This window comes from Benincasa hispida, chromosome 9 (genome assembly GCF_009727055.1).
Source record: "Benincasa hispida cultivar B227 chromosome 9, ASM972705v1, whole genome shotgun sequence".
Classification (NCBI taxonomy): Eukaryota; Viridiplantae; Streptophyta; class Magnoliopsida; order Cucurbitales; family Cucurbitaceae; genus Benincasa; species Benincasa hispida.
The window spans coordinates 63,449,643-63,521,731 of NC_052357.1; the positions used below are offsets into that span (position 1 = coordinate 63,449,643).

Here is a 72,089-nt window from a genome sequence, read left to right on the forward strand (position 1 = left end):
GGTGATTTTTACAATTTGCCCATTTGTGAATACCTTAACTTGATCCATTCATATTATCTAATTGGATTATATTTTATTAGTTCACAACAATGTATAAATATAGGTAAATTCGAACCTTTGACATTTTGATCCACTGAAGTTGACTTTTTTTTTTTTTTGGCCTTTAATGGAATGTTAATCGGATTGGAAAGATTGAAAGGTTTTTCCATGTACACTCTTGATCCAATTTTACATTGTTGACAATAATTTCCCACCAAAGGATAACATATACCTATTACAATATATGTCACTGATATTCTAAATATTATAATAAAGTAGATGCCCATGTGTCCTAAAATAAATATGTCCACTGTCATTCCTTATACGTCTCCATATGTCTTTATACATGTTACCCACGTGTCTTATGACCGTACATGTTTAATGTCCATATAATGCCACATCATAATTATCAAATTGCTTATATATAGTAGTACTTCGTGGATTTGGTAGAGATACACATTGGTGAGATCTCAAAAAAATATGGAGTCAACTAAAAGAGAGTTTTCTATATTTTTCTATTTCTATTTTTCCTATCTTCATAATTTCAATTTTAGTTGTTTTATTTTCTATCTTATTTTATTTATTTATTTTAATATTATATTTTCTCGATATCTTATTCTCGTCCTGTCTCGTTTTTCTCTTCAATTTTAGACTATTTATTCGAAAAAAAACAAATCACTATTACACTTAAAATGATCAAATATAAGCAATGATGTATTAACAACCAATATGAATTACATCACTTACATATTGTTTATGTATATTATTTATAAAATATATTGCTAAAAAGCCTAATATAAAATACATCACCATACGATTCATGCCATTTTCATAAAATATATTATATACAGTATATTATTACGTTAGCTAAATCCATGTGTTGAAAATCACCCACAATGGTCCGTGATCCTCAACAAGTTCACACTTAGGGGCAGTTTAGGGCGTTGAGTTGAGATAGAATGTTTGGAGCTCATATATCTATAGAATTTATATATTTATGGAGTTCATATATTTATAGAATTTATATATTTATGGAGTTCATATGTCTGTTTGTTGCAAGTTATTTGGTTTAGTTCATATGTTTATGTTTGCGGTGCAGAATTAAATTCATATGTCTGTGTATCAGTTTTTTGAACTCTAAATAATATGCTTTTATGATTACTATTTTTGTTTTGAAATTTTTTTATTCAATAATTCTACCTATCTTTGTTTGAATTAAAATATGAATTGCAAAATTTTCCTTTTAATTTATAAAACTTTTCTTTCTTTCTTTCTCTCCTTCTTTATTTTTTTGGGCAATGAACAACAATTAACTTAATATATTTTTTGTACAAATATAGTTAAATAAAATGAAAAACTAAAGCGAAATCAAAACTTTTAATTCTAACTAATTTTTCTCCATGAATTTCATTATCATCTTTTTCTTCTTTTTTTTTTTTTCCTATTATTGCTCTATATTTTTACTATGTCATGAATTTTTTAAATTAAATCCCCCCCATCATTGTAACAACCAATGGAATGTCACCACATTTCTTCAACGGTTTTACTTTCATTTCCTTTAAATTTGGAAGATCATCAGAGAACAAATCTCTATTTTTACTAATTCTTGCTAGAAAATGTTCCAGGAAAAAAATTTTCATTTTATGATTTTTTTTGTTGCATGTTACATACTTTTCGTCTAGATATTTTTAACACTCATTTGATATGTGAATTCACTGCATATAAATATTGCACTTAATGTAAGCAAAATAATATTTTTTTATATAATCAACAACCATACAACATACTTTAACAGTCATTGGTCTTATAGTAGTTGAAAATGGTTGTCGAAGATGATTTTTGCTGGAGTTTATAGTTGGAAGTGGTTGTCTGAGCTGGAAGTTGGTCGCATGAAGGTGTATTGAAGTTGGTTGTTGAAATTTGTCAACAGAGATGGTTTTTGAATCCCGGAGTTGATCGGACGAAAGTGGTCGTCCAAGTTGATCATCGAAGATGATTTTCATTGGAGATTGTAGTTGGAAGTGACTGTCAGAGCCCAAAGTTAGTCGCATGAAGATAGTATTAGAGTTTGTCGTCGAAGGTGGTTGTCGATGTTGGGGTTGATGCCCTAAAGTCTCGTGTCCTATAGTTTGTAAACAGTTTGTACGAACGCTTGTGTTGTTAATATATGATATTTACTTCACATCTTGTTGTTTTGCTCAGTTAATTGTTTTATTTGCTTTACCACAAATCAATAAACATAAAATCTCTGGTTATCTGTATGTGACTCAAGCATGTATGTGGTGACATACAAGTAGATCATGTCTTGAGTGATAACCAAAATAGTCTGATAACCAAAATGGTCTGTAGTATATAGATAAAGGAGGGAAACCTTATCCTGGTAACGCTACGGATACGGCCCGCTTTGTGGAATGGTCACAAGTGTTGTGACTTGCCATAGATGATCTGATCCTGATCATTCGTGTAAGGAACATGCAAGCGGGGGTGTCCTATACAAAGAGTTTGTATAAGACCTGACCACGAAGTGTTAACATCTCGTTATATAACACCGTTCATGACAGAGGACTTCACTTCACTAGGATGACCATAGGTAATATGACCTCAATCTTGAGTGAGTTGGGAACTTCTACCATTGAGGGCAGTCCTTTGATTTGTATGGGTGCGAGTGGCCAAGTCGCCGATTCAAACCTACCATTTTGAGGATACGTCTGATTTGGGAACTGGGAACTCAACTGCACAAGATGGAATTTACTCTTTCCCCGAGGCAGGGGTAAGTAGATAAATGGCTCCCTTAATGGCTGATTTCAGGGCTTGAACGATGTGGCGCCACACACCTTCTCTTGGCCTGAGAGGTGTTCACACATAGTTGGACTATGTTGTATTGTTCATTAGAGAAATTAGTGGTACTTAAGGAGTGAGATGTAACTACAGGGGAAAAACGGTAATTTGGCCCAGCTGTATTTATGAGCATCTGTGAAGGGTCATCGTACTCATTGGTTATATCCAATGGACACAAAAATATATCTGTGGTAAGAAGAGTTCAGTTGTCGGTCTTTAGTGGAATGCTTGACAGTTAATGGATGGTGGTTCTCGTGGCTAAAGAGTTTAATCAGCTATTCACAGACCATTGGTGCTTCGAGCCACGGGTCCATTAGGTCCCCTGGGTAGCTTGGATAAAGTCGAGAACCAGTGTTTTGGTTAATTTGAAATGTTCAAATTGACAAGAGAAAGTTCGATTATATATGATATAATTAGACTGGTTAATTATATATGATATAATTGGTTAAATGTATGAGATACATTATTTTGAAGGAAATTAGATATAAATATGATTTATATCAAGTAGAGGAGAAAATACTATAGCAGATATGTGATATCAAACTATAAGTTAAAAATATAATAGGATTATATTTATTAATTAATTAGTTGGTTAATTATATGATAATTAATCTAAAATTCACGTTCGGATGTGGGTTAGTGGGGAGTGTCAATTATTGTAACCGATGAATTAAAAGTTTTCATTTTGGTCAGTCGCCCGAAGAGAAAAAGAGAGCGCGCGTTGGTGAAAAGGAAACGATCGCTTAAAGAATCGAGAGCCTATGCGATAGTTGCCTCGCGCCTAAACGATCGTCCACCTCACACCTAAAGGATCGCACGCTATTCCCTACACGATCAGATAGCTTCTCTAAATGATCGTATAGTATGCCATTTTTGCTAAACGATCGTATACCATTTCCTAAACGATCGTTCAGTAAAACCTACACGATCGTGTAGCTTTTCCTAAACGATAAGCAGTTTGCTATGCGATAGCGTCTTTTTCCCTCCCATTTGCTTATCGCCTACACGATTCGTGTTTCCTCATTCCTCTACCAAATTCACCAAATACCACGCTTTGGGTTCTCACTCCGAGAATACCCAGGGCTCTTTTCTGGTGGTGTCTTCCCCACGGCATTCATGCTGTTGCAGTCAACGCTTCCCCTGGGCGTTGGTAGATCGCGTGGAGGTTTTCCGCTGCTTTAAGTGCTAAAATTTGAAGAACGTCTTCAACTGGTATGACACTCTGTCCCTTGTTATTTATTTTGTTCATAGCATGTCGATAATTAGTGTTTGTTTGCATAACTGTATGTTGAATGTATATTGTTGTATTTCGGTCACTGTGAGATCAGAGTGATCCAAACGCGCTCATGGAACTCTTCGATAAGAGTTCCTTCAGTCAAAACCTAGAGTTGGACGTTGGAGTTGTTTGCTCAAAGATGGTCATCGAAGGTGATTTTCATCATAGTTTGTAGTTGGATATGGTTGTTAGAGCTTATGAAGGTGGTTGTCAGAGTTCGTCATCAGAGTTTATTGTCGAAGCCAATTGGTCGTCGGAGTTGGGTCACCAGAGGTGATTTTCGGAGTCCATAATTGGTTATCGAGATTGGTCGCGCGAAGGTTGTTGGAGCTCAGAGTTGGTGGCCAGAGCTGTCATTAGAAGTGGTTGTCGGAGTTTGAATTTCATCATTGAAATCGGAATTATCATCGGAGGTAGTTGTTGGAGCCCAGAGTTGGTCGCTGGAGTTGTCATCGAAGGTGGTTGTCGTAGTTCGAAGTTAGTTCTTGGAGTGTGACAGTGGTCATTGTGTGGAGCTATTGAAAATATGAGAAGGGAGAGTTGAAATGAGTTGATAAAATATACCAACTCAACTTCACTAACATTTAAAGTTGGTGGGTCAAACAATGAGTTGTTATATTATACCGACATAACTCAACTCATGTTGTTAAACCAAACACCTCCTAGAGAGATTTACATATCCCACCTTGAAAATTTAAGGGTTGGAAAGGGAATACAAATATGAAAGCTCTTTACAAGATTTGTAAAAGTGAATAGAGTGATAGCTAAGACTATTCCTCATACATGTGCACTGTTGGCTTATTTGATATTGACATTAACAATTCACACCGAAATTGTCTAATATCTTTAAGTTTTCGGTCTAGTTCACATTTGGGCCCCATGTTTGAAAATGTTATATATTTAATCTTTAACTTTTGAGTTTGACCTTGATTTAATGTCTAAATTTCAAAATGATACAATTTTATCTTCGGAATTGAATTTAGTTTCCATTTGATCCTAAGTTTTAAGATTTAAATTCTCACTCAAGCCTTTGGCTTTAATATCTATTAATAAATTTAAAATAATTATAAAGTGAAATTGTATAATTAATTTTAATAGTAATGAAATAAATAATGAAACTTAATTAATTAATTATAATTCTTTTAAATTAATTTTAAAACAGTAATATCAATTATTGAAAATGGATATGTAATGAAAAATCAAAATTAAAATGGTATATTATCTTAAAATCTAGAAGCCAAATAATTGAAGCAAAACCCAAATATAGAAGTAAAATTATACCATTTTGAAACAATGTACTAGATTAAAGTCAAACTCAAAACCTATGAATTAAATGGATAACATTTTAAAAGTTAGGGTCAAATGATATATCTAAAAGGTTAAACAGTTGTTTTTATCCAATATTAAACCTTACTCAATAATAAGGCCGTCAAACTCAATAAAGATTTCAAGATCATAAATTATAGAAAAATTGGCACCGGAATATAGTTGTGATTTATGTAATCATTAGGTGTGTGACTAGAAAGAAATTTCCACATTATAAAAGGAAAAAATTTTACGAACAGAAAAATAGTAAAAAAATAAATAAATAAATATATATATATTGATACGTCTATCACATAGTATCAATGATAGATTTGCATTAATAATTAATTTTTATTATTGATAAATACTAATAGACTTCTATCAACTTTTATCAAAGAAGATTAAATTTTATTATTTTATATAAATAATTTTACCTATCTTTCTATTTTTGTAAATGCCAAGTATATCGACTAAACTATTGTGTTAGTCATGTTAAATAATTTATCCGCATGAAAGCCTACACCATAATCATTCTTTTCATTCCCTTCAAGTCAATCCCATTAATATCACAGTATGTACACATACTATAATTAATTTACTTTGTCATACCAGCAATATAGATTGGTTTGCCATTTGCATTAATTTGCGGTGTCGCCATCACTTCTCTTGTTGGTTGTTGTGTTCTTTAGAATCTGTATTAAATCATTAACAAGTGAATTAAAGGGTTCTTAAGCATGTTAAATTTAAGTCAAGATTATCCAGTAAATAACTTAAATCGAAATGGCGAAAGTAGTATAATTATCATTTGATCATGCAAAAAGTAACAGAAAGGAGAAATAATCTATGAAGTTTACATCATAAAATTAACCTTTACTATAACACAATTATCAATATGAGACATTGTAAGCAATAATAAGGATATTTTTATGAGTGATTTTGAAATGGTTAAAATAAAATTTTATCATTTTTAAATTCACTTCGAAATTAATCATTCAAAATCAATTTTGATGATATAACTTTTGTATTTAAAAGTAGCAATTAAATGTGTGGTTTACAATTTTGAAATCACTCTTAAGTAGAGATGTCCCAGGAATGCCATTTTCCATCCCCAGTCCCCATTTCATTTTTCCATCCCAAGGAATTCGTGGAAATAAGGTTTCGTGCTGATAATTTATTTTTTCCAGTTAGTTTTGTTTTTTTTTAAAAAAAAAACCCAATTAATTAAAATAACTAACGTGGGTAAATTTTAATTAAATAGTAAACTTTATTATTAATTTTTTTATTATGGTTAGTAAATTGTTTATTATGATTAATTTTATTTGGCCCAAAAAAACTAATAAACCTAGTAAGAAAGAAATATAAATCAAATTATTCACCTATCTAATCTAAATATAAATATTCAATTTAAACATATTTATTATCTTGACCAATAAACAATCAAACTTAAAATAATGTTTATATAATAATAATAATAATAACAACAACATAACGTTAAATATTATACTAAATAAACAAATAGAAGTTAATCGGGATGGGGAACGAGACGAGGGCGAAGATGGAGATGGAGAATATCCCTGTTCCTGTTTACCTCAGGGAGAATGTTTTGGTTATGGACATCTTTACTCCAAAGAGAGAGCATATATGGACAAATGTAGATACTGAGCTTGCAAATTTAATACTAAATCTTCATTCTCTAAAATACGTAAATATATACGAAGACAAGCTTGCAAATTTGATACAGAGTAAAAGATAAACAATTTTTTTTTTTTTTTTTCCCTTTTAAGAGTTTATGAAAGAGGGAGAACTTGAACCTGAAACTATAAAAAAAGTACCAATGTATTAGCTAACTTAGACTTAGTTTGACAGGAAGAGACAAATGACAGTTAGCTGAAAGACAAAGCCAACTAGAAATTCAGGTTACAAATAAAGTATTCCATTCATGTTTGACTATATATATCTATTAATATAAGTTTTTAAATTCCAAGTATTAAATGTTTATCATTAAAAAAAAATAAATTAATATTATAATTTCAAGTCCTTATTTGTTATCGTATTTACGATCTCGATATTTTTTTTTATAATGTTTACTATTTCCTACTCATCTCCACTTTCCCTCTTTGTTATAGAGTTCATTATTTCACACTAAAATAGTATGAATCCCACTTAAAGTATTATAACCTACCGACTACGATAACCACTAATTAATAATAACAACCTAGTATAATCTCTCTTTATTATAGAGTTCATTATTTCTAACTAAAATAATCTGAATCCCACTTAAAGTATTATAACCTACCGACTTCGATAACCAATGATTAATAATAACAACCTAGTATAATCTTGAACTAAATTCATTTTGGCACGAATCAAAGAAATAAATAACTTTGTTCTTTAACCTATATATAAGAAATTAGTGGGATGTACAAAAATAGATGCTATTTGAGATACAAGTATTTTTTTATCCAGAAAAACTTAGATACTCCCTTGATACATCTCAAATATAGTCCATAAAATACTGTCACATGACATTATTGTTTTAAAAAATATTTATTTTTTTCTAATTTCTTCATATATTTGTGATGAGAAAGAAAATGCAATGATGATGCTTAAAAGAGAGAGTGGTAGTGAGGGGGGTTAGTTTGACGTACATGTCTAAGCATCTGTCATTCTGTAACGTGGACAGCTTCTCTTCAAGCTCCGAGTTTCTTTTCTCCAAGTTTGTTGCTCCTTTACAAGTCGCTTAAATACACCTTTTTTCTTTCCCTTGCTTGCTGTGCTGAAACTCTGTTTCTTAACAATCTTTCAAGAGAAAGAGAGAGATGATTAACCAGTCACGAAAATGACATGCAGTACTCTCTCCACATACGTTACCACGGAAGAAATTTGCAATTGAAAGCTACTTCGGTCCCTGTTCTAGACCCACAAACCTTACCTCTTCAGCATCTTGCTTTCTTTCTCAGCCGCGCTTCGTCCTCTGCTCCTTACGCTATCTGACGCAGGCGCTTTACCTGACGCTGAAACGCCGACGGCGGAGGTGGAGTTGCCACAGATCTGCGGCACTCTGCTTATCTCCTCCTCATCACTCTCCGCTCCTATATCTTCGGTAAAGAAAGAAAGAAATTCTATAACGTAATTCTCCAGCAAACGAAACAAAAACAAGATGCTATTCCAGGCAATTTGTGATCGGTGATTATATGTACGGTTCCACGTCAACGAAATTTCACAAGCTTGAACACAGAAGGAAAATCGTAGAGGAGAAACTGTCAAATTGTTACGATTTTAGGTCAGAAGAATATGTTTCAATCGAATACACTACTTTATTTTAGGTCAGGAGAAACTGTCAAATTTGTGATCGGTGAAGAATATTTTTCGCCGTAGAAACAGAATAGTAAAACGAACAATGAATCAAATGAAATCTAATAAAACCACACTCATAGCCAGCCAGGTGATTTGATTTTCAAAATAAACTCGTCTCCGATCAATCAGAAAAACAAGAAAAACAACTACTCCAAACGATATCCGGTTACACTACTTCACGTCTAATCTTTCCGCGAGAGATCGTAAAGAAAACGAAAGGAATTAAAATCGAACCTTCTTTAACGTCAAGTTGAAAAGCGGAGCTCAACGATCTTTCACTGCTCGAGCGCAGACGAGCGGCGGCGGCGGCTCGTTCCTTCATTACGCCGGCGAACAATCAACACCGTAGAAATTGTTGTGCGAGAGAAAAATGAGACAGAAAACGTTGCTTGGAGAGAAATGGAAGACTGAGAAAAAGGCGGGATAAGTTAGGTAACAGTGCCTCTATAGGACAGCTAGTTGCTTTCGGTTGAATCCGGCCGTTCAATTAATTTTTCAATCTGACGGCTGATAGTGGATCAACGTGGACGAAGATGAGCTTTACAATTACAAAGTGAGATCGATCAAAGGCTGTAAAAATGGTAGCGTGGAGTATGTTGGAGCCGTACGATTAGGTACATTTTTTAGAATTGCAGATCCATATACGCAACATTGAAAAATATTAAAAAGAAGCACCCAAATTTTATTCGAATAAAAAATCGAAATTTTTAACACGACTACAGTACTTAATGCTCTTTTTCATGATCCATTTTTTTTAAATGGAATTATTATGGTAATAAATTGAGGTAATATAAAGAATTTTCACGATAGTACCATAATTTTTTCCAAATAATTCATTATGGTCGATATTCAAATTGAGTCTATAATTTCTATTCAATTTTTAAAATTTTCAGTTTTGAAAATAATAACTTAAACGATTATTTTCGTTATTCATCATCAACGTCGCATCATTCTAATACAAAAATCAATCGGTCTTTGTAATTTTTAGTATATGCTTGTGTTTTCTTTAAGTAAAATGTACATTCAAAAAGCACATTAGATTTATTTATGGAACTAACAATTTAGTTCATGAAATATAATAGGTAACAATTTAGTCTCCAAATTTTAGTGAATGATTTAGTTCTTGCACTTTGAAATTCATAATGATTTAGTACCTAACACAAAAAATATCATAAAAAACAAATGTCATATTTTTCGGGTAACCAGTTATTATTTATATTTTTTTAAAAAACATGATCTCAAATTAGTTTGTTGGTCTACACATAGATCTTTTTTAATAAATTATATAAACTTTTTCGCAATAGAGACTAAATCATTTTCAACTATGAAGTGCGCGAACTAGATTATTACTTATTAAAGTTTAAAGACTATCTTGTTACAAATCTGAAAGTAGATGAACTAAATGGTCTAACTAAAGTTTATAAAGTAAATTAGTATTTTTACAAATATTTGGGTCTCGTTTGATAACCATTTGGTTTTTTGTTATTGTTTTTTAAAATTAAGTATGTTTCATCCACATTTCATATAATAATTTACATCTTTCTAAGCACAATGGTTGAATTCTTAGCCAAATTCAAAAAGTAACAATAACTTTTTTAAAGCTACTTTTAGAGAGTTCTTAAAATTTGGCTTGATTTTTTAAACTATCAATGAAAAGTAGATGTGTACATAGTTTTAATTTTAAAAACAAAAAATAAAAAATAAAATGATTACTTAACGGGACTAAGAGATTTAAAATATTTTTTAATTTAAAATGCATATTTGTGTTGACATGTTAATATACATATTCATAATTGCATCACCTATCTATTAATTAATTGACAACAAAAATAAAGAACAAAGTAACAAAAATAATTATTTGATTTTATAGTCTTTTAAGTTTGTGAATTATAAACACCGCAATAAGTTCAATACCAAGAACTTTCAAATTTGAGAATATACACATATATGACGAGAAATTTAAATAAATGTGGGATTCAAACAAAAAATGTCAAATGTGAATATAAGGGGGAAAAAACAAACCAATGTTAAATATGACTTGAAATTTGTTTGAGATTGATGTAATTTTTAAAATAATCGATCGAAACGGTGTTTTTGTGAAATTAATTTTTATTATAAAGTATATGAGTGATTGGTAAATTTCAACTTTATGCTCGAATAACTTGGTTACATGTGTTTGGTAGATAAATACAAAATTGTCGTGATAATAACTAAAATGGAGTTAATATTATGTTTTAATTTATAATTATTGAAGTCATGCTTTATAACTATTTTAGTTTTTTAAAATTAAGCTTATACATACCTTTTTGTCACTAAATCTTTTTTTTTTTTATATCTATTTTTTATCCATGACTCAGAAACCACATCAAAATTAAAAAAACTATTTTTTTTTTAAAGACTTGTTTTTGTTTTTAGAGTTCGACTAAGAATGTGACTTTTATACTTAGAATTGATACAAACCATGGTGAGAAAATGAGAGGAAATAAGTATAATTTTCAAAAACAAAAAATTAAAAACGAAATGGTTAAAAGATGAGAAATAGATAATTGTTTAAAATAGATATATATAATAAATTTTAATCTTAATTGATAAATTTAAAAATGAAATTTTATTAAATATTACATATGCTTTTGGAGTATCTAAAAGCTAGTAAATAACTTATTTTAGAAAAATGCATGAAATAAGATTACGTTTATGAGTGATTTTAGTGATTTGATCATAATTTATTTTACCAGATAAAAAATGGTTATGATTTTGTTTAAGGACTTCTCTTTCTCCCAAAATCAATTCTAAATGATCTAATGTGACCCTTTTTGTATTATAGCATCCCTCAAATAAACTACCATTTTGGTTATTACTTATTAGATGTATAGTGCAAAAAATATAGGAAAAACAATTTTTTTACCGATGAACTCATTGTATCAATTTTCATCATAAAATTTTAATTTTGCGAATGTATCGTAATATTTATCATGTTTTCCTACTTGAAATTCAACGAATAATTTTAACAAAAAGTAGTTTTAACTAAAAAAAAAAAGTCAAGCACAAAATTAAACTCGACGAATGCACATAATCACGGTTTAATAAATGTTACTACAGAACTTCAAATTCTTCTTATTTAAAGATTCACTAACATTATACTTAAAAAAAATGTTTTATATTCATTAACAACTAATATTTCTCTTAAGGTTAAAAGTTCAATTTGTTATCCAACATTATTCTAACAAAACACACATTATATTAAGGCATAGTTTGATTAAATTGAAAGTCTTATGATAAAATTTGATATATCTTGCCAAATTCAAAATAAAACTCGATATAAATATGCTGGTTGAGACAAATTACATGCATCATACTACTTTGGTAAAATTATTTGGTGTCATCGATAAAGTAGGACCTACTAATTTATTATAATAGATAAGTATGATTTTTTTTTAAAAAAAAAATATGTAAACATCGTCCTACAAAGTATTTGGCTTCTTTTGACATTTTGGGAATATGTGTGACGATGAGTGAGCATCCAAAATTAATTGATAGACATGACATGTAAAATGGTAATAAAATGTTCTATATTTTCAATTTATATATACTAGTATTTTACTACGAGCAAGTGCACGTGTGTCTCAAAATATATATTTTGTAAAAATAATCTCATAAAATGTTTTCTAATAAATTTATTTTGAAATAGTTATGATTCATTTTATATGTTCTTATAATATATTACTATTTAATTATTATTAAATTGCTAATTTTAGTTCATAGAAATATTTTTATTATTTAAATTTCAAGTAAAAATTAATATTTATAATAATATACCTTTTTATTTAAACTACAATATGATATATATATATATATATATTCACTTTATTTTCTTTTATAGTAAGACATTATATTTTATTTAATAAATCACTATATATTATAAAATCAATAAAAGTATTGATGATCCCCTAAGTATCATTCAAAAATACAATTCAGCCGAAGCAGAAATTGCTAAGGTTGAAGATCGTCTAAAAAATTGGATTATTCCTAAGTTGGATCCAAAATTGATCTATAAGATCAACAACTTCAATTTCTCTCAAACTGACGTCATTGTCATCAATGAGAAAAATCTCACAATGAAGGATGAGTTTACCGAAATCAACCTTCTTTTAAGAGAATCTATAGAGTAAGCCATAGATAGATTCAAATATTTACACATCGGATGTGTTCAAGTGGCCCTTAAACCGCTATTCAGAGAAGGATTAGACGTTCCAGTCTATCTTGCCCTCAGAGATAAGAGGCATATTCGATTCTCACACTTTATTCTAGGAGTCGTTCAATCTAACCTTGAAAGAGGACCAGTTTACTTCACATGCAAACCGAGATTTACTGTTTCCCTTTAAGACACAAATCTCTGAGATGCCCTCAACCTCGATGTCTATTCTCAAAGCCTCGAATTAAAAGATGGATCCCTCCCGTTTGCCATCTGTTATCGTGTATATTTCAAGCTAATGCATACAAATGTATTGCTGAGAGCTTTAGGAATATCTCCTAAAGGAAGCACTATGCTTATGGGAGTCAATATATAGAAATCCTCTATGACTGTCCCAAAGCTTCTACAATGGAGTGAACTCACACAAAATCCAGTTTGGAGAATTCTAGGAGCGAATACTCCTGTTACAAAAAAAAATGAGAATGCTACGATCACAGAACATCCTAACGGGGATGTTGAAGTTCAGTTCTATTCAGAACCAAGATATCCCAGGATTCAAGAAATTATGAATAGTAGGTCAAGTATTTCTTCCGAAACACGGCCAACTAGTCACACTTCCAGATCTATCCCCCAGATCTAGGTCAATGAGAATGCCCATAGATTTTGAAAGACCGATTCCAGACAATCAGTATGAAAGGAACGAAGGTTCTTTGTCTCCTACTCAATCCGACATGGAAAGGAGATCAGAACCAATTTACAATCAAATTAATGTACTATCGACTTATGAGACTCTTGAGCAAAGATATAAGTGAAAGTACAATCAACATATAGATCTCTATATATCTCAACCAAAAGAGACCAGAAGAGCTTTCATTTTGAAAGGAGATTTCTTCAAAAGAATGAAAGAAAGAGATGAAGTGGCAGAATGTCGTTGTTTCACTTTCAAACAAAGCCCCACTTGGATTACGACCAGTGGAAAAGAGATAGTTGTAGACTATCCGCCTGAGGAAGAATCCTATTTTTCTCACCCGGTCATCCCAGCCATTAAGATGGTATCCTCTCCGTACAAAACCATTGATGAAGAGAAAGTCTCGAAAGTTGGAGTACGAAAAATAAAAAAACATCCAACATCAATTGAATTACTCAAACAAAATGCTAACGACCCTCTCTCAGACAATTGAGAAAATAAAGGATAAAAAAGCTACCCCAAGTTCAAGCCTTAAGGGCATACCAAAGATTGATCCAAACGGACCAATCTTCCAACCAAATACCTTTCCCATTGGAGATCTAAAAGGCAAAGAGGAACTTCTAGCTGAGATCAATAAGAAATTGTCAGTATTCAAGATTGACAAAGGAGAAGCAGACTCTTTAAAGAAGACCGGAGTCTCCAAAGTTGTTAATATGATAAAAAGTCCAAAGGGACTTCTGCATCTTATACAAAAATCCTTCCTATTGTCTCTTATAGCACAGAAATGAAGAATCATTATGCAAAACCCTCTCCTCCAGATCTAGAATGGGATGATTTTCGTCTAGATCAAAAGAATTATGATGGAACCTCTGTTATAAGCTGGAACATTAACGAATGTTCCGATCAGCAAATGATGAATATTTTCCAAGAAATGTTTCTAGCTGCTACCGCCTATAGCATTAGAAAAATTGTTTTAAGCACCGCTCACATTCTGATTTCAGGATTGACAGGAAATTTGAGGAGCCGGTGGCATAATCAACTTTCTGAACAGGAAAGGCAGACTATCCTAACTGCCACAAAGACAGTTACGGTAAAGCAAGAAGGAAATCTAGGAGCAAGAATTGCCCTAATGGAGATAATGCAAAATGAACCAGATATGGTTAACTCATTGATATACACTACAATGAAACACTTTGTAGGACGAATATTCATCTACAGTAATCAAGCTACTGAAACACTTCTCAAGATGTGTTGTAGAAAGATGAGTGATTTCAAATGGTACAAGGATGTTTTTATGGCGCGACTTTATAACCTTACGTCCTGCGGAGATGAAATCTGGAAACGAAAATTTGTAGAAGGATTACCTCCTTATATTGTCGAAAATTTTTATCAGAAGATGTCTGAGATCTTCGAAGGAAATCAAATCAACTGGAACTCTCCACCTACGGAGACATTACCAGTAACATTCAAGCACTATGCTTTGTAAAGACAACAAACATAATCAAAGAATCATCAAATATGCAAATTATCGAAAGGAATTAGGGACTTTCTGCAAACAATACGATGTTGAACAAGATTTACCGCCTTAAAAAACAAAGAAGAAATCTTTTAAGAAATCCTACAGCAAAAGACGACGAACGAAAGACAAAGAAAAATCCCAAAAGAGGAAATACTACAATAGAAACAAGAAGTATTCCAAAAAGAAAGGAACCACTTGTTTCCGTTGCAACAAATAGAGTCACTATGCTAATAAATGCCCCTTGATAAGAAAAATCAATAGCCTAGAGATTGACAATGACCTAAAACAATCTATTCTCTTTGCCATCCGTTCTGAAGATGAAATTTCTATTTCAGAAGAATCATCTTCCAAGAGACTAATCAATGAAGTTATTGAAGATTCCTCCTCTGAAGGATATTCTTCCGATTCCTCTCAACTTTCAGAAGAGGTTGTCCCTTGCACGGGATGTGTCAATGTTTTAACAAAAGACCAGAAACACCGACTTGATCTAATAGAAGAGCTTCCTAATGAAATATCTCAGAAAACGGTCTTCCTAAAACTTCGAATGTCTCTAGAAGGCCAAAATACGAAGCCTCAAGTCTTGGAGCCAATTCAATATTCCTTTCAAGAAATACTTAATCGGGTCAATAATGAGTCATTCCAAGAACCCTTACTTCCACATGGAAGTCAAAAAACTAAAAAAGGAAGTCGCCATCAATAAGTAACAACTGTCGATCCTGGAAAATGCATTCAGTGATTTCCAATAGCAATCAGCAAAAGCGATTACCCCAGAAGAAACTTCAGGAGTCCAAAGTGATGATATAGAGAGAATCAACTATATCAATAAAGTCTACAATAAAAAATGGTCATCTAAGGTCACCATTAAGGTCTAGGATTTCAAGTTTGAAGCAGTTGCCTTACTGGATTTTGGAGCAGACCAAAACGTCATCCAAGAAGGATTAATAACCTCAAGGTATTTTGAAAAAAATAATGGACATTCTAAGAGGAGCCAACAATCAGAGACTTCAAATTAGTTATAAGTGGCAAAAGCGCATATTTGCAAAGGAGATGTGTGTTTTGTTAACACATTTCTTTTAGTCAAAGACCTATCGGAGGAAGTTATTTTGGGCACACCCTTCCTTACTCAATTATACCCTTTTCATGTTTCTGAGAAAGGATTATCATCTCAGAAATTTGGAAAAATAATAACTTTTGAGTTCTATCATTCGATAACTCCTAAGTACATTTCAAATATTGAAGAAGAAATCCAGTAGTTTATCAATAGGATTTCTAAGAAAGATAAGCAAATTGAGTTCCTTCAAGATGACATTCAGAATAAGAAGGTTGCTGACCAAATTGCTACCTTTGGTCCAGAAGAAATCTAGTATCTGCTAAAGAAAATTGAAGTTGAAATTTGTTCGGACATCCCAAATGCCTTCTGGGCCCGCAAAAAGCATATAGTTGAGCTCTCATATGTCGATGGATTTGATGAAGCCCAAATTCCCACTAAGGCCAGGCCTATTCAAATGTCAAAAGATCTAATCAAAATCTGTAAGGCAGAAATTGATGAGCTCCTTCGAAAAGGGCTTATTAGCCCATAAAAAAGCCCATGGTCATGTGCGACATTTTACATCAATAATCAAGCCGAGAAGGAACAAAGAGTTTCGAGATTGGTAATCAACTATAAACCCCTTAACAAAATGGATTAGGTATCCCATTCCTAATCAACAAGATTTATTAAAAAGAATAACCTTAGCCAAGGTTTTCTCAAAGTTCGATATGAAATCTGGATTTTGGCAACTCCAAGTATCTGCAAAGGACAGATATAAAACTACCTTCAACATCCCATTCGGACAATACCAATGGAACGTCATGCCATTTGGATTAAAAAATGCTCCTTTAGAATTTCAAAATGTCATGAATGACATATTCAACAAATATCAAGAGTTCACTATCGTCTATATAGATGATGTCTTGATATTCTCAAATACAATTGAACAACACTTTAAGCACTTGCAAGTGTTCTTCAACATTATTAAGACAAATGGTCTTGTGATGTCTTTACCAAAGATCAAAAGATCAAATTGTTTCAAACGAAAATTAGATTTCTTGGTTACGACATTAATCAAGGAATAATCAAACCAATCCAAAGATCGTTAGATTTCATGGATAAGTTTCCAGACACTATTCAAGACAAGACACAGCTCTAACACTTTTTTGGATGTGTAAATTATATTGGAGACTTTATCAAAAACCTTCGTACCATCTGTCTCCCTCTTTATGAAAGATTGAAAAAGAACCCAAAACCATGAACGGACGAGCATACTCGAGTAGTCCAATCAATAAAAGCTTTAGCAAAAGACATCTCATGCTTATCGCTAATGGATGAAAAAACTTATCCAATTGTGAAAACTGATACATCTGACATTGGTTACAGCGACATTCTCAAACAAGGAATTAACGGAAGAGAAACAGTAGTCCGTTATTATTCTGGAGTATGGAATAATGCTCAAAAGAACTATTCCACAGTAAAAAAGAGATTCTCACAATAGTAAATTTCATTCAAAAGTTCCAAGGAGATCTTATCAACAAAGATTTTCTGGTGCGAACGGATTCAAAGGCCAGTAAATTCATCTTTGGAAAGGATGTGAAGAATCTAGTTTCAAAGCAAATCTTTGCAAGATGGCAGACAATCTTATCTTGCTTTGATTTCAAAATTGAGCCTATAAAAGGCATGAAAAACTTTCTTGCGGATTATTTAAGTAGAGAACGCCTCTCAAGGGAACAACCTCCTAAAAAATATCTCCCTAAAAAACCCCTAAAAGCTCATGGAACCTCCCGGCCGTCCTCGGCCACCAAGGCGGCCTTCGTGATGCAGAGCGTTCAGGCTAGCCCTTCCAAGGCTAGTATTTCAAAGGGCAAACAACCCATCTCTCAATCTTCTGCAGCATCTCCCATGAGTGCAGACAATTATGCCATGGACACCGACTTTGAAGTCGTGTCTAAAAGGCGTCAAGGCAGTGTCTAAAAGGCGCTTTCAAGATAGTCAGGATCCTTAAGTCTGCCTCCTCAACCTTCAACAACACTGTTATGTCCTTCAGGAGCAAACAACTCAAATAAGAGACACATGAGGCCATCTTTAAATTTAATTCCCTAAAACCCATCAACATTTTCCCAAGTGGTAAAGTCAAAAGTTTTCCAACCGAGGCCACCAATTTCAGGATATTTCACTAAAACAACAATGGTCGATCTAACGATCGAGCCAGACTTTGACGAACCATCCATTCAAGAAGTCTATTCTCAAGTATTCCCGCACGGATTCAACTATCTTCCCGAAGATGTATAAAAAACAAGAACTTTCTACGAATTCATCTTGGTGGTCACCAAATCCGTGGAAATTACTCATGTTCTGGATCGTTCCAATCATTCAAAAATTGTATACTCAAATTGAGAATATTCAAAGTGCTAACTCCATCCTATTGGAATCAAGGGATGTTTGTAGCAAAGAAATTCTCAAAACCCTTTAAACCTCAAACATATACATACCGTGACTACATGCGAGCATGGTATGATATTTTTTGGTTTCAAGCATACAACCATTCTTGGTTTGTGACATTTTATAAGTAAGCTTACAAAATGCACTTTCCAAATTGTTTCAATCATGGTGGAACTATTTTGGACTATCAGAAGAAATCTTCCCAATAGAAGTCCAAAGGTCTTATCACCATTTTCAAAATAGCATCTATGCATCTCCTCTTTCAAAGACATTTAGATTTTCATTATATTTTCAAATTTCGTGGATCTTTTGTTGGAATTTCCAACTAGAACCATATGGAAATTTTAAAGCCTTAAGCAAAGCACTAAGGATCAAGACTACTCTCACCTAGAAGCGTCAAAGCTAAAAGATTGGTTCAAAGTCAATGTTCATCTACAAAATCTATCTCGTCAAGAAGATGAACAATTTCCTTTGACGAAAAATTCAATCACGAGTTCTCTCGCTGGAGTAGGATCACACGTTGATTTTACTTCAGTTCTCAATACAGTCGTCAGGCAGTTATCAAACCATGACGAAACTCAAGAAGATGCAAACTCTTCTGCATCTGTAAATAATGAAGTCGAAGATGGCGAAGATGATTATGACCCCTTCGCCGATTACAACATCAATGACCCATTTTTAGACTCACAACCAAACTAGTCTAAAAAATGGTGACTCAAATATTTGTTTAAATTTAAAATTATGTAAATTATTTAAATTGCTTTTGTACAAAGGTGTGTAATTAGTCTGCAATTATTATCGCCGTTCAAAAGAACCTACATTTGAGGCAGAGATGATGGAGATAGTATGTTTCTGAAGTGGATTAACCACCCACCGACCACATCGGTTAGCTGAAGATTGGAAAGCTCGGACAGATCACCGTGAGAGAAATGACTATAATATCCCATTAACTCATAAGGATTACGTTGGGCAATCAAAGTAGGCGAGGTAGCCGAAAGAGTAAGTCCCTGGATCACAATCTCAAAAGAGTTGATATGGTAGATATATTCAATAGTCGTTCCAATCAAGGTCATTCAGGAGAAACTGGGTGACATCATCAATAGCTATCAATTGAAGATCTTATCAAGCATGCTTGAAGATAATGCAGACATATCCCATTTATCTATCTTTATTGCTTTATTATTGCTTTGTGCTTTATTGTTTTATTATTACTTTTCCCATTATGATGAGATAAGGTCAAGTGGGGGTCTTGTCCCACCGACAAATCTTATCGTAATCTTATCTTTTTCAAAAAGAAAAAAGATTCCAAAAGGATAAAATGCCAGTCAGGGGTCCTGTCCTGTCAACCACCTTTGGAATTTTTCGATTATGTAATCTTTATTTATTGGGACACGTGTCAAAACCTTATCGGAATTACTAGTAGGCGGAGGCCTAATAACAATTCTATAAGTAGCACTCGATCTCGACCTTATTAATTATCCTTATCAAATGCTTTAATAATTCCACAACCACGAATCCTTATTCATGAAATTAATATTTAAATCATATTTAAATATTAATTTATTTTTCAATTTCGTTTAATTCCATAATTAAACGTGCAATTATATCACATATATTGAACGTTTCAAATTAACTCATCACGCTATTCTAAGACTTATTTCATTTGTCTCGCTAATAGGGGACTAATGGAACTACAGATCATGGGCTCCAACGATCCGAGATTAATTGGCTAAATTAACCCTCATTTATTAACTACGGGGTCACCCCACTAAAGTCCAGTAGTTGCACTCCCTCACTATAGATATATCGTGTCTACTCGATATAACCATGATTAGTAAGTTAACCCTTCACAGGTTGTTTGTAGTAACGGATGAATCAATAGCTATTTTTTGTTCGTAGTAATAGATGAATCAATAGTTGTTTTACTCCCGAAGTCAGCACTTAAGGGAACAACCTCTCTATTATCCCTAAAGTCGAGTATGAGTGAATTCCATCTTGCACCTTATGTCCCTAGCTATCTACCCGGTCTTACCCTGAAATCGGAGGCTTATTGAGCCAACCTTTACCTATGCAAATTTAAAGATAATCGTGAATAAACAGGAGTTCATAGTTAGCTTAGGATTAAGATTAAGTTACATAGATCATCGCTTTGAAATAGTCAGTCTTAAGAGTAACTTATTTCTTGGTCTGATCTTATGTAAACTCATTGCATAGGACGCCCCCACTCTTCATGTCTCCACATAAACGAATTAGGATCACTTCGTTTGTAGCACTTTACAACGATTGTAACAACTACAAAGTAGATTGCATCCAATAATGTTATCAGAATAAGGTACCCAACCTTATTCGAATACTATAGACCATTTTGACTATTTACTGAACTTGATCCACTCTTATGCCTCTACATAAAGTTCAAGTATTCATACAATAGTCACGAATCTTTAAGTTTATTGGATTTAATCTTAACAAGTGCAATTTATATATTCAATAACACCTTTATTGAAATTAGAATATGTTTCTTGTTTACAAACTACAGGTTTTAAGACATAAAACTCAATACCATTTTAGATAAAAATAATAATATATTAATTATGAAAAAACAATTACGAAAATAAACCAATAAAATTCAAGATCCTAACTATACACATTCCTCAAAATTGATAAACCATTGATTTTAATTTTTTTTAATTTTTTTCACCAAATATTTAAATAAAAATATTTTGAATATAGAAGACCCAAATAAAAAGACAATTACAAAAGAAAAAGAAAACCTTAGGTAGATAAGCACTTTTATTCGAATTTATCAAAGTGGAGGTACATCATTTAAATCTAGCAACATCTTTAATGCTTTGAAGATTGAAGAGACTTGTAGAATAATGCATAGAGAGAAAAAAAAAAAAGAAAGATTAAAATTTTAGGTGTTGGTGGAGAATGGTGATAAAAAAAAACTCATTTTTATAATACAAAACCTTTTGAATTCTAAAACTATTAAATTTTTATTTTTGAATTAAATTAATGAATAAAAATAAATTAGGAGAACTTTAATATACTTATTATTGACAATTAATAATTAATTACTACATTGATAACAAATAATTAATTATGTATATACTATTTATAACTAATCTTTAATTGCATCTTTTATGAATAAGTAAATTAAGGAAAGGATAAAAGTGATCATTTTTTTCCCCTGTGATCCTCACTTTTTAATATATTATAAATTATAGATTATAGATATAGATAAACATGACTAAACCAACCCAAAATACATACTTTAGATTGAAAAGTTAGGTTCACATCTTTCACCCAATATTATTGAGCTCAAATAATATATATATATATAAAGTTTAGATCATATTTCCTTTAAAAAAATCTAGTTATATTAATTAGAAAGTTTAAATTCTCTTTTCTTTTTAAATTTTTTTGTTGATGATAAATTTACTTAACAACATGAATCGTTTTTCTTTTATTTGAAAAAGTGGTCATTTCAAGCAAATTTTGCTTAACATATGAAAAAATAGTTTTGTTTTTGTGGTAGATCATATGAATGAAATTTACAAGTAGAAAAAGATGCCCAAAACTAAAAGAGATTGTTGGTTTTTTTTTTCCCTCTTCTTTTTTTATATTCGTAGTACTCATACCAATTTATGTATCTAATCTCATAGAACAACCCATCTGACTCTATAACATTTGGATGAAAGAAACTCCTAGAATATTAAATCTTAAATAGGTGGTAGATTGAATCCAACATCTCTTAGTTCTTTATTGAATTCAATGCCCTTTATTTACCATTAGACCAACCTATAATAGTTAAGACCGGATTGAAAAGTTGTTGGTTCCATTCAATCCATAAATTTTAAAAGTTACATTTATAAAACAATTAATTTAATAACCAAACTGACTTACAAGTACAAATATGAGTATAATAACAAAAATATACTCCTCTGTCATTAATAATGAAATGTCTTATAGAAATCCTTCCCCGAAATTCTCAGTTAATAGTATCAACTAATCAGAATAACACCTAGATATACGATTTTAAAAATATAATTATCAATTAATCACTTGAATATCTAATAGGGTAAAAGTAGCCAATTAGTGACTTCTAGTTCTCGCATAACCCAAAAAAGAAAAGGACTGTTCAATGTGACTATCTCGCATTTAGAATTCGAACTTTTCTCTGATCCATGCTAGGCATTCAAACAAAAGCCAACCTTTCACACACACTGCCAATGAAAGAATGAAATCTATAATACATTCATCTTTTCCCCATCTCGTTGAGTAATAGAAGAACACAAATGAAGTAATATATTCGAAATGAGTGCTAAATCAATAAAGAGAGCTAACCGTTAAGGCGTTTGATAGATGAAGAAGTTCAAACAGATTTAGGAGCAGACCGATCATACGACATGCGTTGATCAGGAACCCCATCTTCGACTCGCTTATCTTCAAACCATTTCACTATTCTTTTGCGAGGCAGATTCGTCACTTGGATGAGACTACTAATCATCGCGTTCTGTATTGATTGTTCAAAGATGAAAAAGTTAGATAACACCTGCAAAGTAACATACAACTTAATGTATTAATCTAAATAGAACTCGACCTATAACTATCTTGAAGATCGATAGTTTGATCCTCCATCCCACCCCACTCCTGCAATTGTTGGGTTCGAAATAATATGCTACAGAATGCAAAATTTTCACTACTGTTAAATTATACCCTCATAACCTATGTTTTTGTAAAATTATGATATTTTTTGAAGCAAAGTAGAGGATACAAAACAAGCCATAAGTTTAAGCAAGGCAGGAAATATTCATGACCACACACAAAAAGAATAAGTTTAATGAGAAGGCCAAAGATCTTCAAGCTAAGGCTGGGATGAGGCATTTGTCCCTAGGACTTGATTAGTGTTCATTATCATGCTCTTCAACTTGTAGACCATTTAGTATTTCCAATAGACTTCTTAAAACATTTTTAAGAAGTCAATCCAAACCAGCTTTTAGAGTTGAGTTAATTGATTTCATGCATCCACACACGTACAATATATCAAAGATACAAATGTAACCATTGGTTGGTTTCTAGTGTGTCCTAACAACATTAATGATATCCTTGCATCCCTTTGGGTGAGTTATCCTTTTGATGGTTCTAAAAAGATGATTTGGATAGCCATTACGCATGCATTCTTTTGCACTCTTTGGGGGTGACTGCCGTTTGTTTAGAGATTCTTTCTCGTCCTCCGATTGCTTTATGGATTCGATGTTGTCTACCGCTTTCTATTGGTGCAAAACTAAGCACCTCGTTGCTCATTTTCGTCTATCTTATCTTTGCTCGTTTCAACGGTTTATATATTGTAATCACATATAGGTGTGGGAGTTTCTCCTATTTCATTTATCAATGAAATGTTTCTTATCAAAAAAAAAAAAAAAAAATGTAAGTCGTTTTCAAACATTACTATCCAGCTAGAATCTCAGGATATTTCGATATTTGATAATCATGTTCATTCAACAAAACTTTTTGAAGGCAATGTTGGAGCTCTACCAAGAGATCTAACACAAGATTCAAAATTCCTTTATTCTTTTACTGGATTTCCTATACTTACATTGGGCCGCTTTGTTCTTCGATAAACTCTTTCAAGAGTTTCAATCTGAACCTTCTTCAGTCTCTTTTGAGCAACCCAGCTCCGTTGCATAACATGAACAGGCACCTTCACCCCTTCCGTCTCTTCTGCAGTGTCTACTACTATGGGTTCTTCATCAGTAGTTTGTAATGTCTTAGTTTCTTTAATTGATGGTTTAGGAGTGTCTGGAAGAGTAGCACTCAACATTAGAAGACTAGATGGTGGTTCGCGAAGCAAATCGAGAACAAGAGCCCTATCAAGACAAAGCTCAGCAGCAAGACTCTTGATCTATAAAGTAAAGAATGCATTAGCCGTCAGCAAGATAGACTTGCAAAGTAAACACTGCATTAGCATTTAGGAAGACTCTTCGTCAGTAAAGTTAACACTACGTTGAGTACACGAGACTTTTTATATGGATGAACTAAAAAGTCATGTGGAGATGATATTTGACTAGTTTAACAAAATAAGTTTTTCTAAATCGAACGTGTTTTTTATTCTGGGGCTCGCTCCCTTTTTCATCTTGCTCTCACTTCCTATGTTCCCTTCTCTTGCTCTCGCTCACGCTCCCCACTTTTCCCTTCCCTCTCTATTTGACTATTTTGTTCTCACTCTTGCTCCCTATTTTCCCTCACTTTTAGCTCCCTATTTGATGCTAAAAGGCTCGGTATGCTAAAATCTCATTTAGGTATCAGTCATTCAGTCTATTGTCAAAGTATTGATATAATGATAATAAATCTACCTCATCAGCTTAAGTTTTTGGGTCAGTCAGTGATTTAAAACAGTATCAAAGTCGATGAAGCCCAAACAAACATTCAATCCAAAAACAAAAATTGAGATCCGATCCAAAAACAGTAAATTCAAGGAAGCACCATCTTAAAAGGGGGCATATTGAAGATCCCATGTTAGAAAAATGGAGGAACCTAACTATCTTAATAAAATACATGAGTCTCACCAAAATGAAAATGCAGGTGACTTGACACCATGTTATCTAATATCAGTCAAAATATTCAAAATGCGCCTTATTCCAAACCGAACTGATTCAAAAAGTTTTTGTGTTTTCTAGTTTCCAAATCAGTCGCAACGAAAACCACAGGTGAATTATATTGCATAAAAGGCTGAAGGATTGAGAAACTCACGCTAGTTTTACGGCGGCCTTTCTTCAAAGCCGAGGCTAGTCATCGAAGTTGCCAGTTCTTAAGTTTTACAGGCATTTCCTCTTCTTCAGTATCCTTGAAAACTTCTTCATCTCCTTCTTCTCCTTCTTCTTATTCTTCATCATCATCAACATCGATGCCAAGTGCTAACCCTAGCTCGCGCTCTAGTCTGGCAAGGTCCTCTTCGCTAAACTCATCCTCTTCACCGTCATCCATGGAAGGCGCGTCATTTTTGAGATCTTCTTCCAATTGTCTAAACAACAACTCAAGAGCATCCTCCTCTACCTCCTCCTCCTCGTCCCTAGCTTCTTTCGGAATCAAATTTCTCTGCAAAAGATAGAGTAGAATAACAAAACTTGAAGTTTAGGATAAGCTTAATTCCACGCTCATGCCAGTGCAAGACAAACAATTCAAAATAAGATCACTAAGCTTTATAGAACTCTACCTTCTTCTTCTTCTTCGAAGACGATGAAGACGAACTGACTGATGAATTTTGGTTCCGACGGCGAGCAAATGTAAGCGATAGAGTGTGACGAACCGGAGGAAGACGCAGAAGACTAGAATAGGATGGAAAGGGCCGGCGAGAGAAGAAGCTATCTCGGCCAGAAATCGACGGCGAACCTGGAAGAGCTTCCGGTGCCTTCACCGGCGCTGAAAGAAACATCGGCCGATTTATGTCGACAGACACCGCGTTCGATTTCGACCAATATCAAACGGCAAGATGATAAACCTTCCGGTTCTCTTCGAAACGACGCAGTTTACTAACACATACGGATATTTTATTTTATTTTCCTATTTGGTGGACCTATATTTCGAAATGGGTAAATTTTACAGATATATATATCTAATTAAAATATTTTAAAAATAAATAAAAATAATTTGCCACATATAACAACATAAGACAATTGAGTGAAATACATAAATATAGGGCTCTCCAAGATGTATTTAAATATTTTTGTTTCAAAATTTTTTAAATAATAATAATAATTTTTATGAAAAATACTATGGGAACATATTTTTCATATTTATAGCAATTATGTGAATGGATAATAAAAAGATTTTGAGAAAACTAAACAATAAACTAACCATAGAGACTAAATTGAAATTTTATCATAACTAAAAGGAGTACAATTAGACATTTGAAAATATATGGACTAAAATTTAATAAGTCCTAAAATATAGAGACTAAAATAATATTTTAATTCTTATTAGAAAAACATACAACCATTCTAATTTTAGGGACTAAAATCATAATCCACAATTTTTTTTTTGAAAAGTAGCCCGTTATTTCAAGAAGTTTCAAATATAATACAAAATATTAATATTTTGAGAAAAACACATTTTTAGTCCCTGAGTTTTTTTGGAATATGTATGTTTGGTTCCTGAAGTTTCAAAGTCATTTTTAGTTGCTAAATTTTCAATAATAAGTTTAAAAGGTCCCATCATCAACAAAATTGCTTAAACGTTGACATGATTTATTGACCAAGTTGATGATTAGATTTGTATTTAAATTGTCTCAAAAGAAAAGAGGGAAAACAAACCAATTCAAGCCATAAAAACAACTAACACAAGCACAAAACCCAAGAAAAAATGAAAGAAACCTTATTCTTTGTTCATCGCTGATTGATTGACCATCAACTATCAGAGACGCGTATGATCCACAACACGAATGGCCTTAAATCGTATATCCCATAGGCTGTAAAAATCAATTTATGAGTTCGAACCATCTAAATACATTTCAGAGACTATATTTTTAGATTTATAGGCAGACACTTTTCAAATTTGTATTAAATTTCATTCTAATCATTGGACTTCCTAGTTTGTTGAGAGAATGAGATTAGCTATCAAGCTTTCCTAATTTTGAAAAAAACAAAAAGGAGCTTCACTAGTTTTTGATCTCTTGATACATTTTTTTTTCTGCAAATAAAGAAACAGAGTTAAACACATTTGCAAAGCTGGAGACGCCAAAACACCAAGTTTTCCCAAAAACCACTTTCTTAACCTGCCTACATTAGATCGAACACTAGTAAAAAATTCACAAACATAATAAAACATTTGTTGTATTGCCTTGATTTTAAACTACTTTGACCATTTCTTAGGTTCATCAATTTAAACTTGTTGCAGCCTAAAAAGAAGACCTATCATTGCATTTTACTAATGGAAGGGTGATCAAAGCGTCAGGAAAAGAAAATGCAGGTCGTTGCCAGTCAATGCCAAAGATGAATATTGATCTTCTTCTTGCAATCGATCAAAATCAATCGATGATCACTGGTGGTTGAAGTTTCGCTGTTGATTGAAGCTTTATTGATTTAGTGAGTAATCTTTTTTTCGTGTTGGGTTGATTTGAACGTGTCGGCTCACTATGCCATAGAATCTCAATTAGTGCATAAATTATGATTTTTTTTTAGAAAATATTTTTTTAAATAAAAATAAAAATAAACAAATAATCATCAACCAACTTAGTCGGCAAGACAGTCAACATGTCTCAATCAATTTAGCTACTGCAAACAAATCACAAAATTCTGTATACCAAAAGGTTCAAATATTTTTTTCGGATATTGTATTTATTTAGCATACGAAAATGAATATAGTTCTACTAACATAGTTATCGAACATTTAAGTCAAAAGTTCAACTCCTTGACTTTGCATATTATTAATATATATATATATAGTTTCTGTTTTTTTTTAAATAAATATTAATTATTATTAGTTTGAAGTTAATTTTTATCTAATTTGGTAAAATATTAATAATATTTTTTTACCCCAAAGACCCAATGACATTTATTGAATCATAAGAGTATTAAATGTGAACATTTAAAGTGCTCGGACTAAAATATGAAAAGTTCCAAATTATTTAGGATCAAAATAATATTTTAATCAAAACACTACATTTAATAAGTGCTTATAAAATAAGAGTAATGATTAACTGCACCTAGGTCCTAATCCCGTATTCCCCATTTTTATACACATAAAGGAATTTTTAAAAAAACAAATTGAAAAAATATAAAATTGTCACATGACAGTTTCTTATCGAGCAACTCCCTTGGAGATATAGTCCAGGAACACCCAAATATTTTCCATAAAACAATGATTCGCCTAAAAACATTACTTCTACTTGAAACCATTACTATCACGAGCATTGGTAATATATATATATATAAATCACCCAAAAACATCTCTCTCAAAAGTTCTCTCCTAGCTCAATAGTTAGCAAAGCATAAAACAACATAAATGAAGATAGAAGAGCTCTTCTTTTTTTTTTTTTAGTATTATTATTTTCTTCAGAACAAAAGCTATGGCCTATAGGAAATAAAATAATGAAGAGAGATGTTGGTTACAAATTGATCTCATGCAATAAATAAGCATTTCCTTTATAACTAAGCTGCCTATCCTCGGTCCCAACACAAAATAAATGGCCTTGCAATTCCAATTGTCCCTTCATTCCAGCTGTTTCCCAAACAAATTTAAAAAGCCCCATAACTCGATCAAGCTGCCTCATTCCATTCCAAACAATTTTCTCCTCATCAGAGCTCAAAACCCTCCCCATGAACAACAAAAACTTGTCATTCCCATCAGCCTTCAACAACCCACCACAAAGATCCACTTCAATATCCCTAAAATGCCCAAAAATATAGTATAGTAAAAGAGTGAATAAGCACCTGGATGAGTGGCCCAATGTCTTTGAAAGCTTCTTCTGCACCAAGCTTTCTTGATGACTGGCTTCCTTGTATCCAATACTTTTATCAGTCAACACATCTTTGATCTGGGAAAGCCCCTCTTTCATAACCTTAAGCTTTGTCACATAATGAACCAAACACTTCTCTTCTTTCAGACAGTCAATCAGATCGGTGAACATCTCGAGCATGTCTTCCCATCTCGGCGGTGCAGATGAATCGACAACGGCGGCTCGTAATGGCGCTGGCCGCATCCATGAAGTGAAGTGAGCATTTGAATTGGTGGCATCATCCAGAAACTTTAGGCAACTTGAAACTATCTGATGCCCCATTTTGATCCCTTTGTTGGTTGACTGACGAGATAATGGAACCAATTCCAAATTTAACTCTTTCAGCATATGATCCAATGCACCAGTCCAAATATGATGCTGTGTAACCTGTTTAAAGATCAAACATACACTAACCTAACTTTTGGGTTTCATAGTGATTTATCCCAATATCAAAAACAAACCATGGCTTGGCTTAAAGGGGTCTGGAGATTTTGAGCCTAAGGATCGATTTAAATTTCAGGGCAACCACTCACCGAGGATAATATTATAGTCATTATATTATCGATTAACCCAAAAACTTAAGTTAATGAGTGAAAGTAAATTTGATTTTTTATTAATACTCTAACACTCCCTCTCACTTGTAGACTTGAAATATGTAAATGATTCAATAAGTCGAAATCAATATCAATTGGAGAAGAAATAACATTACAAGGATTTGAACTTTGAATATAGGACCTCCTACTCTAATAGATGTTAAATCACCAATTGACCCAAAAACTTAAAATAAACTAAAGGGTAAAGGTAAATTTAATGCTATACCAATACTCTAACACTAACTTTTTCCTTTTGGATCATCTTATACGGTCAAGCATTGCGATTATTCTATGAAACTGGTTGAAGTAAGCATAACTCAATTCATATCAACAGTTTATGCATTTAACTTCACGAACCAAATTCATACTCAAGCTCACATGTGAGAAAAACAATAAGCATACATACACCAAGCTAAATATTTCCTAGGCTCTCTGCTTTTGAGCTCAAACTAACCTGTGGGCATATGGTGTGGCGCACCAGTTTCCTTTGTTGGGCAGAGACGTTGAGGAAGTTGCTGATCTTGGTGAGTGAATCAACAATCATTGGCTCTCGTTCACTTAAATTTCTGAACCATGCGTGAGGCTGGCAGGTTATAGAACTCGATACAGCCATCTCTGTTATTCTCCTCCGAGCCGTTGGAGAACCAATCAAGACTCCTACAAGGGACTTGAAAGTACGCATTCTCTGTTCAATTAGCTCGTCGATAATGGTCGAATCATCATTAACATTAACAAGTCGTCCATCGATCAAATCCACATTCTTCAACGAGCAGCTCAATTTCTTTATCTTCCGAAAAGCATTCTCGTACCATTCAGACGGTAACACCTCTTGATCGGCGGAGGAGTGCTCTGCGCAATGATACAACATAGAATTTGATTGCAAAGCTCCAAATCTCGTGTTATTGAGATGCTTTAGGCGAGAGATGAAGAACAGCCTCTGCAAATTCTTGTACGCCATAATCATGACTCGAAAGTCACTTCATGAATTTACACCCTAGTGGAACTCCGAGCTATAGCTTCAGTCTGCCATAGCCTGGAGCTTCAATGCAGCATTTTGTCGAACAGTTGGAGGGTGTACCCTTATAGAAAAGAAAATGGAGAATCTGGGTTGTTGAAATCCTTGTGTGACCAAATTGAAAGAGAGAACCTCGAGGATTGGTTACCGGAATTACAAGATTGATACGAAAATTAACGAAATCAAGCGAAGAGAAACTTATAGTGTCGGAAATTGTAGCCCTTGAGCAGAGTTCGCCTACCTGAAGTAAACAAATACTTATGTTTTTTTATTCACCCATTATATCCGATAAATTTATATGGATGACCTAAAAATTGGACCGAAAATATCAAATGATCCAATTTTTGAAAAAAAAATATCGCCCTCTGCTGACGTCAAATCCAGGTGAAATTACCAAAATATACTTGTGCGCACACGGAAAAGTATCTCACTCTCGCTTGGTCTCACTCTCTCTCTCGCTCGCTCTCTTTTTCTTTCTCGCTCTCCCTCTCTTTCTCTCTCTCGGTCTCGCTCTCTCTCTCGCTTTCTTTAGTGTTATCAACTTTTGGTTTTATTGAAATTGGTCAGAGAAAAGTTGCGAGCATCATCGGCAGAACAAGAATAAAGAATAAAAGATCAAAGGATAAATTTGTAACTTCAATCATCTATGACATCAGCAAAAGGTCATTTAACATTTTTTCTTTAAATTTTGGGTCATTTATCATTTTGGGCTTAATTTTTGGGCATCCATACAAATATTCCTTACGTCTATTCTAAATCTCGCAGTGATATTGATGTTGGCTACATTACACTATAATCATCAAGAGCTGAATTAACTTATCATGCAAACTCAAAAAAAAAAAAAAAAAAAAAAAAATCTATTATCTATAATTTAATAAAACCTTATAAATAACTTATATAATTTAATAAAATCCTTGCAAATAGTCCTTATCAATAGCCTATACGATTTAATAAAATCCTCATAAATAGTCTTTTTCGTATAAATTATTTATGAAAATTTTATCAAATCGTATGTACTAAATTCTAATTATAAGTTATAGGGACTAAATATTAACTTTCTTCAAACCATTTTTTAAATCATCAAATCATAGGGATTAAATTTACAATTTGAATAAAGTTAAATTTTAAATTTGTTCCCTAAACTTTTAAATGGTGGTTTAATAAATTTTTAAGCTTTCAATTTTTTTTGCTTCGCTGAGTCTTTGAAATTTTTTGTCTTATAAATCTCCACCTATTCGACATTTTCAAATTTTACTACTATATTATATAAAATTCAAAGTTTAGAGTTCTATTAATGAAATTTAATTTTATATCTAATAAATATATTAACTTAATTTTAAATATATGTTAAATATGTAAAAAATGTCACATAATTAAAAATTCAATAATCCATTAAAATACTTATATTAAAAAAACAATCTATTTAATACTTCCAAAGTCAAGCAAATTTATAACATTTCCATAAAATGATATTGTTCTCCAACAATTTCCTCTCCAAGAGGAATGGGTTATTACAATTAAATTCACAAACTCAAGAAGCAAACACCAATTTGGAGACCATAATTAACTTCACTACAATTGTGAATACACTGAATCAACATTTGAATATGTACCAAAGTCACTATTCATAACCTTATTCATGAGTAAACTAGCTCTCTTTTTGACTTTTGCTAATCCCCCTTAAAGAAAGATTAGCAGGCAACCTCAAAGCGTCTCTCAGACAACCTTCGCTTTCATCGAACAATCGCAAAAGGATCTCGATCTCACCTTCTTTACTGAGCATACACCTCATTAAACATTGAGATTACAATCTGATCGGTTTTTATCAAAGCTCTCAACCCCTCCTCAAATCAAGAAAGAGACCAAGAACAACAAGAGTAGTGCCAGTGAGATCCTCTCCGCTAGTACTCTCGACTACACTGATAAGAACTCGGATGGCTCCCGACTGAACTGCAATAGTGTAATTTCCATGAAACGGGCCTAGTTCAGCTATAGAACAAAGTGGGTGGTAGATTGAATCCAACATCTCTTAGTTCTTTATCAAATTCAACGCCCTTTATTTACCATTAGACCAACCTATAATAGTTAAGACCGGATTGAAAGGTTGTTGGTTCCTTTCAATCCATAAATTTTAAAAGTTGTATTTATAAAACAATTAATTTAAGAACCAAACTGACTTACCGACTGTGGTTCAAATCATCCTACTTTATTCAACTAATATATATCTATATATATATATGACAATTGCAAATATTGCAAGCTAAAAGTATTAGCAAATATAGCACAATCAAAAGAATTTGCAAATATAGTGAAATTTAAATCCAACTCTCAAAATCTATTAGTGATAGATAGACTATATCATTGATAAGAATCTATTAGTGATAGAGTTTATCACCGTTAAATTTTGTTATATTTGTAATTCTTTAAAAATGTTGCTATACACTCATTGTTAGCCCTAAAAGTGACACCCATTATAATAACCCTATTGCGAATACATTGCAACAAAGGAAATTATTTCATGTCATAAAACATAGTTTACCACTATTTTTTTTCCCATTAATATGTTGAGGGTAATGATTCCTTTGTATATGAGATATAGTATACCCAACCAAAACCATAACAAGTACAAGTACGAGTAATATAACAAAAATATGCTCCTTTGTCATTAATAATGAAACGTCTTACAGAAATCCTTCCCCAAAATTCTCAGTTAATATTATCAACTAATCAGAATAACACCTAGATATATGATTTTAAAAATATAATTATCAATTAATCACTTGAATATCTAATAGGGTAAAAGTAGCCAATTAGTGACTTCTAGTTCTCGCATAACCCAAAAAAGAAAAGGACTGTTCAATGTGACTATCTCGCATTTAGAATTCGAACTTTTCTCTGATCCATGCTAGGCATTCAAACAAAAGCCAACCTTTCACACACACTGCCAATGAAATAATGAAATCTATGTGGAAATCTATAATCCATTCATCTTTTCCCCATCTCGTTGAGTAATAGAAGAACACAAATGAAGTAATATATTCGAAATGAGTGCTAAATCAATAAAGAGAGCTAACCGTTAAGGCGTTTGATAGATGAAGAAGTTCAAACAGATTTAGGAGCAGACCGATCATAAGGCATGCGTTGATCAGGAACCCCATCTTCGACTCGCTTATCTTCAAACCATTTCACTATTCTTTTGCGAGGCAGATTCGTCACTTGGATGAGGCTACTAATCATCGCGTTCTGCATCGATTGTTCAAAGATGAAAAAGTTAGATAACACCTACAAAATAACATGCAACTTAATGTATTAATCTAAATAGAACTCGACCTATAACTATATTGAAGATCGATAGTTTGATCCTCCATCCCAACCCACTCCTACAATTGTTGGGTTCGAAATAATATGCTATAGAATGCAAAATTTTCACTACTGCTAAATTCTACCGTTATAACCTATGTTTTTGTAAATTTATGAGATTTTTGAAGCAAAGTAGAGGATACAAAACAAGTCATAAGTTTAAGCAAGGCAGGAAATATTCATGAGCACGCACAAAAAGAATAAGTTTAATGAGAAGGCCAAAGATCTTCAACCTAAGGCTGGGATGAGGTATTTGTCCCTAGGACTTGATTAGTGTTCATTATCATGCCCTTCAACTTGTAGACCATTTGGTATTCCCAATATAGAGTTCTTAAAACATTTTTTAAGAAGTCAATCCAAACCAGCTCTTAGAGTTGTGTTAACTGATTTCATGCATCCACACACACATACAAATATATATCAAAGATACAAATGTAAACCATTGGTTCGTTTCCAGTGTGTCCTAACAACATTGATGATATCCTTGCATCCCTTTGGATGAGTTATCCTTTTGATGGTTCTAAACAGATGATTTGGATAGCCATTACGCATGCATTCTTTTGGACTCTTTGGGGGTGAGTGCCATTTGTTTAGAGATTCTTTCTCATCTTCTGATTACTTTATGGATTCGATGTTGTCTACTGCTTTCTATTGGTGCAAAACTAAGCACCTTTTTGCTCATTTTAGTCTATCTTATCTTTGCTCGTTTCAACGGCTTAGATGTTGTAATCACATATAGGTGTGGGAGTTTCTCCTATTTCATTTATCAATGAAATGTTTCTTATCAAAAAAAAAAAAAAAGAAAGAAAGAAAGAAAGAAAAATGTAAACCGTTTTCAAACATTACTATCCAGCTAGCATCTCAGGATATTTCGATATTTGATAATCATGTTCATTCAACAAAACTTTTTAAAGGCAATGTGAGGAGCTCTACCAAGAGATCTAACACAAGATTCAAAATTCCTTTATTCTTTTCTCCATAAAACTGGCAAAGGAATCAGATACTCAGAATGTAAAGACTTTACCAACTTCCTTTGAGGCACAACTACGGGAGGAAACTATACTTACAGTGGGCCGCTTTGTTCTTCGATAAACTCTTTCAAGAGTTTCAATCTGAACCTTCTTCAGTCTCTTTTGAGCAGCCCAGCTCTGTTGCATGACATGAACAGGCACCTTCACCCCTTCCGTCTCTTCTGCAGTGTCCACTACTATGGGTTCTTCATCAGTAGTTTGTAATGTCTTAGTTTCTAGAATTGTTGGTTTAGGAGTGTCTGGAAGAGTAGCACTCAACATTAGAAGACTAGGTGGTGGTTCACGAAGCAAATTGAGAACAACGGCCCTATCAAGACAAAGCTCAGCAGCAAGACTCTTGATCTGCAAAGTAAAGAATGCATTAGCCGTCAGCAAGATAGATTTGCAAAGTAAACACTGCATTAACATTTAGGAAGACTCTTCGTCAGTAAAGTAAACACTACGTTGAGTACACGAGTCTTTTTATATGGATGAACTAAAAAGTCATGTGGAGATGATATTTGACTGGTTTCACAAAATAAGTTTTTCTGACATCATCGAACGTGTTATTTATTCTCGGGCTCTCTCCCTTTTTCCATCTTGCTCTCGCTTCCTATGTTCCCTCCTCTCGCTCTCGCTCATGCTCCCCACTTTTCCCTTCGCTCTCTATTTGACTATTTTGTCCTCACTCCCGCTCCCTATTTTCCCTCACTTTTAGCTCCCTATTTTTTGCTAAAAGGCTCGGTACACTAAAATCTCATTTAGGTATCAATCATTTGGTCTATTGTCAGAGTATTGATATAATAATAAATCTTGAGCTTTTGGGTCAACCGCTAATTTAAAACAGTATCAAAGTCCATGAAGTCCAAACAATCATTCAATCCAAAAACAAAAATTGAGATCCGATCCAAGAACGGTGAACTCAACGACTCAACGAAGCACCATCTTAAAATGGGGCGTATTGAAGATCCCATGTTGAAAAATGGAGGAACCTAACCATCTTAATAAAATACACAAGGCTCACCAAAATGAAAATGCGGGTGACTTGACACCATGTTATCTAATATCAGTCAAAATATTCAAAATGCGTCTTATTCCAAACCGAACTGATTCAAAAAGTTTTTGTGCTTTCTAGTTTCCCAATCAGTCGCAACGAAAACCACAGGTGAATTATATTGCATAAAAGGCTGAAGGATTGAGAAACTCACGCTAGTTTTACGGCGGCCTTTCTTCAAAGCCGAGGCTAGTCGTCGAAGTTGCCAGTTCTTAAGTTTTACAGGCATTTCCTCTTCTTCAGTATCCTCGAAAACTTCTTCTTCTTCTTCTTCTTCTTCTTCTTCTTCTTCTTCTTCTTCTTCTTCTTCTCCTGCTTCTTCTTCTTCATCATCAACATCGATTCCAAGTGCTAACCCTAGCTCGCGCTCTAGTCTGGCAAGGTCCTCTTCGCTAAACTCATCCTCTTCACCGACATCCATGGAAGGCGCGTCATTTTTGAGATCTTCTTCCAATTGCCTAAACAACAACTCAAGAGCATCCTCCTCTACCTCCTCCTCCTCGTCCCTAGCTTCTTTCGGAATCAAATTTCTCTGCAGAAAATAGAGTAGAATAACAAAAATTTGAAGTTTAGGATAAGCTTAGTTCCACACTCATGCCAGTGCAAGACAAACAATTCAAAATAAGATCACTACGATTTATAGATATCTACCTTCTTCTTCTTCGAAGACGATGAAGACGAACTGACTGATGAATTTTGGTTCCGACGGCGAGCAAATGTAAGCGATAGAGTGTGACGAACCGGAGGAAGACGCAGAAGACTAGAATAGGATGGAAAGGGCCGGCAAAAGAAGAAGCTATCTCGGCTAGAAATCGACGGCGAACCTGGAAGAGCTTCCGGTGCCTTCACCGGCGCTGAAAGAAACATCGGTCGATTTATGTCGACAGACACCGTGTTCGATTTCGATTCGACCAATATCAAACGGCAAGATGATAAACCTTCCGGTTCTCTTCTAAACGACGCAGTTTACTAACACATACGGATATTTTATTTTATTTTCCTATTTGGTGGACCTATATTTCGAAATGGGTAACATTTAGGTGCTTTTCCTCTCCCCTCACTCACGCAAATATTTATATATATCTCATTAAAATATTTTAAAAACAAATAAAAATAGTTTGCCACATGTAATATCATGATAAGACAATTTAGTGAGATGCACGTATAAAATTTTCTAATTTTTTTTCTTTTAAAATTTTATTAAATAATAATAATAATTTTTATGAAAAAATACTATAGGAATATACTTTTCAATTTATTGCAAATATGTGAATGGATAATAAAAGGATTTTGAGAAAATTCAACAATAAAGCAACCCTAAAGACTAAATTAAAATTTTATAAGAACTAAAAGAGTACAATTAGACATTTGTGGTCTCAAATTTAAACCTCCCTATATGCTAAGACAGTATTTCAACCTACAAGTAATAAACAAGCAAATTCATAAGATTTCCATAAAATGATATTGTTCTCCACAATTTCCTCTATGGGTTATTGCAATTAAATCGACAAACTCAAGAAACAAACACCAATTTGGAGACCTTAATTAACTTCACGACCATTGTGTTCACCAATTTGGAGACCTTAATTAACTTCACGACCATTGTGAATACACTGAATCAGCAGTTGAATATGTCTCAAAGTCACTATTCATGACCTTATTCAGGAGTAAACTAGCTCTCTCTCTAGCTTTTGTTGATCCTCTTACAGAAAGATCAGCAACAACACCCAAAAACTCGGGCAATCTCAAAGCTTCTCTCAGACAACCTTCGCTTTCATCGAACAATCGCAAAAGGATCTCGGTCGCACCTTCTTTACTAAGCATACACCTTCCTTTCAGCACATTAAACATTGAGTTTACAATCCGATCAGTTTTTATCAAAGCTCTCAACCCCTCCTCAAATCTAGCCAAGAGACCAAGAACAACAAGAGCAGTTCCAGCAAGATCCTCTCCGCTAGTACTCTCGACTACACTGATAAGAACTCGGATGGCTCCTGATCGAACTGCAACAGTGCAATTTCCATGAAACTGGCCTAGTTCAGCTAAAGAACAGAGAAGGTGATGGGCTGCAGGAACAGTAGGGACTGAAAGTGCTCTAACCAATAACTGTATTGTCCCTGCTACACCAAACTTAGCTTTGTTTTTGTCTAGCATTGCAAGGCTGCAAATCAACGAGGAAGATAGTTTGACGGTGTTGGGCGAGCCTAGGGAAATAAGTGTATTGAGATGGTAAATGGTTTCCATTGATGCAAGAAGCTTCTTCATGTCATGGTTCAGAGAAAGATTGAAGAGAATGGACAATGAAAGAGATTGGATGGTGGAGGAAGATGATTTGGAGAGATCAATAAGAATTGAAATCGATCCATCTACTTGAACAAGCAAGTTCCTGTATAGAGGACTAACCTGAGTAATGGTGACCAAGTTTTGAAGAGCCTTTTCCTGAACTTCGTGATCATCCGACCGCGCACCGGCCATACACTCTGTTATAGTTTTATGTGCAGTAGCAACGCTCATGGATCTCATGGAACAGGATGAGTGGAAAGATGCAACTGACATGATGATCAGAAAATATTCTTGCAAAAAGCATGGATAATGCAAGCCTAGCGGTTTGAGAATGACTTCAATTTCTAAGCTGCAATATAAATTGAAGGCTCTATTTTCTAGTGAGATAAGATAAAATTATCTTGTGGCTGGACTTTTGGAACCATCATTTCGATGTTACCAAAGCATGGGTATATTCTAGTTTTGGTCCTTAAAGAAATTCAACATATGACAGAAAATGATCCAATCATCCAAGAGCCAGGCCGGAGATATAAAGAAATGTCACCCGGTAGTATGGATCAGTCCAAGAAGCTGAAAACAAGCAAGTCAAGTCGCACCACATAGTTGATTACTCCCTAAAAAAAGCAATCGATCATAAATTAGAATAGCCCCTCTCTGGATCTTGTTTGGAGAGAGAGAGAGAGAGAGAGAGTACGCAGACAACTAAACACTTAAAAAAGCAGTCTATACACCTTTTAGAGCTTGGGCAAGAAAACAAGTATAGAAACCTTCTTTTTTTTCTTTTGCATTCAGACGAACTCTATTCATGATATACAACTCTACCAAAGTTCTCAGATGGCAACATCTTCTGTGTTGAAAAAGAAGAGAGAAAGAAAGAATGGGAAGAGAAGAGAGCATAATTGGAATGTCCGGCTTTACAGGGCAAAAAAGTGGGGCTCCGGTGAGACAAACCAAAATAGATGGGCGCAAGGAAATGCACGGAAAATATGCAGTGGGATGTATTGCATCATTCAAGAAGATGCGAAAAGTCGCAAGAGACAGGGAAAAAAAAGACTCACGAGAAGGATAATGAAGAGGCCAGAGTTGTTCCTTCCTGAGGACGTTGCCCTCTGCCATCATTATCAACAGCCAAGTTCACTAGGGGAAACTGATGAAATTTGCAGGAGAAAATCATATGCATTTAATATTTGGAGATTGTGAGAAGGATTAATTGTAAGGGAGGCAAAAATCTCATATTAAATCCAATCAAGATGATAAAACAAGTTTCGCACTTATTATATATCAATAATGACTCAAACATATGGTGAATGAAACTTTGGTAATGAAATACAAAAGTTGGAAACAAACAAATGATGGAGAGATGTTCCAATCCATCAACATATGGAAGAAACTGTGTCTTAAACGACATTTACTCCATCAAAAAATAACTATGAAAAGCAGAAATAGCTTAAGGAATGGTGCGCTGGTAAAGAGGCAATGCTCCCAATGCCTCACGTTCTGCTCTTTCCTTCTTTACCTGCAAAACATACCCAAAGCGGAAGAAAAATGACCTTTAGCTTCATTCACTCAGCTTTCTCCAGTTTAATAAAGATAAATATCAACAGAGATCGATACTAAATGAGATTGTTTAATTACTAAACAAAGTCATTTAACCTAAAGTTCAAAGGGAAAATGCTAAAGAAGCCATGTACCAACAGTCTAGCAAGACATCGGATGAAATTTAGCGGAATAAGATAGGTCGACATCAAGTAGAAAGCAATGGTAGGATGTGCCACACACAATCCCCACACTATTCACTAAGTAGTATTACAAGAAATCAAAGGAGTTGTAGCACGCATATGCAGCATCTGCGGCCCTACTTCCTGCTATACACAGTTTAAATTAACACAAATTTCATTCACCTAAACTGAGTCATGAATATTAAACAATCTAACACAACGAGTAGAACAACCGAGCAGGTTAATTTGCACTGGTCATCAAATCATCAACCTTGCTCTGTCTTATTTTTATCCAGCCTTCCATACTCGCCAGTAAATAAAAATCAAAGAATCCCGACTAATCAAACCAAAAAAGTAATAATAATTACCAACACATTTTACTTTATTTGCATGTGATAAAGCAATTTCACTCGTATAATATTTTTGAAAATAATATAAAAATTAGGATTAACAACAAAGATGGTAGTGCATGAAAATCACTTGTATAAACTCGTATAATGTTACAATCAGAACAGAACAAGAATTCAACCACAAACAAAGGCCTACACAAGTCATTTATTTGCTTTAAAAGAAAACACATCCAGGATTCATACATATATTACCCAAAAGCTGATATCTATCTAGATCATGAAACCTGAAATCACGAAAAGGACAACAGAGGACAGAACGAGAAATCTCGAAGGGGAAATTGATAAAATTAGAACTACAATAGATAAACAATTCAACTACAATGCAAGTACATAGCAAGATACCATCTAGGCTAACAGATGGTAAATAATATCAAAATCAATAACTCCCAAATACGGGTCAGAAGATACAAAACTCTAAGAACCATGACTGACACTACGATATAGAGCAGCTGCCTCATTTCCATGAACACAGCCAGACATTTTTCACTCTTTTTTTACCACACATTTTTTTCAATTTAAATAATAAAGCGGGAGATCTGAAATAATGGAAAAACTTACAAGTTCCAGCATATCCTGGAGATAGCTCCTGAATGGTGTTTGCATGGCCTGCCAAAAGATTGAAATAATTCAAACTAATAACCATCTAACTACTATTTAGAATTCAACATCCTGTGCTTAGGTGGGGAAAAACAACAAAACCCAATACAGTCAAGAGTTAGTTCCCAATGACCATGAAAAATTATAGAAATTTAACCATAAAAAAGATACTAGATTTCGAGAATATTGCACGCTCAATAATTAAATTAAGAGCATGTTGAATACAGAAATAAAACTGAAGATTATTCGGATATGATAAACATATAACGCATTTCTGTTTTTTCGGCGAGGCTCGAACCGATCTAATGAAGAGATAAACATCTATAGTAGGAAAAAACCTGAAGATCATCAGGAAGGTACTGGTGCTTCATGGAAAGGTCCATGGCCCGCTTCAAACGCTGATTGCGCGCATCAACAACCTCCCTGGGGAGTCGATTCAAAGCCTCCTTCACATCAATATCATAATATGGATCATACAGGTCGTCGTATCGAAGACCTAACATAGTAATACAACCCAAAATCAATCTCCACGGATCAAAATTCGAAATCAACGCCATAGAAAAAGAAACGATTAGGGTTTCAATTACCATAATTACGGAGGCGTTGGGTGAGCGCTTTCATGTGTTGACGAGCAAACCAGTTCTTCTTTGGGTCGATGAAGGACTGCAAAAAGGACGCCATTTCGATCTCTCTCCTTTCTTCCTCCGCAAAAGTTTACTCTGATTTTTCTCAGTTCCCACTTTGGTTTCGCCTCTCTCCGGTTTTCTGGAAGAATCGTCTGGTCGAGGTGTTTGCTCGTATAATTTTACGACGGATGCGAAATTATAATGTTCAAACGGATCGGCCCATTAGTTAGGTATACGGCTCAATAATATATTAGGCCCAAACTTCTCAACTGACCTTAACCGGCTGTTTGGGGACTAAGTTAGATATGACATCTACGTGTATGTACAAATTTGGTCTAAGTTTATATGTCTATATTTTGGATTTACATATTTAGAGGATTTGATACAGTTTTTTTAGTCTCATTTGATAATCATTTATTTTCTTTTTTTTTAAATTAAGTTTATAGACATTATTTCTACCCCAAATTTCTTCATTTGTTACTTATTTTTTATCAATAGTTTAAAAACCAAGCCAAAATTTGAAACTAAAAAAATAGTTTTAAATGCTCGTTTTTGTTTTTGGAATTTGACTAAGAATTTAACTATTGTACTGAAGATATATGCAAATTACAGTAGGAAATAAGCTTAATTTTTAAAACCAAAACACCAAGGTTGAAACGGTTACCAAATGAAACCTAAATAATATGCTTTTATGATTGCTTTTTTTGTTTTAAATCTTTTTTATTCAATAATTGTGTCCATTTTTGTGTCGAATAAAATATGGATTGCAATTTTTTTCTTTGATTTTTTTAAAGTTTTTATTTATTTCTTTCTTTTGTTTTATTATTTTTGTAATGAATAACAATTAACCCACTACATTTATTGCATGAATATCGTTAAATAAAATGCGAAACAAAAAAGAAATCAAAATTTTTTATTCCTAATTTTTCTCCATAAATTTTATCATCGTCTTCTTCTTCCTGTTGATGCTCTGTATTTTTCTTTGTTATGATTTTTTTCAATTGAATCACTCTCATTATCTTAGCAGCCAATGAAATGTCACTGCAATTCTTCAACAATTTCACTTTCATTTCCTTCAAATTTAGAGGATCATCAGACACAAATCTCAATTTTTCATTAATAATTGCCATAAAATGTTCGAAGAAAAAAATCTTCATTTTATAGGTTTTTTTGTTACATACTTTTCAACTACAAACTTGTTTTTCTAACTATTCTTAACAGTAATTTAATGTATTCAATTAAATAGAAATATATTTTACAATTTTCTAGATAAACAATAAGAATAAGAGAGACACACAACAATAAAGTAATAGGGGGAATTTCATTCAAACATGAAATCCATATATAAAAGTGTATAACTCCTCCTATCGGGATTATTCAATAACTACTCCCTATAAGAAAAGGAAGTTAACAACTCTTCCGAACAACGTGCTCAAATATCAATTTCTCAACAAGGATAAACAATATATTTCAAACTCAATATCCTTTTATTCAAAACTTTCAATGAAAAACACAAGGATAGAGCAAGCATCTAATTGACCAAAAAGCTAAATAATAAGTAATGAAGACAAATACTACATAGATATATAAACAAATATTACTCATGGCATTAGATTCCATACTCAATGTAATTCAATAAGTCAATTTCAAACATCCCAAATTCATTCAATAAATTAAATTTTCACAAAAGAAACCAATAGAAATACTTATCTCAACAATTCAATAAAATATATAAAGTTACTAAATATGTCATTTCCTTTGTTGGATCCAAACAAGCCATAAAAGTTGCTCGACTCATTTGAAGTCCAAGCAACAATTGTTTCTTGAATCACACTTACAATGAAAACTCAACCAAAAGATTTGGGTACCCATTTGTTAGGTCTTTCAATGTTAGTGGGCAATGATTTTTTAACCCATTTCAAATTAGTTCCACAATTACCATCATTCATCTTTGGCAAACAACAAGTATAATATTAATAATCAATTTTGCCACAAGAATAACATACAACATTAGGCAAAACTTTCTTTTAACTAGTTGATTTCGTACCTTATTTCTATTAAAAAAAATATATTTCTAGGAGCATTTTTCAATTTAAAGCAATTTGGTCTAATATGACCTTTAATTCCACAAAAATGACATATAGGCACAAATTTCTAATATTTCCATGTTTAGGCACACATAGGTTACATACAATTAGTTTTGACATGGAAATGATAGGGTACAAAATTTGATTTTTCAAACATAGGTTTAACCTTTTTATGCTTATATTCAAATTTCACATTATGAGCACATTTTGATCTAGCATGAAATTATTTATACACACACTTTGAATTTTTATGAATATATTTAATTTTTTCATGCCTTGGCACAAATTTAGGTTCAACAACATTAGATACATTAGGCAAAATATCTTGGGACATACAAGATTTACCTAGGTCAATAATCTTATCTAGTCTTTGTGTACCAATAGTCAATTTCTTAATAGATTCTTTTGCAATTTCAAACTCTTTAGTACCAAGCAATTTTTTTTCTTTAAGCACATGTAAAATATCGTTTTTTTTCATGATTGTCACATTCAATAAACTTAATTTTATCAACAAGAGAAAATTTATCTTTTTCTAAAGAACTATTGCTAGTTTCCAACTCAATAATTCTATTGTTCAATTTGGCAATTTCATCATTTAATTACAAAGTACAAAATTTAAATTTCTCGTTTTCATTTCTCAAGTCATTCAATAAAACATTCATTCCAAACGATAAAGATTTGGGATCATCGTTCACTTTTTCAAGAATTCAATACAATTTTCTCATTACAAACTTTTATCCTCAATACTCAAGACATTATGTTTCTTTGATAATTTTAAATATTTGGATCTAACATTTTCAAGATCACATTGCATGCGTTCAAATGCATCTATATCATTCATCCTAAGTTGGGGATTTGTGATTTACCTCATTTTCATCACCTTCATCACATGAATCTTTATCCGAAATAGTCATCAAGCACAAAGAGGTTTGATCACATTTTTCCTTTTTCACTTCATGAAACTTTTCTTAATTATGAGAATTATACTTCTCCTTCAAATCAAATAAATTATTAGTACAACAAGGAGAATTTCCTAAGCTATACATATTATAGAGAAAATTCCAAATATCATATGCATATTCAAAATGTGAAATTTTGTCACATATTTGTCTATCCAATGCACAATATATGATATTCATAGCTTTGACATTAAACGTAAGCAACTCACTATTCAGTTCTAAATTTGTCAAATCATGCTCACAAACATATAAAATATTAAAATCAATAGCAAGAAATGTTTTCATTTTATTTTTCCATACATCATAATTTCTATTTCCATTAAATGATGGGGATCTATCAAATGAATGATCTTCTAGAGTTGTCATGGTTCTAGCACTTAAGCTTTTCAAATAATTTTTCAAAATATTAATAAGATACTTTATATATCAAATAATATTTGAAAAATAATTTACTTAGAAAAGCTCCTCGCTTTGATACCAATTGTAAGAGTGAAAAACTCAAACAATAGATATTGATATAAAATGATTTATGAAATATTTATCACAAACAAGAGAACAACAAGCTCTGTACCAATAATTGGATTGATATGACAATCCTAGAGAGAGTGAATAGGGTTATTAAAACTAAGTAAATATTTTTTTTCTAAATGTGGGCTCAATTAAGCAAATTAATACACTTTTGCTAATAAATAATTTAATGTAAATAAATTCAACCCAAAATAATCAAGAAGTTAATAATATATATCTTTTAAAATCATTTCTTTTAAAATCCAAGAAAAAACAAATGTTCACCATGTGTCCAAAACTAGTAGTTAGATATAAACATAAAATAATATTAACATTTATTTTATTTTTAAATTCATTTTCCTTTTTAAACCCATCAAAATCAAAAAGCCATCATGTGTCACTCATAAGTGGCACATTTCAATTGGTCCACTTTGATGAGAAAAAATTTGTCACGTCATCTAGGGATTTTTTTTTTGTTTTGGTCATATCTTCTTCGTTTAAATTTCGATTTGAGTGATTCAAATTGCGTTGGAATTGTTGTTCCGAGCTCTGAGCAATAGAAACTTCAAAACACTAAAATTGCTAGTCAATAAAAGCAGATTTGTTATCATCAAAATATTAATTAATTAATTAATTTAAATTAATTAATTTGAGATTAAGGGTAAAAAAGTGAACTAAAAGCACAACGAGCGCATGTGTAACGACCCGACCCCCTAAGACTTAGGTGGGAAAAATATAAGGACTCTAAATGTCATGATGCAGAAGCGTAAAAACTAGTCCCAGTGGCACGATCACGAATTCCGCTGCGCCATCGCCGGTACATCTCTACCCTTACCTGAAACATCAACATAAGAAAGAATGAGCATGAAATACTCCGTAAGTAACCCCACCACTGGGGTCAGGCTGAGCATCTATGTCCTCTAGATACCCACCTATGGCACATAAAGAAATGGAACAAACAAGAGACTGAGTCCCATCCTATTGTAGTTAAGTATACCCGCAAAAATGGTGAACCCCGAAGGGAACACAAAACTGGTGAACCCCGAAGGGAACACAAAACTGGTGAATCCCGAAGGAAACACAAATTGGTGAATCCCGAAGGAAACACAAACTGATGAATCCCGAAGGAAACACAAAACTGGTGAATCCCGAAGGAAACACAAACTGGTGAATCTCGAAGGAAACATAACACTAGTGAATCCCGAAGGAAACACAAATTGGTGAATCCCGAAGGAAACACAAACTAGTGAGCATCTAACTAATCAATGAGGATATTCACACAATCTTAACGTTCTAAGAATCAACATTGTACAATTCTAGAACATACATGAAAATCCTTGATACTATGGCTCCATCACATACACATGATTATTAACAACATATCATACTACATTCATGTATACCTTACATCTTAATTCCACGGCATGCAAGTATGCCTCAACACCAGCAGATCATATATCAACATATGAAAACACGTACCATCACATACTAACGATCGAGTACCTAGGTGTATCTTTAAACAAAATAGAACCCGTACCAGAACATACTTGATTCAGGTCATACTATCAGTCAACATGCTAATATTTACTATAACTTACACTTATCACGTGAGCATACAAATAAAACCTGGCCCGTGGGCAGATCCAATGGTAAGATTACTTATCTCCAAAAGTTAAGTCAAGCGAACAAACTCCTTTCTAGCTTTCCACAACTTTTGAATAAGATCCTAGAACATGGAAAAAATCGATCTTAACCTTTAAGCTCAATTTTTAAACATTAAATCATTCCCAAATTACCAGCACAACTTACCCAAAAGTGGTTTGACCAAGATCACCTCAAAGTTCTAACACCAAAATTTTGTTGGAATCAAACTCAAGTCATTCGCATCTAAATTCAAAACTTCTTAAAAACTTGAATTTAAAGCCCAAAGTGTAGTTTGTTCCAAATTGTCTTCAGTCTCTCAAATAAATGCCTTAATCTAAGCAATTCAATGACAATGGTTAGAACCTCAAACAAATTCCAGCAACAACATTTTAATTCAATCCTTCTAAGGCTTAATATACTTCTGTCTCTTATACACATCTAGATGTGTATAAGAGACAGGGGCTGGCGAGCGGTACCATCGGGGTACGATGGTCAGAGATGCGGCTGAGGAGAATCGGACGAAGATGGCACAGACGTGAGCGACTAGGTTTATGCAGAAGCGCGGCGCACGGTAGACGTCCGATTTTCGATCTGGGCGGTGTGGCTTGGAGAGTTTCGACTCAGATCTGGCGGCTGACGAGGCTGGGTGACTGAGGCGGCGGCGGAGCGGAGGTCGGGGAGGAGGGTCTCGGTGGCTGCTAGAAGAAAGGGGGAGAGAAAGAAAAGAAAAAGAGAAAGAAAAGAGAGAAAAGAAAGAAAAGGGAAGGATTAAATGAAATAAAAATAAAATAAAATAATATATTTTATTTTATTTATTTTATTCTTCTCTTAATCCCCATTATTTTCTTAAATTCCCTCCTTTTCCAATTTGGAATTAATTCCTGCCATCAATTTCCAACATAAATTTCCAACTTCAATAATAAAATTCCAATAATTACTCTTAAATGTCCAAAATTCCAAAAAAATTCCCAATTAATATAAATTAATGAAATTACACTACAACAAAATTTTGAGGTGTTACTGCATGTATCATTTCATTAGGGAGATTGTGCAACAAGAATATGTGATCATCACAAAGGTCGCTTCAAAGCACAATATTCTTAATCCATTTATGAAGGCTTTCACGGCTAAAGTTTTTTAGGGTCACCTGGAAAGTCAAGGTCTATGGGATATGTGTTGTAACGACTTGACTTTCTAGAATAGGAATAAGATCACTATTATATGCATGCATGATTCTCAAACGACATTTTCACAAAATTTGACTAAATTTGAAAGAATTAAATATATTTTATTTTAAAACCTATAAAAAAACGATTGTTCGAGATACCCCTAACTCAAATTTGAAATAAATTATTTAAACAAACGAATAAATAATAACTGACTAAAGAATGATGAATGGTTGACCATAAACCAAAACATGTCAATTCAAGAAAATAAGTGCGAAAGCGATGTCAAGTCCCAAGGCCCAATCACGGATTCCTCTTGTCATTCACCGTCTTGTCCTTTCCTTTATCTTAAAAAAAAAAAGAGTTATAAAAGAAATTGAGTATAAAAATATCTAGTAAGTGATCCACTATTGGACCCACCAGGTGTATAGGTTAGTATCCTTATCAAGACAAAAGTGAGCATCCTGACATAGGCCTAGGTAGAGATGTCTACGGGGCGGGGCTGGGGATGCCATTCCCTATCCCCGTCCCCGCTCCCCATTTCATTCCTCATTCCCATGAAATTCCCCACGGGGATCGGGGCGAGGATTTCCCATGGGGAATTCGCAGGGATCGGTTTCCCCGCAGGGAATTTTTCCCTGTAACCCTTTTTTTCTGTAAAAAGGCAATTAATTTAAATCATTAATGTTAGCAAATTTTAATTAAATAATTAACTTTATCACTAAATTGTTTATTATGGTTAGTTTTATATGACCATTTGAATTTAAAGATAATTACTCAAAATTTGGCCTAAAAAGCTAATTAATTTTTTTTAGTAAAAAGAAATAAATATAAATCAAATTATTCACATATATAATCTAAATTTAAACATTCAATGTAAACATATTCATTATATTTCCCAATAAACAATCAAATTTGAAATTTAAATGTAATATTTGTTAGGGTTGATGCCCTAAAGTCTCGTGCCCTGTAATTTGTAAAATGTTTGTACTAACGTTCATGTTGTATAATATATGATATTTTACTTCACATCTTGTTTTTGCTCACTTTACCACAAACCAATAAACATAAAATCCCTGGTTATCCGTATGTAACTTAAGATGCATTTGGTGACATACAAGTGGATCATGTCTTGAGGGATAACCAAAATGATCTGTAGCATAAGGATAGAGGAGGGAAACCTTATCCTGATAACATTACGGATGCGGTCCACTTTGTGAAATGGACACAAGTGTTGTGACTTGTCACAGATGGTCTGATCCTGATCATTCATGTAGGGAACATGCAAACGGGGGCGTCCTATACAAAAAGTTTGTATAAGACCTGACCACGAAGTATTAACGTCTCGTTATATACATTGTTCATGATAGAGACTTCACTTCACTAGGATGACCATAGGTACATGACTCATTCTGAGTAAGTTGGGAACTCTTGCAATTATAGGTGATCCTTTTATTTTGTATGGGTGCGAGTGGCTCCGTCGATTCAAACCTACTATTTTGGGGATTCGTCTGATTGGGAGCTGGGAACTAAGCTACACAAGTTGGAATTCACTCCTTCCCCGAGGCAGGGGTAAGTAGATAGATAGCTCCCTTAAGGCTGATTCCAAGCCAGAGGTGTTCATACTATGGGTGTTCAAAAAACACAATAACCCGACCAACCCGGACAACCCAACCCAAACCGCAAAATTAGGATGGGTGATTAAAAAATTTCAAAAATAGTAATCCGGGTCGAACTCCATTTCAGGGTTGGATCGAATCGACCCGACTCGAATATATATATATATATATATATATAATATATTAAAAAAAATAAAACAGAAATTGTTTTGAAGTCCGACGAAGTCCGAACTCGAAGAAACGAAACCCTCGCCTGATCCCTTACTAGCCAGTCGCCGTTCCCTCACCACTTCCGTTCAAACGATCGAAACCCACTCCTCGCCAATCAGTTGCATTCTCTGCTGTAGCTTGCGGTCTCCGCTTCGCCTACTGCTCCAAGCTTTACGTACGACTCATCATATTGGTATTTTCTTCAATAAAGCAATTATGCTTATCATTTCCCCCGAAGCTATCCAGCAGCCATTTGATTAGTTGAATGCAAATATTTCAACAAGATAAAGCCAAGGCCATTTTTTGTGACAGTTTTGTTTTTAGGTTTTGGTTTCTTAAAAATTACACTTATAAAAACTATGCATAACTTTGTGTTTTTTTTTTTAGTTTTGTTTTTCACTTATATATAAACACTCTAGTAAACTTGACCAAATTCTTTCTAGTTTTTAAATTCGACCACGATTTCGAAATTTTTTTTGAAAGTAGACTAGGAAACAAATAAAAAAAATGGGGCAAATATCAATCTATACCCCTTAAATTTGGGAGTTTCAAGTTTTTTTTTTTGTGCCATTCAATTGTTCCATTCAAATTCAATTGTAAATTATTAGAGCTTTCATTTGATTGTAAATCGCTATTCTATTCAACCGCGATTGATTAATAAATTAATTTTTGTTCAATCTCGCAGTGTCTTGAGAACAATTAGATTCTTCAAAGTCATCACAACAGACACGGAATCAGACAGTGCTGAATCACCATTTTCAAACTTCCCTGTGAGTAAAATAATTTAATTTTTATTGTGTACATATACTGTTTATGTGTGATTGATTGATGATTGATCTTTTATACATGAATTGTTATGAGTTAATTGAGAAACTAGTGTTTGTTTGTTTTTTTTTTAATTGTATAGGTAGGTGTAATTAGTTGTTTACTAGTTTCATTTATTTTATAGATGGACAGCAGTAGTGGTAATGCAAGTGGAACCGTTAATAATAAAATGTCTCCTCCTCCTCCTCCCCCTCCCCCTTCTAATGTTAGCCAAACTCCTAAAATTATACCACCTCTACCTCCCAAGTCCAATCAAAAGAGACCTAATAAACCAAGCTCATCTGTGTGGGATCACAAAAATGGAAACAAGTGCTAATGATGGAGCTAGGTGCAAGTGTAACTATTGTGGTAAAAATTATGCATGTGATAGTAATACTTGTGGAACTAGTACTTTATGGAAGCACTTAGGACATCAATGTAAAAAGTACCCATATAAAGAAGAACAAAAAGGACAAACCACTCTAACTCTTGTACCTTCAAATGATAGAAAAGGAGTAAATGCTAGTAATTTTGTGACGACATTGTTTAGCCAACAAGTGTGTAGACTAGCATGCGCCAAGATGATAATTATGAATGAGTTATCATTCAAATTTGTTGAGACAGAGGGTTTTAGACACTTTTGTAGTGTTTCGTGTCATGAGATTGATGTTCCATCGAGAGTGACAATCACTAGAGATGTATATCAACTTTATCTTGAGGAGAAAAAAAAAATTGAAATCATTTCTAGTTAAAAGCTCTCAAAGAGTTTGTCTTACTACCAACACATGGACTTCGCTACAAAATGTGAACTACATGGTCATCACTACACATTTTATTGATTGTGAATGGATTTTGCATAAGAAGATTTTGAGTTTTTGTCAAGTTGCTAATCATAAGGGGGAGACTTGGGTAGATGATTGAGAGTTGTTTGTTGGAATGAGGGATTGAAATTTTTTTTCCATCACCGTTGATAATGCAAGTTCTAATGATGTGGCTATTTCTTATGTTAAGAGAAGACTTAAAAGTTGGAAATCGGTTGTTTTAGATGGAGAACTATTACACATGAGGTGCTGTGCCCACATTATTAATCTTATTGTGAATGATGGACTGAAAGATATGCATGATTTTATTGCCAGTGTTCGTAATGCTGTGAGATATGTTTGATCATCACCTAAGAGAATGAAAAAATTTAAAGCTTGTGTGAAACAAGAAAAAATTAAGTGTAAGACTCTTGTTTGTTTAGATGTGGCAACTAGGTGGAACTCTACTTATTTAATGCTTGAACATGCAATTAAATTTGAGAAGGCTTTTAGAACTTTAGAGAAGGAGAAAGAGAGCTCAGATTTTGTTGATTACTTCGAGGAAGATGACCGTGGAAATAAAAGATTGGGGCCTCCAAGTACATCAGATTGGTTGATTGTAGGTGTGTTTATTAAGTTTTTAAAAAGATTTTATGAAACCACCATAACAATAAGTGGATCTTCATATATGACTTCTAATATTGGTTATAAGGGAATTAACAAAATTCAGTTTGCTCTAAACAAATGGAGCAACAATACCAACTTGTTCTAAATATGATGGCTATGGATATGAAGACAAAGTTTGATAAGTATTGGGGTTTGCTTGAAAAAAATGAATAAATTGATGTTTGTGGCTATGGTGATTGATCCTCGGTACAAGTTAAAGTACTTGAATTATTGTCTTTCCAATGTTTATGACAGTGATGTGGTTAAGGATATGGTTGAGAGTGTGAAATTATATTTGTATCGTCTATATGACTTTTACAAATCACATAATACTTCTTCTCGAGATAGTCATAGTAGCAATGATTCTCAACAATCAAAGACTGTCACTATAAATGAAGATGATCATGGGATGGACGAAGAAATAGATGATTTGTGGATAACTTTTAAGAGATTGAAAGAAGAAGAAATTTCATTGGAAGTGGAGAATGATTTGACTTCTTATTTGTCTGACAAGGTTATAGAAGATAAAGATGATTTTGAGATATTATACTGGTGGAAATGAATGGCTACAAATATCCCATTTTATCAAAATTTGTTCAAGATGTTTTCGCGGTTCCGATATCTACAGTCGCTTCTGAATCTACATTTAGTACATGAGGGAGGATTCTTGATTCCTATCGAAGTTCTTTGACTCAAAAAACAGTGGAGGCCTTGATATGCATACAAAATTGATTCGTGGTGGCTCAGTGTTACTAGATGTCCATCCCCAACTTTAAAGACGTGTGAAAATATTGAGTCAGGTAATTAAATGATTTTTTTTTTGTACATATCTAAACTGTTTATTGTACATATCTAACATGTATTATGCTCAAATAATTAATATATTTAATTTTGCATGATTTGTTTTGTAGAGAGTCCATCATCTTCTGTCCTTTTGAAATAAGGAATTGAATTTGGAGCATAATGATGATTTTAATGGTAAATTTTATTACCATAAGATCAAATATTTTTATTACCAATAAATGATCCTCTTGGTTTATATTTGACATTTTTTCAGGCATTGAGAATGAGAAATGAAAAGACCAAAGATGAAGAAGAAAACTCATTCAAGTCATTCATCATGCCTCATGGTGCATTGATGCTCTTGAATGTTATTATTGAACTTAGAACTTTTGAATGTTATTATTGAACTTAGAACTTTTGAATGTTATTATTGAACTTGGAATTTTATGTAATAGGCCACTAGTCATTATTAAACTTTGACTTTTTGTTTCTATTTTGAATGTAGACTTGAATATTTTGAGTAGAGAATTTGAACTTGAACATTTGAATTGAATTATGGTGGTTGTATTTTAATGTAAATGTTAAAATTTTACATAGATTACAATATTACATGTTTCTTAGTATTAAATTTTTATTAATTGGTAATATATTTAGAATTAGTTTACTTTTGTAAATATGGAGGTTTATTGACCTACAAAAATCAAATTGTTCAATAGAACGGGAAGTAACAAAAAAGAACATTCAAAATTAAAAAAAAAAAAAAAAACCGGTGACCTAACCCGAAAATTTTGGGCTGGGTTGGGTTAGGTTGACCCTTAAAAATGAACCGATAGGGTTCATTATTAAACAACCCGATTTTTTGGGTTGGGCCACAAAATTCTTCCAACCCGGCCCAACCCGGATTATGTACACCCCTATTTCATACATAGTTGGACTATGTTGTATAGTTCATTAGAGGAATCAGTGGTACTTAAGGAGTGAGATGTAACTACAGGGGCAAAACGGTAAATTGGTCTAACTGTACTTACATGCATCTGTGAAGGTCATCTTACTCGTGATTGGTTATATCCGATGGACACAAAAATATATATGTGGTAACAAAAGTTCAGCTGTTGGTCTTCAGTGGAATGCCTGAGTTAACGGATGGTGGATCTCGTGGGTAAAGAGTTTTGTCAGCTATTCACGTACCGTTGCTTCGAGCCACAGGTTCTTTAGGTCCCCTAGGTAGCTTGGATAAAGTCAAGAATCAGAGTCAGTTTGAAATGTTCAAATTGACAAGAGGGAATACAATTATTGATATAATTGAACTGGTTAATTATATATGATATAATTGGCTAAATGTATAAGATATATTATTTTTTAGGAAATTAGATATAAATATGATTTATATCAAGTGGAGGAGAAATTACTATACTAGATATGTGATATCAAACTATAGGGTAAGAATATAATATGATTATATTCATTAATTATTAAATTGATTAATTATAAGATAATTGACCGTAATATTCTCCTCAATCGTGTATTAGTGAGAGCAGCCGCATTTGGTTATGGTAACCGATGAATAAAATGAAAATTGTTTTCATTTGGAAAAAAAGGTTCGAAAATCCGCAATCAGTGTAAAAACGTAAACGATCGCCTAGCTTGAGAGCCTATACAATAGTATCTCATCGTCTAAATGATCGCACACCAACGTCTAAATGACCGCACGACTTTTCCTAAACGATGGCTTAGCTTTCCTAAACGATTGCTAGCGTGTCGCCTTTTCTAAACGATCGTCTACCTTTTATTAAACGATTGCTTTGTAAAACTTATACGATCGTGTAGCTTCATCTAAATGATAAGCATCCCTGCTATAGAATAGCTTTTTCTCTCCCACTTGCTTATCGTCTACATTATCAGTCTTTCCTCCTACCTCTACCAAATCACCAAAGACCACACTTTGGATTCTCACTTCGAGAATACCAAGGGCTCCAACTGGTGGTTTCATCCCCGCTTCTTACTTGTTCGTGACTGTTCGAGTTGCTATCGTTCATGTAGACGATCGTGCTACCGTAGTCGATTGATTTGCTGGGCGATAGAGTTCGTGTAGACGTTCTTCCGCTGCTTTGAGTTTGACGTTTGAAAAAGAGTCTTCAACTGGTATGAGAACTATTTCCCTTGTGTTTTATTGGTTGAAGAATGCCGTTAATTAGTGTTTATTTGCATAACTATCTATTAGAACGTGTATGTTGTATTTCGGTCACGATGAAATCGAAAAGATCTGAATGCGCTCATGGATGCTCTTCGTTAAGAGTTCCTTCAATTGGTATCAAAGCCAGGTTCTGATATTCTAATTTCATTGTTGCAACAAATTACATATACATTATTGGTGGGTGCATGTCTGCTCTGTTTAATCGTTAAATTTTTGTGGATGTGCAGATTAATGGATGTTTTCGGGATGTTAGCCTCGGTTTGATTTAATATTTTTACATTTTCGATTGATTGTAAAGGTCCCTGTGTTTTAGGGCATTTTTAATCGTTATCGAGTTTGTAATTCAAAGTCAGTTTGAGTCTTGAGTCGTTCATGAAGAAGATCGGAGCAAGGGTTGCTATTCTTCGAGGAAGAAGACGATCAAGGGTTGATCGTGTCGAGTAGACAATGGGGTAAGCGATCACTGAGTATCGAGTCGTGTAGACGATGGGATACTTGTCATTGATTTCGTGATTCGAGCTTAGGAGTGTATTGTATAAAGTAATTGGAAAAATAAGTGTAAATGTGAATGATGCGTTGATGCGATTATGATGCGTTAGTGACGTGATGATGTGTTAGTGATGTGCAACAGGACGCATGACACTCCTCTATAGACGTTCAAGTTTTCTTGACTCAGATCCAAGTATAAATCCAACTCAGGTTCCTGGTAAGTCCAGGGTCGAACTCAGGGATTCAGATTAAAGCTAATGCAGACCTTGCATTGTAATTGTTGTAGAAATATCCTAAGTGTATATAGAAAGGAGTTATTTACACTAAGTTGCTGCGTGTGTGTGCAAGAAGATACAAAAAGGTCAAGTAGAGGATAAAGGGTCATGTGAAAAATAGAGTTTGATGCAAGTGATATGCGTCGATCTAAGTTAGATATACACAAACAAGAATATGATGTGAATGAGATGATTTGTTTATCTCCGTTATGCGTTAGACACTATTCGGCACTTCTCAATGCGAATATCATACAATACCTATCTCTAGGATGTATGTGTCAGTCACAGGATGCAATGAAACACCAATGCGTCTATCTCTAGATGTACTAAGCGTTTCTAACTTGATGTTGGCTTACTTATTCTCTAGAATAATTTAAGCTAAAGCTGCTTTTATCAATTAATTTAGTTGGTTTAAGCGTTTCAAAATAGAATTTTGCATGAAGTTATAGATGCATCCGACATAAACAAGAAATAAACAGTGGCAAAGTATGATAGATCAAATATGTGAATTTATAAAGAAACTGATTGTCTTTACAAAACCAACACTTAATCAAACGAGAAGATGAAAACGATAAGTAAGATGAAATGAAAGAAGTCAAGCCGCGGAGTACAATCTCTAGTCCTCTTTGGCTCAATTTTGGTTCGTGTACAACCACTTGTGGAAGAATTGGAAGAAATATCTCTCTCGAGCTTAGTTTCCTCCACTCCTTGATCAGCGATGGTGGTGGTTCTCTTCCCTCTTGTTCTTCTCGTCACTACAGCACAACTCTATGGTCTCAATTATGCAATGAGCTAAAGATCAAAGATTAAGATCGTTCATCTGGTGAGATTTCTTCTATTTATAAGCGTTGGTTTTCTTCAACTTAATGATGGGCAGCATTAAATTCCATACCCTGGTTGGCCGACTGACACTCAGATGCTTTTCAGACGCCGCCCACTGCAGATGCCCATGCTTACAAATGGTGATTTGACATAAACAACCTGAATCAATGAATCTTCCTTGCGTTGAATCCCTCTAATGCATGCCCCATGCGTTTAGACTTTGCCTGCGACACTTTTCTTAATCATACGTTAGACTTTGTTGAGATCCTGCAATATCATGCGTTAGTGCCGCAGTATTTTAGCAATAAACATTCTTTTGTATGAGTTTTATAGTGTTCGAGTAATTCCATGCGTTTTCTCTAAAAATGATGAGATTTCATCATTAAAGACCCTAATTGTTCCAACTTTTGAGCCACAATAACTTGTATTTCTACAAGTTATCAGATGCTCACATATCGTTTAACACACGCGCGCACTAGACGATCGTTTAGCTCAGCAAGCTTCATCCCTTAGTAACTGACTAAACGATCGCTTAGCAATGCACGGTAAATCGTTTATCTTTCGCCGCGTTAAGCGATCACCTAGATGATCAGGCTTCGCAGCCTCGTTGTCGTCTAAGCGTTCATTTAGCTTTTGCGCCTATTGTCTAGTGCGCGCTGACCGATCGTCTACCTTCGGCATTTACTACACGATGGAGTCCTCTTGGAAATTCAAGACCCGGTTCGCTTGATGAAAAATGTAATAGATAAGGTTATTTCATTCCGATTTTTTGTAAAGGCTCATCCCGGTCCATTATTCCTTAGTTTATTACATGTGATGTGTCTTTTTTATATGTCATATGATATGCACATATAGTAAATCCCACCTTAGATTATGCATTGGTCATGCATCATCTCTTTATTGTAAATGTTATAATTTAGAGAAGCATGATTTAATTATGTAAGAGCATGCTCATGCATCATATGATGTAAGAGTTATATTTATGCTTGTATAAAAAGCATTGACATGCATCATCTTTATCTTATAATTGTTATAGTATAAGGGTAAATGATAGCATGTTTGCTTGATTGTTACACGTTATATAAAAGTTATGTATCGTAATGACCGGACATTGCATGAAGCATGACACATAGGTTAGTTTATAAATGTTATAAATGCCTCGTTGTGCGAAATCTTTTAGTTGTTTCTTTTAAAAAGTTAAAGAGAAATTAGAACTAAAAGAAATAAGAAAGACATGCATGCTCACTTAGGTTTAATTCATGGTTTTAAAGTGTTTAAAACTTGGATCACATAAACCTAAGATCATGGTTCTAATACGATTAGCAACCCTAAGGCTTTAATCTTTTAATCAGTTTATTAGGATTAAATGGCTAATAGAAGGTTAAAGTGTAGCAAATCTATCTATAAAGGACCTTTTATCTAAGGCAGGTTTTGTCTAGGCTGGGGTATTTAAGTTGACGGAAACGTAATACCCCTACTTAGAAACTTAACTAGAAAGGTGAATTATATAGATTTGATTCATGCATGCAAGTTAAGAACAATCCATTAAAGTGTTTAAATGTGACTACTTGAACTTGTTCATATTTCATAGAAAAATATTGTTTATGAGCAAAGTTTAAAAAGACGCCTTAGACTAAAATCAGTAACTGGATTGTCTAGGTTAATGAATCCCTAGGTAGAACATTTAGTGGGAGGTACTTAAGGCATAAGATGCTTCACTTAAACCTTTCACGTTTCTCCTAAATAGTCCACACCGTGAGATTTACCCCTGTCTCTTATACACATCTAGATGTGTATAAGAGACAGGTTTAAATGTGACTACTTGAACTTGTTCATATTTCATAGACAAACGTTGTTTATGAGCAAAGTTTAAAAAGATGCCTTAGACTAAAATCAGTAGCCGGATTGTCTAGGTTAATGAATCCCTAGGTAGAACATTTAGTGGGAGGTACTTAAGGCATAAGATGCTTCACTTAAACCTTTCACGTTTCTCCTAAATAGTCCACACCGTGAGATCTACCCTCAGCCTCGCGGCACCTTTGGCATCTTCCCCCAACGGATGGTGTTTGGCTAGGTCAATATCAAGGTGGATGGAAAGAGTGTTCATAGTAAGTGAGAGTGGGAAGTGCGATAGCATATCTCTCGGTCTCTCTCGTTAGGTTGAATAAAGTTACTGCGCATCGGCTCGAGGCACCCTAGGAGTGTCCCCCTAAAGGATGGCAGTTTTGCGCATTTCTTTATTTGATCTTCTGTAAGAGGATCAGGTAACTTAGTCTCTTGTCCTAATCTGCTTCTTCCCTATGGTGAGCTCATTAGGGTGGGACTCTGGCACTGAAAGCGAGGGGTTACACTTACGCGGAATAGTTAAAGACTGATGATTCTGGACCGAAAAATGGTGGTTGTTAGGTTCAGTTCCAAAAGTTGGTTATGCCTAATGATTAAGAATGTCTCATCTCAACGAAGGGGCAACTGATCTCCCCACCGGTGGCATTTGTCCTGCCTCACTAGGGCATCATTGCAAAATAGAACTCTATAACTTAGGGTACTTGAAACTGTTTTGCAAAATTGATTGGTTTAAAAGTGGTTTAGCAAAGTCTAATACAGTTTTGTTCGTATTTTCAGCAACCATTTTCAAAATGGCAACAGCCACGTTAGCATTGCTAAGCGCTCAAAGCCAGATAATTTCGCAACATAGAAAAATATGATCAGATGATCTTGATCATCGACGACCCTGGGAGTGTCCCCTTAAAGGATGGCAGTTTTGTGCGTTTCTTTATTTGATCTCCTGTAAGAGGATAAGGTAACTTAGTCTCTTATCCTAATCTGCTTTTTTTCTACGGTGGGCTCATTAGGGCGAGACTCTAGCACTGAAAGCGAGGGGTTACACTTACGAAAAATAGTTAAAGGTTGACGACTCTGAACTGAAAAATGGTGGCTGTTAGGTTCAGTTCCAAGAGTTGGTTCTACCTAATGGTTGAGAATGTCTCATCCCAGCGAAGGGGCAACTGATCACCCCACCGGTGGCGTTTGTCCTGCCTCACTGAGCATCATTGCAAAATAGAAGTCTATAACTTAGGATACTTGAAACTATTTTGCAAAACTGATTGGTTTAAAAGTGGTTTAGCAAAGTCTAATAAAGTTTTGTTTGTATTTTCAGCAACCATTTTCAAAATGGAAACAGCCACGTTAGCATTGCTAAGCGTTCAAAAACTTACTAGCGATAATTTCGCAACATGGAAACATATGATCACGACGATCCTGGTCATCGAGTATCTCATGTTCGGTTTCACGGAGGCTTGTCCTTCTATTCCAGCTCCGAATGCCACTCGAAGTGTTCGGGAGGCATACGAGCGATGGACAAGGGAGAATGAGAAGGCTTGAGCCTACATCATGGCAAGTCTTTCTGAAGTCTTGGCCAAGAAACATGAGCCTATGGTCTCAGCGCGTGAGACCATGGAGTCCCTGCGGGGGATGTTTGGACAACCGTCTGAACAGCTTATGCATGAGGCTCTTAAATACATTTTCAACTCCAAAATGGAAGAAGGAACCTCTGTTCGTGAACACGTGCTAAACATGATGGTCCACTTTAATGTGGTGGAGTTGAATGGGTCTACCATCGATGAGGGTAGCCAGGTTAGCATAATCCTTCATTCTTTGCTGGAGAGCTTCCTGCAGTTTGTTAACAATGTGATTCTTAACAAAGTGAAATATAACCTTACAACTCTCCTCAACGAGTTGCAGACATACCAATCTTTACTGAAAAGTAAGGAGAGGCAGAAGGGTGGGGCGAATGTTGCTTCATTCTCTAGGACATTTCATAGAGGTTCGACCTCAGGAACGAAGAAAAAGGGTGGTAAGGGAAAAGAGAAGGCACCCACCGCCTGTCGCCCTAAGTAAGCGGCCACAAGTTGCTAAGGGAAAGTGTTTCCATTGCAATCAAGATGGACACTGAAAGAGGAACTATCCTCGATATCTGAAAAAGAAGAAAGAAACTAAGGCTAAGGCCAAGGCCGATAAAGATAAATGTGATTTACTTGTGCTTGAAACTTGTTTAGTGGAGAATGATGATTCTGTCTGGATAATTGATTCGGGCGCCACTAATCATGTTTGTTCTTCTTTTCAGGGGATTAGATCTTGGCGACAGTTAGAGGCTGGTGTGATGACGATGCGAGAAGGCACTAGGCACATCGTCTCAGCTGTTGCAGTGGGAGGACTTCAGTTAGCTTTACAGAATAGGTTTCTTTTTTTTTTTTTTTTTTTAAAATAATGTATATATTGTTCATCAACCAAAGAGGAACCTTATTAAAGAGGAACCTTATTTCTATAAAGTGTTTATTGCAATGTAAATATACTATCTCTTTTAATGTGGATAAAGCGTTTATTCATAAAGATAGTGTTTTTATTTGCATAACAAATCTGGAATCGAATTTATATGTGCTAAGGCCGTTAGCCATTATTCAACTGCCGTAACTCAATCAAAACGTCAACGAATTTCTCCAAAAGAAAATGCCCAACTTTGGCATCTTCGTTCAGGGCACATTAATCTCAATAGGATTGAGAGATTGGTGCAGAATGGACTTCTAAGTGAGTTAGAAGAAAATTCTTTACCAGTGTGTGAATCTTGCCTTAAGGGTAAGATGACTAAACGACCTTTTACTGGAAAAGGTTATCGAGCCAAAGAGCCTATGGAGTTAGTACATTCTAACCTCACTGGTCCTATGAATCTGCAAGCTCGAGGTGGCTATGAATATTTTATCAGTTATACTGATGATTACTTCAGGTACGGGTATGTTTATTTTATGCAACGGAAGCCTGAATCCTTTGAAAAGTTCAAAGAGTTCAAGGCTGAAGTTGAAAACGCATTAGATAGACGGATTAAAACCATTCGATCGAAAATAGGTGGAGAGTTTTTGGACTTGGCATTCCAAAACTATTTGATAGAACATAGAATCGTTTTCCAACTCTCAGTGCTGGGTACACCTCAGCAGAATAGTGTAGCGGAAAGGAGAAATAGGACCTTGTTAGACATGATTCGCTCGATGATGAGTTATGCTTCCTTACCGGACTCGTTTTAGGGTTTCGCAGTGGAGACAATGGTATATATACTCAACTGTGTTCCCTCCAAGAGTGTTGCAACAACACCTCTAGAGTTGTGGAACTGACGTAAAGCTAGTTTACGTCACTTCCGCATTTGGGGTTGCCCTGCACATGTGCTTGAGGCTAATCCTAAGAAGTTGGAACGCGATCGAGGTTATGCCTCTTTGTAGGCTACCCCAAAGGTACACGAGGGGATTATTTTTATGATCCAACGGAACATAAGGTGTTTGTTTCAACAAACGCTACTTTCCTGGAGGAGGATCATATAAGGGAGCACAGTCCACGAAGTAAAGTCGTGTTGCGTGAACTTTCCAATGAAACTACTGAGATTTCAACAAAAGTTGTTGAAGAGCCTGCTATATTAGCAAGAGTTCTTGATGAGAGTTCATTCAGTAGGTCGGTTCCACCTTAAGAGTTGAGGGAACCTCGACGTAGTGGGAGGGTTGTGAACCCAACTGTTCGCTATCTGGGTTTTACAGAAATCCTTGCTATGATAGCAGAAGGCGACGTTGAGGATCCGTTGTCTTATAAGAAGGAAATGGAGGATGTTGACCGGGATGGCGACGTTAGTGAACCTTGTGTTCACAAGAAGATCATCAACACTTCAATAGTCTTCTTAGTGTTGTACGTAGATGATATCCTATTCATTGGGATTGATGTAGGTCTACTGACTGCAGTTAAGAACTGGCTAGCGACCCAATTCCTAATGAAATATTTGGGAGAGGCTCAGTTTGTTCTAGGTATACAGATCTTTCAGGATCGTAAGAACAAAGTGCTAGCACTGTCTCAGGCATCGTACATTGACAAGATGTTGCTAAAGTACTCGATGCAGGACTCCAAGAGGGGCCTACTACTGTTTAAGCATAGAGTCACCTTGTTTAAGGACATGTGTCCTAAGACGCCTCAAGAGGTTGAGAAGATGAAACGGATCAATCAAACCCAGGACATTTTGATGTTGCTGACCCGTTTACGAAGGCTCTCACGGCTACAGTGTTTGAGGGTCAACTACGAAGCATGGGTCTACTGGATCTCTCGTGGCTGGACTAGAGCAAGTGGGAGATTTTATTGTACTGGGCTTTTATGCCCTAGTTTATTATTTTGTACTAAGTTTTCGTACACCCCACTTTGCTTTAGAACAAGTGGGAGATTTTTGGGGTTGATGCCCTAAAGTCTCGTGTCCTGTAGTTTGTAAACAGTTTGTACGAACGCTTTTGTTGTTAATATATGATATTTACTTCACATCTTGTATTTTGCTCGATTACTTGTTTTATTTGCTTTACCACAAATGAATAAACATAAAATCCCTAGTCATATGTATGTGACTCAAGTATATATGTGGTGACATACAAGTGGATCATGTCTTGAGTGATAACCAAAATGATCTGTAGTATATGGATATAGAAGGGAAACCTTATCCTGGTAACGCTACGAATGCGGCCCGCTTTGTGGAATGGTCACGAGTGTTTATATAAGACCTGACCACTAAGTGTTAACGTCTCGTTATATAACAATATTCATGACAGAGACTTCACTTCATTAGGATGATCATAGGTAACATGACCCCAATCCTTAGTGAGTTGGGAACTCCTGCCATTGAGGGTGGTCCTTTGATTTGTATGGGTGTGAGTGGCCAGGTCGCCGATTCAAACCTACCATTTTGGGTATTCGTTTGATTTGGGAGCTGGGAACTCAGATACACATGATGGAATTCACTCCTTCCCTGAGGCAGGGGTAAGTAGATAGATAGCTCTCTTAAGGGCTGATTCCGGGGCTTGAACGATGTGGCGCCACACACCTTCTCTTGGCCCGAGAGGTGTTCACACATAGATGGACTATGTTGTATTGTTCATTAGAGGAATCAGTGATACTTAAGAAGTGAGATGTAACTACAGGGGCAAAACGGTAATATGACCCAATTATACTTACGAGCATCTGTGAAGGATCATCGTACTCATGATTGGTTATATCCGTTGGACACAGAAATATATCTGTGGTAAGTAGAGTTCAGTTGTTGGTCTTTAGTGGAATGCCTGACAGTTAACGGATGGTGGATCTCGTGGCTAAAGTGTTTAGTCAACTATTCACAGACCGTTGGTGCTTTGAGCTACAGGTCCATTAGATCCCCTAGGTAGCTTGGATAAAGTCGAGAACCAGTATTTGGATTAATTTTAAATGTTCAAATTGACAAGAGAAATTTCAATTATCTATTATATAATTAGACTGGTTAATTATATATGATATAAGTGGCAAATGTATGAGATACTTTATTTTAGAGGAAATAAGATATAAATATGATTTATATCAAGAAGAGGAGAAAATACTATAGTAGATACGTGATATCAAACTATAGGGTAAAAATATAATATGATTATATTTATTAATTAATTAGTTGATTAATTATATGATAATTAATCCAAAAATCACGTTTGGACGTGGGTTAGTAAGATCTGTCGGTTATTGTAACTGATGAGTTAAAATGAAGAAGGTTTTCATTTTGAATCGCCCCGATTCATCAATCGTCCAAAGAATTTGTGAGTGCGCGCGTTGGTAGAAAGCAAAACGATCACTTAAATGTTTTCGAGAGCCTATACGATAGCATTCTCCGTCTAAACGATCGTCTATCTCGCGCCTAAACGATCGCACGCTAATTCCTACACGATCTGATAGTTTTTCTAAACGATCATATAGCGTGTCGGTTTTACTAAATGATCGTGTACCTTTTCCTAAACGATCATTTAGTAAATCCTACACGATCGTGTAGCTTCTCCTAAATGATAAGTATTTCTACTATGCGATAGCGTTTTCTTCCCTCCCACATGCTTATCTTCTACACGATTTTTGTTTTCTCCTTCTTCTACCAAATTCACCAAAGCCCACCCTTTGGGTTTTCACTCCGAGAATACCCGGAGCTCTTTAGGGTGGTGTTGTCCCCGCGGCGTTCGTGTTCGTGCTGCTTTTGTTGACGCTGCTGCTGGGCGTTGGTAGATCGCGTGGAGGGCTTCCGCTGCGTTGGAGTTCCGAAGTGTGAAGAACGTCTTCAACTGGTATGGAACTCTTTCCTTTGTTATTTTCTTATACATAGCATGCCGTTAATTAAGATTTGTTTGCATAACTGTATGTTGAATGTATATTTTTGTATTTCAGTCACTGTGTGATCGGAACGATCCGAACGTGCTCATGGAACTTTTAGATATGAGATCCTTCATGGAGGCACTTGGTCATCTAGTGAGTCGGGATGAGATTCAGAAGGCCTTATTCTCGATGAAGTCTAGGAAGGCTCTTGGGCCCGATGGGTTTTCGGTGGATTTTGACAGAGTTGCTTAGAGTGTGGTTGGTGATGATTTCTGTTATGTTGTGCTAAAAAATTTTTTAGTCCTGTTATCTTCCTAGTGGAGTTAATTCTACTGCTATTACTCTCATCCCAAAGAGACGCGCAGTTGAACGTATGGAGGAGTTTTGTCCTATCTTTTGTTGTAATGTTATGTACAACTATATCTCAAGGATCTTAGCTGAAAGATTGAGGTCGTGGTTGCCTTCTTTCATCAGCGGTAATCAGTCTACGTTTATTCCTGGTAGGTCAATTTTCGATAACATTTTATTGTGTCAGGAGCTTGTGGAGGGCTACAAGAAGGGCAGAGGGAATCCGCATTGTATGTTGAAGGTAGACCTTTAGAAGGCATACGATTCAGTCAACTGGGATTTTCTGTTTGGCGTGTTGCTGCCTATAGGTACGCCCCTTCAGTTTGTTAGTTGGGTGAGGGCTTGTGTTACGTCACCTACGTTTTTTGTGATTATTAATGGTTCCCTTGAGAGCTTTTTTCCTAGTAGGAAGAGGTTGAGGCAAGGGGATCCTTTTTCTCCCTTTTTGTTTGTGATGGTGATGGAGGTCTTGTCCAGGTTGTTGAATAAACCTCCTGTGTGGTTTAGGTTCCATGATCGGTGTGAGCGCATCGGCCTAACTCATTTGGTTTTTGCAGACGATTTGATTATTTTCTGTGCAGCTGAAAGATTCTTTGGAGTTTGTAAGGCAGAGAAGTTGGCTGCGTTTATAGGGTTCTCTCTTGATTCGCTACCTGTTAGGTATCTGGGGTTACCATTATTGGCTGGTCGGTTGAGGGCTGTGGATTGTGCGCCTTTAATACAGAGGATTACAACTCGTATTAGAAGCTGGGCGACGCGATCCCTCAATTATGCTGAAAGGTTGCAGCTTGTTAGGTCTATTTTACAGTCCTTTCAGGTGTTTTGGTGTAGCATCCTCGTGTTGCCTGCGTGTGTAACTCATGAGGTTGATCGTCTGTTATGTAGTTATTTATGGAAGGGAAGTGCGGTGAGTCGTGGTGGTGTGCGGGTGGCGTGGGATGAGGTGTGCTTGCCGTTGGGAGGGGGGTTTGGGTATGAAACATGTGGCTTCATAGAATCAGGCTGCTATTATGAAGCTGCTCTGGCTTCTATTAATTAAATCGGGTTCATTATGGGTGGCGTGGGTGGAGCCGTATGTTTTGCGAGGGCGGTCTTTGTGGCTGTTCGGAGTGAGGTTGGGAAGTCTTGGTACTTGAGGGTTATCTTATGCTGTAGAGATAGATTCAAGCATCTGGTTCGTTTGATGGTTGGCAATGGACGGTATTGTTTTGTTTGGTGGGATCCTTGGTTGCTGGAGGGTGCATTTATGGATTCATATGGGTCTATGGTGGTTTATGATGCAGGAAGTAGTTTGGATGCCCAGTTATCACAATTCTTAGATAGTAAGGGAGATTGGAGGTGGCCTACAGTGTCTTGGGAGTTGTTAGAGATCTGGGGTTTTATTCAGGCAGTGGGGCCTAGGGTGAGGGGGGATTATTGGGTTTGGGAGTTGGGTGCTATTGGTCAGTTTTCAATCGGTAGTGCTTGGGAGAGTTTGCGTNTCGGTCTTGTTTTGTTTGGTGGGATCCTTGGCTGCTGGGGGGTGCGATTTTGGATTCATATGGGTCTACGGTGGTTTATGATGTAGGGAGTAGTTTGGAGGCGCGGTTGTCGGAATTCATGGAGGGGGGATTATTGGGTTTGGGAGTTGGGTGCTATTGGTCAGTTTTCAATCGGTAGTGCTTGGGAGAGTTTGCGTCCTCGTCGTCCTTGAAGAATCTCTTACCGAAGATTTCTATGAGCGCGTTCAGACCGCTTAAATTTCACAGTGACCGAAATACATCAAATACGTTCAAATGCACAGTTATGCAAACGAACAGTCAATTAAAGGCATGCTTTGAACAAAAATAATCGAGGGAGAGAGTTGCCATACCAGTTGAAGACGTTCTTCAAAATTCGAAACTTAACGCAACGAAAACCTCTACCCTATCAACCAATGCCCAGTAGATGCGTCGACTACAGCAGCACTCACGAAAGCAACAGAGACAACACCACCAGAAAAGAGCCCTAGGTATTTTCGGAGTGAGAACCCAAAGCGTGGTATTTAGTGAATTTGGTAGAGGAAGGAGGAAGAACAGATCATGTAGGCGATAAGCAAGTGGGAGGGAAAAAGACGCTATCGTATAGCAAGATGCTTATCGTTTAGGAGAAACTATACGATCGTGTAGATTTTACTGAACAATCGTTTAGGAAAAGATAGACGATCGTTTAACAAACTTGGCACACTATACGATCGTTTAGGGAAGCTATTCGATCGTGTAGGAACTAGCGTGCGATTGTTTTCTAGACGAACGTCTAGGCACAGAGCGACTATCGTATAGGCTCTCGAGATTAAGCGATTGATTACTTTTCACCAGCGCGCTCTTCTATCTCTTTTCCGAACGAACGATTCAAAATGAAAACCAATTTCATTTTAATTCATCGGTTACAATAACCGACGCATTCTAACTAATGCACGCCCGAACTTGATTTTTGGGTTAATTATCATATAATTAACCAACTAAAATATTGATAAATATAATCATATCATATTTTTAACCTATAGTTTGATACCACATATCTACTATAATAATTTCTCCTCTACTTTATATAAATCATATTTATATCTAATTTCCTCCATAATAATATATCTCATACATTTAGCCAATTATATCATATATAATTAACTAGTCCAATTATATCATATATAATCAAACTTTCTCTTGTCAGTTTGAACATTTCAAATTAACCTAAACACTGATTCTCGACTTTATCCAAGCTACCCAGGGGACCTAATAGACCTGTGGCTCGAAGCTCCAATGGTCTGTAAATAGCTGACTAAACTCTTTAGCCACGAGATCCACCATCCCTTAACTGTTAGGCATTCTACTAAAAACCAACAACTGAACTCTTCTTACTACAGATATATTTCTGTGTCCATCGGATATAACCAATCATGAGTACGATGAACCTTCACAGATGCTCGTAAGTACAGCTGAGCCAAATTACCGTTTTACTCCTGTAGTTACATCTCACTCCTTAAGTACCACTGATTCCTCTAATGAACAATACAAAATAGTCCAACTATGTATGAACACCTCTCGGGCCATAAGAAGGTGTGTGGCGCCACATCGTTCAAGCCTCGGAATCAGCCCTTAAGGGAGTTATCTATCTACTTACCCCTGCCTCGGAGAATGAGTGAATTTCATCTTGTGTAGCTGAGTTCCCAACTCCCCAATCAGACGAATCCTCAAAATGGTAGGTTTGAATCGGCGACCTGACCATTCGCACCCATACAAATCAAGGACCACCCTCAATGGCAGGAGTTCCCAACTCACTCAAGATTTAGGTCATGTTATCTATGATCATCCTAGTGAAGTGAAGTCTCTGTCATGAATGGTGTTATATAACGAGACGTTAACACTTCGTGGTCATCAACCCCAACAATCCTAGGATGTCTTGGGCTAGTATTTTGTGGGCGGGGGTGGTATTCCGCGCCACTTCTTATGTGCATGGTTAGCTTTAAGGAACAGGTTAGGTACACGGGATTGGTTGAGGAGCTGGAGTGTGTTGTCATATTTGTGTGGGAGGTATAGAATCTCAGGATCATTTATTTTTCGAGTGTAGGTTTGGGAGAGAGGTGTGGTTTGGTGTGTTGCATCAGTTGTTCGTCACATTGGGTGGCAGGTTGGGATGTCGAGTTGAGTTGGTTGAGCCGAGTGGGGTCGGATAAAGGGGTGCATAGTAAGTTGTTACGTGTATTCTGGTATGCTTCCATCTACTACATCTGGTAGAAACGTAATCGGTGGCTGCATGGAGATGGTCCGAGGTCGGTGTCTGCTTTGTATCACCTTATGGTCTCTACGGTTCGTGCCCGTACTACTTCCTGGCGGGTTGATCTTCTTGGTCTTATCTAGCATTTTACGGTTGCTTTTCTTCTTTTTGAACTTGTTATTGCTCTGGTCTCTAGTTATGGGGTTTTGGTCTCTCTTCTCTGGCTTTCTCCATGGTGTTTGGGGGTTTTTTTATGTTTATGTTTGGTTATGTTCAAGTTTTATTTTGTTGGCTTTGTTTGCATTTTGTTGTCCTGTCTTTGCTTGTGCATAGTTGCGTTGATGCCTTGATCCCGGGCTGTGGGATCCTCCTTGTTGTTATATAATAATATCATCTTTTCTATAAAAAAAATAAAAAATAAAAAAAATTAACCCCCAAACTTTAAATTGCAACTATCTTTCAACAATTTAAAATACCAACAATAAATCCAAGTAAAATTCCACAAGTTGAATTAAATCACTTATCATAAATTTTAAAGCCCAAAAGCCAAATTCCATTTTTAATTTCTAACAATAAAATTAGCTTTACCAACTATTCAATTCCAAACAACAAGTCGCCAATTGAACCACAACCAACTAAAAATTCAAATAAAACTCAATCTTTCTAAATCCTACAATTAACTTAAAACAAACCCCTAACTCCTTGTTGCACTAAATCAAAATTGAATTGTTAAATACATTAACTCAATTTTGTCTCAATCTTCACAATATAAATCAAGAAAATTAAATAAAATTAACTCAATTTAAGTTGTCATTCAATTGCAAGGGTTCAAAGTCTACCATATGGGATAGATCTGTCACATACTTTCTCAACATCGAGACATGAAAAACATTATGAATCGCAGAAAGAGAAGATGGCAAGGCTAAATGATAAGCCACAGGACCGGTCTGCTTCAGGATCTCGAATGGCCTAATGAAATGTGGATTCAGGATCTTCTTTCTCCCAAACCTTAAAACACCTTTCACAGGTGCCACATTCACAAATACCTTATCACATGCTTCAAACTTCAAGTCTTTACGCCTAATATCGACGTAACTTTTCTATATACCCTATGTTGTTTGCATCTGAGCTCTAATTTTGTGTATTGCCTCGTTAGTAACCTACACCAGCTCAATTCCTAGTAACTTTCATATACTGACCTCATCCCAGCAAATAGGAGACCTGCAACTCTTCTTATACAGGGCTTCAAATGGCAACATACCGATAGTGGCCTGATAACTATTATTATATGCAAACTCCATAAAATGCAGTGTGAGAGTCTCAACTCTTAAAAAATCCCAATGCACATGCGCACAATATATCCTCCAATTCTTGGTTCAAATGCTATATTTAACAATTAGTCTGAGGGTGAAAAGTTGTATTAAAATCTAACCGAGTACCAGCACTGCCGAGGCTCTTCGAAAAGCTAGACGTAAAATGAGGCTCTCGGTCAGATACAATAGACATCAACACACCGTGCAACCTTATCACCTCTTTCCTATACAATTGCACCCATTTATTCACTGAAAACTTAGACCTTCCAAGAATAAAGTGTGCTAGCTTAGTGAGTCTATCCATTACAACTCATATCATTGTATAACCTTTTGCTATTCTTGGAAAATCTACAATGAAGTCCATAGACACATGCTCCCACTTCCACTCTGATACACTCAAGAGTTGCAACAAACGTGCTGATCTCTGCATCAGAGCTTTCACTTGTTGACACACCAGACATTTACTAACAAACTCAGCTACCTCCCTTTTCATATCATGTCACCAATAATACCGTCTCAGATCCTGGTATATCTTGATGTTTCCAGGATGTATAAAAAATGAGGAGTTATGAGCTTCTATCGACGACACCTTATTCTTAAGATCACTGTCTGTAGGAATACATAATCATCCCTGGTATTGAAGACCATTATCTGGGGACACTGAGAACTCACTACCCTTTTTTGTCACTACTTGACAAAATTTCTCAACAAGGTAAGGGTCACCCACTGAGCATCAATAATCTTCCGCCTCAAGGTTGTTGTACTGTTAGTTGTGCCAACTGTGAAGTGAACCCCCCAACTGCTACTACAATTTCAGCTAGATCAAAATCCTTGCATAGATGAGTCTGTCAGTAATTAGAGCTGCTAAATGGGATGTTTTTCTACTCAGAGCATCTGATACCACATTCTCCTTTCCTGGATGATACAAAATTTCACATTCATAATCTTCACAAACTCCAGCCATCTACGTTACCTCATATTTAACTCATTTTGAGTGAAGAAGTACTTAAAACTTTTGTGGTCTTTGAAAATTTGTATCTTCTCTCCGTACAAATAGTGCCTCCAGATCTTTAAAGCAAAAATAACTGCAGCCAATTCTAATTCATGAGTAGGATAGTTCGTTCATGACTCTTCAATTGGCGGGAGGCATAAGCAATCATTTTACCGTATTGCATAAGCACACATCCCGACCCTTTCCTAGAAGTATCACTGTAAATCACAAAACTTCCTGAATCATCTAGTATTGTAAGAACCGGTGCAGTTATAAGTTTTTGCTTGAGATTCTAAAAATTATCCTCACAAGCTTTATTCCACACAAAAGAAACTCTCTTTCTAGTCAACAAGGACAAATAAGTGGTTATGCGAGAGAAATCTTGTACAAACTGACAATAATAACCTGATAACCCTAAAAATGTATGCACTTCATTGATTGTGGTGAGATAAGGTTAACTTCTAACTACCTCGATCTTCGTGGGATCCACAGAAACCCCCTCCTTCGCCACATGCCCAAGAAAATACACCTACCATATATAGAATTCACACTTGGAGAACTTAGCATACAACTTATTCTCCCTAAGCATTTCCAAGACCTTCCTAAGATGTTCCTCGTGCTCTACCTGTATTTTAGAGTATACCAAAATATTATTGATAAA

At 34.8% G+C, this 72,089-nt stretch overlaps 4 protein-coding genes and 2 pseudogenes across 7 annotated transcripts; all 6 read right to left on the minus strand.

Annotated features, from left to right (window-relative positions):
* Positions 1 to 5,968: 5,968 nt before the first annotated feature.
* LOC120085325 lies at positions 5,969 to 9,216 on the minus strand (annotated as a pseudogene).
* A 13,509-nt stretch (positions 9,217 to 22,725) lies between these two features.
* Positions 22,726 to 26,253, minus strand: LOC120085030 (annotated as a pseudogene).
* Positions 26,254 to 28,688: 2,435 nt separating this feature from the next.
* On the minus strand, positions 28,689 to 31,502 carry LOC120085101. Of its 2 annotated transcripts, XM_039040961.1 has the most exons (3): positions 30,232 to 31,502; positions 29,120 to 29,571; positions 28,850 to 29,037 (listed from the first exon to the last, which is right to left on the minus strand). In XM_039040961.1, exons 1-3 carry the CDS (start codon positions 30,739 to 30,741, stop codon positions 28,992 to 28,994), a joined length of 1,008 nt encoding a protein of 335 aa, XP_038896889.1. In that variant the 5' UTR covers positions 30,742 to 31,502; the 3' UTR covers positions 28,850 to 28,991. The 2 variants fall into 2 exon arrangements, with proteins under 2 accessions (XP_038896888.1, XP_038896889.1); XM_039040960.1 differs by having other exon boundaries at positions 28,689 to 29,571; positions 30,232 to 31,500.
* Positions 31,503 to 32,227: 725 nt separating this feature from the next.
* Positions 32,228 to 37,225, minus strand: LOC120085705 (protein OVEREXPRESSOR OF CATIONIC PEROXIDASE 3-like). 3 transcript variants are annotated; one of them, XM_039041857.1, is made up of 5 exons: positions 36,868 to 37,225; positions 36,371 to 36,748; positions 35,220 to 35,525; positions 33,867 to 34,035; positions 32,228 to 32,737 (listed from the first exon to the last, which is right to left on the minus strand). In XM_039041857.1, the coding sequence occupies exons 1-4, from the start codon at positions 37,081 to 37,083 to the stop codon at positions 33,895 to 33,897; spliced, it is 1,041 nt and encodes a 346-aa protein (XP_038897785.1). In that variant the 5' UTR covers positions 37,084 to 37,225; the 3' UTR covers positions 32,228 to 32,737; positions 33,867 to 33,894. The 3 variants fall into 3 exon arrangements, with proteins under 3 accessions (XP_038897785.1, XP_038897784.1, XP_038897786.1); XM_039041856.1 differs by having other exon boundaries at positions 32,228 to 32,742; XM_039041858.1 differs by lacking the exon at positions 32,228 to 32,737 and adding an exon at positions 33,434 to 33,733.
* A 584-nt stretch (positions 37,226 to 37,809) lies between these two features.
* On the minus strand, positions 37,810 to 38,772 carry LOC120084845. The gene has a single exon (XM_039040662.1). It carries the CDS (start codon positions 38,770 to 38,772, stop codon positions 37,810 to 37,812), a length of 963 nt encoding a protein of 320 aa, XP_038896590.1.
* Positions 38,773 to 39,750: 978 nt separating this feature from the next.
* LOC120085706 (cytochrome b-c1 complex subunit 7-2, mitochondrial) lies at positions 39,751 to 42,025 on the minus strand. The gene is made up of 4 exons (XM_039041859.1): positions 41,812 to 42,025; positions 41,563 to 41,720; positions 41,186 to 41,233; positions 39,751 to 40,015 (listed from the first exon to the last, which is right to left on the minus strand). Exons 1-4 carry the CDS (start codon positions 41,903 to 41,905, stop codon positions 39,947 to 39,949), a joined length of 369 nt encoding a protein of 122 aa, XP_038897787.1. The 5' UTR covers positions 41,906 to 42,025; the 3' UTR covers positions 39,751 to 39,946.
* Positions 42,026 to 72,089: the final 30,064 nt, after the last annotated feature.

What these genes read in the sequence shown, in the direction of transcription:
- LOC120085101 (XM_039040960.1), bottom strand. Translation starts at nt 30,741, where the DNA reads ATGATTATGGCGTACAAGAATTTGCAGAGGCTGTTCTTCATCTCTCGC. An exon ending in GCCACACCATATGCCCACAG is followed by an intron (nt 29,572 to 30,231) that starts GTTAGTTTGAGC and finishes ATCTTTAAACAG; the next exon opens with GTTACACAGCATCATATTTG.
- LOC120085705 (XM_039041857.1), bottom strand. Translation starts at nt 37,083, where the DNA reads ATGTTTCTTTCAGCGCCGGTGAAGGCACCGGAAGCTCTTCCAGGTTCG. An exon ending in AAGGCCGCCGTAAAACTAGC is followed by an intron (nt 35,526 to 36,370) that starts GTGAGTTTCTCA and finishes TTTACTTTGCAG; the next exon opens with ATCAAGAGTCTTGCTGCTGA. An exon ending in GAAGAACAAAGCGGCCCACT is followed by an intron (nt 34,036 to 35,219) that starts GTAAGTATAGTT and finishes CAATCGATGCAG; the next exon opens with AACGCGATGATTAGTAGCCT.
- LOC120084845 (XM_039040662.1), bottom strand. Translation starts at nt 38,772, where the DNA reads ATGTCAGTTGCATCTTTCCACTCATCCTGTTCCATGAGATCCATGAGC.
- LOC120085706 (XM_039041859.1), bottom strand. Translation starts at nt 41,905, where the DNA reads ATGGCGTCCTTTTTGCAGTCCTTCATCGACCCAAAGAAGAACTGGTTT. An exon ending in CCAACGCCTCCGTAATTATG is followed by an intron (nt 41,721 to 41,811) that starts GTAATTGAAACC and finishes TTACTATGTTAG; the next exon opens with GTCTTCGATACGACGACCTG. An exon ending in ACCTTCCTGATGATCTTCAG is followed by an intron (nt 41,234 to 41,562) that starts GTTTTTTCCTAC and finishes ATCTTTTGGCAG; the next exon opens with GCCATGCAAACACCATTCAG.